This window comes from Dryobates pubescens, chromosome 28, assembly GCF_014839835.1.
Source record: "Dryobates pubescens isolate bDryPub1 chromosome 28, bDryPub1.pri, whole genome shotgun sequence".
NCBI classification, from domain to species: Eukaryota; Metazoa; Chordata; class Aves; order Piciformes; family Picidae; genus Dryobates; species Dryobates pubescens.
Window position 1 is genome coordinate 6,564,478 of NC_071639.1, and position 72,089 is coordinate 6,636,566.

General features: G+C 40.6%; 1 protein-coding gene across 1 annotated transcript; it reads left to right on the top strand.

Annotated features, from left to right (window-relative positions):
* The first annotated feature begins 985 nt into the window (after nucleotides 1-985).
* Nucleotides 986-57,205, top strand: TBC1D32 (TBC1 domain family member 32). Its single transcript, XM_054173974.1, has 34 exons — nucleotides 986-1,080; nucleotides 2,303-2,457; nucleotides 4,824-4,985; nucleotides 5,933-6,110; nucleotides 6,704-6,775; nucleotides 8,017-8,142; nucleotides 8,986-9,064; nucleotides 9,208-9,308; nucleotides 10,116-10,177; nucleotides 10,957-11,101; nucleotides 12,353-12,412; nucleotides 14,112-14,211; nucleotides 14,475-14,612; nucleotides 16,206-16,298; nucleotides 16,554-16,696; nucleotides 18,532-18,659; nucleotides 20,168-20,369; nucleotides 21,121-21,203; nucleotides 22,863-23,001; nucleotides 24,140-24,227; nucleotides 25,262-25,380; nucleotides 26,375-26,491; nucleotides 27,555-27,643; nucleotides 33,449-33,571; nucleotides 34,868-34,976; nucleotides 36,022-36,115; nucleotides 41,985-42,110; nucleotides 46,014-46,097; nucleotides 50,166-50,235; nucleotides 51,049-51,167; nucleotides 52,523-52,677; nucleotides 54,070-54,210; nucleotides 56,051-56,239; nucleotides 57,010-57,205. The coding sequence occupies exons 2-34, from the start codon at nucleotides 2,303-2,305 to the stop codon at nucleotides 57,148-57,150; spliced, it is 3,930 nt and encodes a 1,309-aa protein (XP_054029949.1). The 5' UTR covers nucleotides 986-1,080; the 3' UTR covers nucleotides 57,151-57,205.
* Nucleotides 57,206-72,089: the final 14,884 nt, after the last annotated feature.

A 72,089-nucleotide genomic window follows, 5' to 3' on the forward strand; every position in this document is an offset into this window, starting at 1 on the left:
GGTTTTTGTTTCAATAATCAATGATCAGTTTTCAACAGAATACTGCATTTTACATGCTTGGCCCCCACATGCTAGTAGCTTTACTGTGAAAGAGCTGATCCTCACACTTAGAAAGAGCTCTTTTAACCCAAGGGGCCTGACAGCCACTTAGAAAAACATGTCATCATGCAAGACTAGCGTTACTGACTTTATCAGTAAATGGTGGCCAAAGGCTACCACGGACTGGACAGAAGTGAGCTCTGACATACCAGCCTAAGAATGGGAATAGAGAAGTTTATCAGCAGCTGAATGTTTAATGAGTTTTGCTGGGGGGGAGAAATTGATTAACATGTCCTAGTTACCCAAGCCATGTGTTTTCTCTTGCCATAGCCTGGGTGCATCATCACACTGCTGAAAAAGAGAGGAAAGTGCACCTCAGTCTTTTCACAGAATCACAGAGCAGTGGGGGTTGGAAGGGACTTCTGAAGATCATTGAGTGCATTGATCAGCATCACTGAGATCACTCCCCGTCTGCTCTTCTCCAGGATCAACAGCCCCGACTCCTCCTAAGTTCCAGTTCCCTCAGCACCGTAGTGGCTCTCTGCTGGACCTAGGTCACCGCTACCCCTCGCACCTTCGTTTTACATAATTTGGCCGATAACCACCAAGAGAGACCACCAAGACGCGATATAAGGAAGGACCGCGGGAGTCAAGCACCCTTCGTGCGGTAACGCAGCGCATTTCACGCTTGGGAACGCTGCCTGCGAACCTTCGGGCTCGCCGGCCTGCCGCCCCTCCCGCCTGCGCGCCGGGGGCTCCCGCAGCCGGAGGAGCCTGCGACGACGGACGGTGCTGGCGGAGGGCCGGGGCCCAGCGCCCGGAACCAGCCAGGGCCGGGACCCCAGCGCGGGGCGACAGCGGCTTCCCCGCGTGCACACGGGGCGCAGGCACAGGTGAAGCTGCTCGGCGCTCCCGCGTCCCGCCGGCCTCTCGCGATGTTGTCAAGGGCCCTGCGAGACTCGGCGGCAGCGGGCGCCGCCGGTTGCTAAGGGCCGGGGCTACGCGCGGCCGCCGCGCCCGGAGGGTAGCCGCCGCCTCAAGGTGATTCCCACCGGCACAGGGGGCTCGGGGTGGGGGTAGGGAGCCGGTGAGAACCGCGGACGGCGACGTTCCCCTCCACAAGCCATAGGGCCTGTCCGGGCCCAGGCGGGACCCCGCAGCCTGGGAGGAACTGGGAGTGCGGGGCCGGATCAGGCCAGGTCGGATCGGGGAACGCCTCGGAGACCTCCGGGTTTGAGTGGGGTGAGGGGGTTGCCGTAGCCGCCTTGTTAAACCGGTGCTTGTGGCGTCCGAGGTCCCTTAGCAGAGCCCGTCTTTGCTGTTAACGATGGCGTGAGAGATGGACCTGATGAGGGTTAGCCACTGCTGACGCTTGCGGCTGCTTCCCTACATGAGTTGCCATTAGAAATGTGGTTACTATCGATATTGATAGGCAGTGGAATGACAGTAACAGCTGGGAAGGGGTCGGAATTCTCGCACTGCTCGTATTCCTGTGAGCTGTAAGAAGTTTAAGGCATGAGTTTAGGTTGATTAATCAAGGTAGAAATGGAGCTTCTGGGGGTTGTTCCCGCCCCCCCCCCCCCGCCTTTTTTTTCCCCCTAGCCCTTGAAAATTAAACTGGTAAGACACTGGCTTGTGGACTTAAGAGATGTTTCCAGTTTCTCATTGCTGCTGCTCCCAGCTGTAGGATTAAATTGGCAAGACCCTGTTGGGTTGCTGTAGTTGTCTACCCCAGGGAAATTAAACGGTTCTGATAATTCCACCTGGCCCTTGCAACAGCTGTGGGCACCTTTAATCATAGGCGTGGTAACAGCTCTGAGCAGAGTGATCAGAAAATCAGAAGTGGGTAGTAATAGTGGATGAGAAGCAGCTGAGCGACTTGCAGAGGTTTCTCATCAAGGTAGAGTCATTACATCTGTGAAACATTTGTTTGTTTCATTTTAATTGTGGCGTAGCCATGCCTGTTTGATGGGAAAATGCTCGAGCAACTATAAACAGGGATGTTCAGGCTTTTCTCAGTGTAGTATCTTATCGTACTAAGACAATAGGGTGGTTATTAAAACTGATTTGATTATTTTGTTACTGGTTTGCTTGAAATAAGCTCTGTTAAATATTTCCTATCTGTGTTCATGTCTCTTGATAGAAAATGTCATGTTGTTGAAATTAAGTCACAGTTTAAGGGATTTATGCTTTTCTTGGCATCCTGAAGGGAGGAAAAGCCCCCAAATTACAAGGCCTTGTTATTCTTGTGTTTCCTTTATAGATGTCTCATTTTACAAGTGAAGATGAAGCTCAGTTGCAGTCTATGCTTAGACAGTTACTGCAGAGTGTGAAGGAAAAAATCACTGGAGCCCCATCAGCAGAATGTGCAGAAGAGATTCTCTTGCATTTGGAGGAAACAGATGAGAATTTTCACAAGTAAAAATATTTCTGCTATTTTTAATATTTGGAAGGAGGTGAAGCATTTTGAACAATGTTATTCCAAGGAAACATTTAAAATGTATATTACTGTGTGAATGTGTATAGGGATTTTCTTTCACTGATGAACTTTCAAGAGATGTTAATTTAAAGAATAAAGTTAATGTTACCTTTTTGCTGAACTGCACCTCTCTAGACCAGTGAAACCATGGCAGCCATTACTCTTTCTGGTATGTTCAGATTTTGATAGTCCTAAAGATACTTTATTTTCATGGGAAAAGTTTTAAGGTGCATTTAATGGAAAATGAAGCGGTGCTTTGAATGCAGAATATGAGCATTACTCTCTGGCACTGGAATATTTCTAGAGGTATTCTGGTCTTGTTCATGACCTGTGGGCAGGTTAGTTTTCATGGAGGGTCAGGGAGGTCATTTATTAATGAGACCATCAAGAGACTTTCTCCTTGATCCTTACCCCATTCATCCAGGCTGCAGGCTCCTTTGTTAGCAGAGTATGGTTTTATATTGTCCCATATGCTAGTTCATTGCAGCATTTTGATCTGCACTATTTCTGCCTCAGGGTTACTTTACCTTAGTAATATGATCACATTTTGAGGACTTTCTCCTTTGTTCCCACTTTGATGTAGAAAAGAGTGAAACACAGGATCCTCTGAAAGCTCATAGAAAGGAAAACTGAATCAAGTGCAACATTTTCATGCAGTAGTAGAAATCAGGATTTTAACTATATAGCATGTTTGCTGATGTATTTTTGCCCTAAGTTGAAGGTCCAGAGTGTTTTTAATACTTTATTTTAATTTTTTTTCCCTCTCCCATGGTCCTTTGTAAGCCAAACCAGATCAGTCTGACTTGATTCTGCATGTGAAGTGGTTCTATCCTTGCTGAAGCCTTTACTTGTTATAAATCATTTTTAAGGTGGAAGAATGCTGCAGCAGCTCAGGGCTAGAACATCAGGCAGACATAAATTTTGTGGCACAAATAATGATGTGATTGCTGTCTATATCAGAGCAAAGCAGTCCCTGCAAAACTATATAGCCTGGAAATGTTAGTCATAGAAAAGGGGGAGGAGAGTTTATGAAAGCTTTCATTCAGCTGAGAGTCGTGTGTAGTGTCATTACTGCAGAAGTAAAAATCAAGCCTTGAATACAAATGAAAAAGCAAATAAACATCTTTGTGTCCTTCTTGAAATACATTTGTTACTTTCATTGAGAACAAAAGTCATGGAGAAATGGAAGTAAGGAGGGGGAGATCTGTACCTGATGGAACTTGAGGTAGGGAATCTAATGAGGAAGTGTGTATCATGGGTATATGCAATAGTTTCCTGTGCTTATTTTCTGATGTAGTCTCTGATTTATTTTTTTAATTTTACTTTTAATACCTAAGAAAGGCAAAAGCTGGGTTTATATGCATTTTATAGCTTGGAGCTCTATCTACATGGTGAACTGACTTTTATTTTTGTTTGCATTTTGCTCACTCCGTATTTCTCCAAATTAACACAAAGCGTTTGCACATTGCATTTAGCATATGAAAATATAATGGTGCATCTGCTGTCTATGATTACTTTTCTGTGTGCTTCTCTTTGACTTTATACAAATTTGAAGGCCGGCAAAAAAATGTTTCTATATTCTGAGCACTACTTTTTACAATTTGTATGGCTCGTACAGTGTCTAAGGACCCAGTGAGTCTTCTAGTTGAAGTCTTCCTCTGATTATTCTTTTATACAAACAAGTTTCACTGAATGTCTAATAACAAGAGCCAAAGTGCCATTTTCCTTACAGTTAAGTGGTGCATATAATGACAGACAGGTAGTTTGCCATCTTGAGTGAGATCCTCTACACACTGTCATGACACACAGACATTCAGAAGCCTTAGATGTGCTCATATGCTAGAATGTATAAATTATGTTTTCTGTGTTTCTTCTCATTTTGTATGTATACTGCATAAACAATGCCACCAGATGGATATAGCATAAGACAGTGCTGTGTGCAGGATGCTCTGAGTGGTGCTTCTTGGAATTTTAACTTGAGATTTTTTTTTTTAGTCTCATTTTTTTGTCTACCAAACCTTAACCTTATGTCTGAGTAGATTTTTACATTAAGAGGAAGCACAAAAGGAGATTAGGAACTAATTGGGATTGCTTCTTCCTGGAATATGCTGATAATGACCATATTGAAGAAAAGAAAACTTTCTTTTACACTGTTGAAGTTTATTTTGCTACAGGTCATAAACCCTTACCTTAAAGTAACAGGTCGGCTGGGAGAGAAGTTAGTGAATGTCAGTACTATGTTGAAAGTGTTTGATGGTGAGCTCAAGGAAGTGTGCTGCATTTTAATTTTGTCTATTTGTTGCAGCTATGAGTTTGTGAAATACCTTAGGCAATATATAAATAACAGTGTGGGATCTGTGATTGAAGAAGAAACAGAAAGATGTACTTCTGCTCAAAGTCAAGGTGAAGTATCTGGCTATGACACCCTTGTCCAACACGTTGCTAAGAAGACTCGTGAATCCAAAGAGTAAGTGTATATATATGCAATTCACATCTTTGTTTCTGCTTAGTCTTCATCTACCTTTCTCATTTTCAGAACTTGTTCTGAAAAATTAAATTCAGAACCAATGAGCAATGCTTTGCTTTCAGAAATCAGTACTAAGCAGTTCTGATGTTCCTACCCTGCGCTGCAGTTTGCCATTCTTTGTCGCACTCTGCAGTTAAGATTATGAGCTATGAATGAAAAGATTGGTTACCAAATCTACTAAGTTTATGAGATATCTGGGGTTGGGGTTGGAGTTGAGTTAGGAGTAAAGCATGAGACAAGAATCATACTTCATACAGTTTCTCTAGCTACAAATTAAATTCAGTTGTGATAGGGAAGTTGGTCTAAAGGGGGGGAAAAATGTTTTATGAGGAAATAAAGGTTGAGAATTTCCTTAATTATAAGTAGAAAGTCTGCATCACAGTACTGCTTTCTAAAAAATTCAAACAAAAATGAGAATATATGTGATTTTTTTTTTTAATGGTATCTTCCTTGGCATCTAGCCAGGTGTTCTGTGAGAGGGGTGTTTTTCAGTCAGATCTCCTTTCATTAACTAGTTAAAAAGTGGAAGTTTGAGCCATCTTGCTTTGTATTTAGTGTGCATGTAAAGAGATCTCTGCAGTCCAGTGTAGAATTGGTATATGGACCAATTGTGTGTAATGACTTAAGATGTTTTGACTCGGAATGTCTGATGGTCATAAAATGAATCATGTGGAAGGTCTCTCTGCCAATGACAAGGTGGGGTTGGAACTAGATGATCTTTAAGGTCCCTTCCAACCCAAACCATTCTCTGAATCTGTAAATTGAGTGAGTTTGGGTCTAGCACTAATGCCATGTTCAGTTTCTCAGGAGTCAGTGTTTGTTTGAAATTATTTTTTTTATTAGACACTTTTATGCTCTTTAATATCAAACCTGTGTTTGCTTTGAAGATACAGGGAAATGATGCATGCCTTGAAGAATGTCCTGGTGGTTGTGGTAGAATCCTTGATCAACAAGTTTGAAGAAGATCGGCTGCGTAATAAGGAGCTGGATAGTAAGACAAAGAAAGGACGGCAGAGTGGCTGTTACACAGACAACTGCTCTGACAGCGACTCCTCCTTCAACCAAGTACAGTGTGTTTTCTCTCCCTGTTACAACATAAGCAAAACTACTAACTTTTTGTCAGTGGAATTTGATAGTAGCCCTAGAAAAGTATTCCTCCCCATCTTTTATCGTTATATCCTAAACCAAATCAGTTACTTTTCTTTGAGCTACTAAGGTTGCAGTGTTTTATCTAACCTTTAGTCAGCATGTGCTAGGTGAGATTAATGTGTAAGCTCTGCATAGAAAAAGAAAAAAAGAATGGTAAAAGCCATACATCATCTATAACTTTTTGTGATTTCACTTTAGGAGCCAAGTAGTGTGCAGTTCATTTCCAGACTACTACACTAGGTTCTTCTACTGAATGAAACATTGTGGATTTTATGAAGAAACAGGAAACATATGTAAAGCAAAGCAAAATATGTCATGGTAGTTTTGCTGCTGTAAACTTCACTTCAGGCAAATGGCAGAAAACATTTAGAATGCTGGCTTCAGTGTTAAATTAGTGTAAATGTAAAACTCCTAATTATTAGAAGTAAATGAGATATCAGAAAGATTGATGGCTTTAATCTGCTGCTGTTTAATAATATATACTAATGATCATTTATAATGTGTTACAGAGTTACACATTCATGAGTCAAGAACAACTCCAGCTGCTTGTAGAAAGGCTTGACCCTCTTCAGCCTAAAGAAGTAAGTTTAAAAGAGGAAAGAAAATGTTATTAGAAAAGAATGTTTGGGATGTATTGGAAAACAGACTGCATGTACATAAGAGTTGCTATGTACCTCGTCTTTGTTGATTCATATATCTTGTCTTCAGTGCAGCAAATGCTCTGCTGTGCTGTATTTCATTGTTGATAACCATCTGGTTCAATAGCTGGTGTTACAGGAAGTATCTTACTGTGTTTTTTTAAGGAATGTGTGTGCTATATGTGGGCATTTTTAGATTGGAAAAAAACTTGTTCTGTGAGAAACAAGTTATTGAAGCTTATTTTCCTGTTTATGTTCACCTTGCCCTTCTTGGTAGCTTCTGTCTTGCCCTTTGTGTTACCCCTATCAGAAGAGAGAGATGCCTACTGATTTGCCAACAAGCAAATGGAATATATAAAGTCCAAGTTAGGTTTTGCCTTCATGTCAGTAGCAGTAACTAATTTGGGTCTATAACCACCAATTAACACCAGCTGCTGATATTTGTGGAGCTTGGAGAAACATCATTTTGAGAGTGCTGTCTCAGTAATGTTTGTTTGGCACTGTCTGGCAGTGGCAAAAGGCACAGTAGGGGAAAACAGGTATAAATATTGTCATCAAGTTTTGTTAGAAAACCAGGTTAAAAGTCTGATGCTATTAAATATTGTTAAAGTTTCCTACAGTTTGTTTCAGTGACATGAAATACATTCCTAGAGATTAGTCAACTATGAATAGAATGAGGGGGGAAAAATGTTATTTGAAATTTAGATGATAATGCTGATGAAAATTCAGCAGTAAGACATAATGTCTAAACAACTCTGTTTCCAGTTTCCTTCCCTGACATTTTAGAGAGCTGCTAGGCACATTTGAATCATAGGGTGATAGTTTCCTATCTTCCCTGATAACAAAGGATTTGATTACAAGGAAAAAGCAGAACATAATCCTTGCATCCAACATTGAAAACCCATATAAAATGTTTTTGTTGCTTCTTCAGATGTATGCTGGTTTGTTTGTTTTTCTCAGTGACGTAGGTTTTGTTTAAACAATGATAAAAATATAGCAGAAGATAAATATTCCAGAGTTCCTTACCTGTTCTATAGCCAGCTCTTGCCCTTTCCCTCCCCTCCTCTCCTCCTTCCCTGGCCCTTTCCCTCTCCTCCTCTCCTCCTTCCCAATCTATTGTAAATTCTGTGACTGAGAGGTTGCTGTGAGCAGATCTGTGGTGTTTATCTTTTTGACCACTTCAGGTTCGCCAAGAAGCGCTGCAGACCCTGTGCTTTGCCTCTCCCTCTGATGTACTGAACTCTGAGGGCTGGCCAAATCTGCGAAAGCATCTAACCATATCCCTGTCAGATCCTGATGCAGCATTCAGTGTAAGCTAATCTTCTGTATTTGCTTCTCAGATGGGTATCCATAGTAAAGAGTGCTGAAGAGGAGTAAGAGGTTACATACAGGCATAGTCCATCAGTTTGTGTCACACAAACTCTTCCTGAAGTAGAAGACCTGTGGTTCCAGGAGGTCCTAATTGAAAGGATTACAAAAGGATTTCAGTAGGGTTTTTTAGAGACTGGAGTACTCCTAATTGGAAGAGGTTTGAATGTCTTCTACCAAATGAACATGTGAAAAGTAATAACTGACACAACTCCTCTGTAAAACATCTCATGTTACTAGTTCCTCAAGTGAGGTATGTGCTCCATGATGATGAGAAAGTGATGTAATACACAGGCACTGCTGAAGGGAAAACCAGCAACTGTTTAAACTACTTGTAGATGATTTCTTATGCCAGTTAAGCCTCTTAATTTTTTTTCTTTGAATTTTAAAGTGATTACCAAATCAATAGGAAAGTTACTCAAGCTGCTGTAACTCTTTCAGGTTAGAAGGTCTACAATTCCCTTTTAAAACAGTGTTAGTTAAAAGTCATTGGTGCACTTTATATATAAACATTAACATCAGTGGCAAAGTACAGTAATATTCTCTGATCTACTACTTTGTATCTCAGTGAGGCTTTGCACTGGTGCTGTCAGTTAAAGTGTATGAGTAAAATTTCTTCTAGACTACAGGTTTCTGTGTATTCCAGAATATACTTAACATCTATAGAGATATCTGAGCCATGTATAAAATGCAGAATAATGCCACTACCTTTTGATTGTTGTGCAATAATAATACAGAGCTAGCTACACAACTGTTTAATATATTGCTTACTTTTTCTTCCTTAGGAGAAAATCCTTAGGTTCTATGCAAAAACCTTTTCCTCCTCTCCATTTAATATGACAAAAGATGTGTATACAAGTTTAGGTACGTGCATTTAATTACATTTAAGACTCTGAGCCATGTGCTTCCTGAAAATCAGCTAATTTTGATAGTGAACCTATGTAACACAGTTTGGTTTCTCACTGTTGCCATGGAGGTGAGGCTTATTTTTATTTCTTCTTTTCTAGCAAAGCACTTGGAGTTGTACTTTCTTTCTGGAGAATATTCTCTTCGTATTTCAGCTGGTCTGGATGTATCCAATACAGATATAAATCATTTACTTAAAAAGGTATAAATGAACTGTTCATTCCTTTTTTTTTTTTGTTTCCCCACCCCATGTTAATCATTACTGAACCATTTAGCATTATTTAGCTGGAGAGCAGCCAGGCAGAGAGGGCCTTGAGGGTACTGGTTGATGGTAGGCTGAACATGAGCCTGCAGTGTGCCCAGGTGGCCAAGAGGGCCAATGGCATCCTGGCCTGCAGCAGGAACAGTGTGGCCAGCAGGAGCAGGGAGGTCATCTGCCCCTGTACACTGCACTGGTTAGGCTGCACCTTGAGTCCTGTGTCCAGTTCTGGGCTCCTCAGTTTGGGAAGGATGTTGAGTTGCTGGAAGGTGTTCAGAGAAGGGCAACAAAGTCGATGAGGGGTTTGGAACACAAGCCCTATGAAGGGAGGCTGAGGGAGCTGGGGTTGCTTAGCCTGGAGAAGAGGAGGCTCAGGGGAGACCACCTTGCTCTCTACAACTCCCTGAAGGGAGGTTATAGCCAGATAGGGGCTGGTCTCTTCTCCCAGGCAACCAGCACCAGAACAAGAGGACACAGTATCAAGCTGTGCCAGGGGAGGTTTAGGCTGGATGTTAGGAAGAAGTTCTTCCTAGAAAGACAGATTGGCCATTGGGGTGGGCTGCCCAGGGAGGTGGTGGAGTCACCGTCACTGGAGGTGTTTAGGAAGAGACTTGATAGGGTGCTTGGTTACATGATTTAGTTGATTAGGTGGTGTTGGATGATGGATTGGACTCAATGATCTCAAAGGTCTCTTCCAACCTGCTTTATTCTATTCTATTCTTTTTTTAATTCTAATAATTACAATTTCAGGTCCGCCTTTTGAATGAGTACCAAAAAGAAGCTGCCTCTTCCTGGATTCGTCATCCAGAAAAGTAAGTCACCTTCAAAAACCTGTTCCTGTGTCTTAATTCAGTGATCCTTTTTTTTGGGACACATAATTAGATGCATGTAATTTTAGCAAGAAGTCGTTACAGGATGTACAGATGACTCGTCAGCTGTAAGGGGAGACATAAAAATAGAAGGTGGGAAAAGTGGAATGCTGAGGTTGCATAGCAGTAGTCATGGGTCATATTCAGCTGCTTTACTTACCTTTGGAAGTGTTTTAAGTGCTTTTTAACAAAAATGATTAGTTGTTTTATAAAGTAGCAGGTGTAATGATATAGAATAGAATTAACCAGGTTGGAAAAGACCTTCGAGATCATTGAGTCCAAACTATCACCCAACACCATCTAATCAACTAAACCATGGCACCAAGTGCCCCATACAGTCTCTTCTTAAACACCTCCAGTGGTGGTGACTCCACCACCTCCCTGGGCAGCACATTCCAATAGCCAATCACTCTTTCTGTGAAGAACTTCTTCCTAACATCCAACCTAAACCTCCCCTGGCACAGCTTGAGACTGTTAGCACTGCAAAATATGATAGAGAATACTGTGTGTTAGTACTCATTTTATTCATAGTGACATAAAGGATGAATTTCCTTACAAGAGCAAGTTAATGTTGTTTGTGTTTATGATATGTTAATATTTATGATACTATTTAGTTATTGAACAGCAAGGTTTTACAATAAGTTTGTACCTGAATGTTACTGGTGAAAAGATTTTAAGTGATCTTTGTTTTCTGTTCATTTTCTTCCTTTTTGTGTCATAAGGTACATGGAAGAAGTAGTGGAGAGTACTTTGTCACTTTTGTCTGTAATGTGTGACTCTAATCTTCCCACCTCTTCAGATTTTTTGGGTCCAATCTACTTCTTGGCTCTGCTAGATATCAAAGCAGTATGGTTTAAAAAGTGGACGGTAAGCAAAGGAAAAAGGCCAACACCACCAACCCATAACTTATCTATGCTCATTTATGACAAGTATTTTGAAGAGTTTGATATATGTTCTTATCACAGATGTGTTGTGTCCTGCTAACAGCTTACAATGGGTCCTATAATAAAGGAAATCTGGGATTTTCTTTTAGGCACTTATACTTTTTTGCCCTTTAACACTACTCTCTCCCTCCATTTCTGTTCAGTTAGTTTATTTTGAATTCTGGGAACTTACTGCACTTTGTGACATTGGTCCTTTTGTCATAACTGACTGACAGCCATCAAGAGATGGAAATATTTTTCTGGGAGTACTGATGAGTATGGAAGTACAGTTATGCATGGGACAGACTTGCTAGCCTCCAGTGGACATTAGAGGGTTTTGCAGCCTACCGTGTCTAAGCTTATAATGCAGGATTTACATAAAATCGTAGAATGGTTTGGCTTGGACCTCCAAAAGTCACCTAGTCCAAACCCCTTGCAGTCAGTAGGGACATCTACTAGATCAGGTTGCTCAGAGCCTTGTTAATCCTAAGTATTTCCAGGGATGGGGCCTCAACTACGTCCCTGGGCAGTGTGTTCCAGTGTTCCACCACCTTCATGATAGAGAACTTGTTTCTAATATCCAATATAAATTTCCTCTAATTTCAAACCATTGCCCCTCATCCTATCACTGCAGGCCTTTGTAAACACTCCCTCTCCAGTCTTCTTGTAAGCCCCCTTCAGGTACTGGGAGGCTGCTATTAGGTCTCCCAGGAGCCTTTTCCAGGCTGAACAACCTCAGCTCCCTCAGCCTGTCCTCATAGGAGAGGTTCTCCATCCCACTGATGATTTTTGTGGTCCCTCTCTGGACCCTCTCCATGAGGTCCATGACCTTCTTGTATTATGGGCACCAGAGCTGGATGCAGTACTCCAGGTGAGATTTTTTACAAGAGCAGAGTGAAGTGGCAGAATTGCCACTCTTGATCTGCCCCAGAATGTCTCATAATTTATCCTTTCAGCTCAGTTAGTGTTTTCCTGGGCTACTCCATGTTCTGCTGCACATTTTCCTAATGGTAGGATGTCTTTTTTTTCTGGTCATTTGAGTAATTTACACAATTTACACAAAGTGGAGTTGGATCTCTTGAATATGTGCTGTGCAGAGGATCTCTAATAAAACAGAATCAGAGATAATGTCTACTTTTTAATTAAAAACCAGAATACATTTGAAGTTGATATTAGGTCTCCTTTGTCATTTTAGCATGCATATTACAGCAGAACAGTGGTACTTAAGCTTTTGGAAAAGAAATACAAATCTTTGGTAAGTACTTCCCAAGTACTTGGAACTTCTTGCTTTGCACATTGTGATTTGAACTTTGTTTTTCCCTTTTTGTCAGAGCTGTGCTATATTGTTTAGCTGGATCATAGAAACTTAGGATCAGTGAGGTTGGAAAAGACCTCAAAGATCATCAAGTCCAACTTGTCACTCTAGACCTCATGACTACTAAACCATGGCTTCAAGTGCCACATCCAACCCCTTTTTGAACACCTCCAGGGATGGTGACTCCACCACCTCCCTGGGCAGCCCATAGATGAACCTTTTTGGAGTGTAATTTGTTTTTAGAAACATCTTTGCCTAAATGAATCCTTGTTAAATGCAAAGAAGGGTGTGTGACTAATTTTGAGGAAGGGAAAATTTGTATGGTTTTCAGCAGACATTTTATTGGGATCATTATTTATTAATTCCTTCAGTTGTACTCATATTTAGAGTAGTTTTTGACAGTGTCCTGAAAATTGTGCATGGAAAAAAATAATTTTAAAAAAAAAAGTCTGTGTGCTGAATTTGGATTTTTGGTAAAAGAGACTCAAAAAAGAAACATCATTGTGTTCTTTAAGTTGTGGTATGAAGCATTAAAGATTCAGTGCCAGCAAGATAAACTGGGGAAACACCTTTATTAAAGTGTTAATCCTATCAGATCTTCTGTCTGTGCAGATCTGTGCACTGGAATGGGAGTTTCATTGTTTTCAATAAGACCAGTGTAGATGTGAGATCCATTTCTGTAGACAGGACTTTGGCTGTTCTGTGAATCAAATGTAATGTAAAATGCGTGTGACTGATAAAACCTTAAGATGGGCAACAAGGATACAGGCAGATGTTTGTCTTGTTTATCTGTATGCATAGAACAGAACCTAGGATAAAGCCTGTTCCATGTATATGGTAGGAAGTCTGAGTGGGGTAGTCTGATCTAATTTTTTAAGCGCTGAGTAAACATCTGATAATGTATTTGGTTTTAAATGACATATGTCTTTTTTTTTTTTCCCCTTGTGAATAAATCTTAGCAACTCCAAACTAATAAATTTAAATGTGCTTCTTTGTTCCTATGCTATATTTGTGATTCTCTTCTAAATCCATGCTGATAATTATTACACTTTTGTACACATTGATTACATGATAATGCTATGACAATCACAGAATCATAGCATGGTAGTGGTTGGAAGGGACCTCTGAATAGAATTGAGTCCAATCCCTTTGCTAGAGCAGGATCAGCTAGTGTAAATCATGCAAGAGCTCATCCAGGCAAGTTTGGAATGCCTCCAGAAATGGAGACTGCCCAACCTCTTTGGGCAGTGTGGTCCAGTGCTCTGCCACCCTCCAAGTGAAGAAGTTTTCCCTTTTGTTTACATTGGACCTCCTGTGTTCCAGTTTGTGTCCACTGCCCCATTGTCCTGTTACTGAGCACCACTGAGAGGAGCTGAGCCCATTTTCCCCATGCTCCCCCTTCCTACACTGATCAGCATCAATGAGAGCCCCTCTCAGTCTTCTCCAGGTGAAACAGCTCCAGCGTTCTCAGTCCAGTAAGATTTTCCCTGCTGTTGTGTTAAGCCATCTGAAACATGACGTAGTAGCAGTGGAGTGGTTATTAAGGTTCTTCTGTTAAAGGACAGTACTTAGGCACAAGAGAGAACAAATTCATTGTAAAGTAGCAGATACTTTACTGTTTTCTGCCTTTTTTCCACAGATTAATGCAGCTGTCCAGCGATGCCTTGAGTATTTTGAATTTTGCAAGCCAGCTGTTAATAAAAATATCAGAGTCAATAATTTCTCCTTGCAGCATTGTAGTGAGTATCTTTGCATCTCTCACATTATACGTGTATACATCTGCATTCTCTAGGTCTTTGAGCATTCTATCTCAAGAGGAAGATGTTCTATCCTTTTCCTCCCCAAAATACACTATGCTTGTCTTCTGAGAGAACACTCATAGCAGTGGTTAGTTTTTTGTCTGTCTTCATATAGCAAGAGATCCACATGCATTGCAAGCAATAGCTAGGTACTGTAAACTAAACTAAGAGTCCAGTTCTGATTTTTCAGTTTTGTGTTACAGGTGATAAAGAGAACTTGTCTTACTCTGGACCAGAATTGCAGTATGTGTATTTTGTTCATTCACTGTGCCTTTTGGGAAGATTGCTAATATATAAGCAAGGCCAAAGTCTCTTTCCAGTACAACTGAAAAATAGAAAAGGTAAGGGGAGGGCTGAGGAAAACTGAATCTGTTGAGCAATACTTTATCCATGCTTGATACATGTTTTAACTGCAGTATTGGGGACATTATAGGACTGCTTAGCAAGTCTGTGCCTAAAACTTTCTTAAAAGGTTGTATAGGTATTTCTGAGCACCCCCACAGGTTTTTAATCTTTAATGCATGTGATTGAATAGATTGCATTTGTCCTTAGTTGAATACATTAATTTCACGTTGAAGGAGAGTTGGATCAGTGTGTAAGTGATTCAGTCTTTCTAGGTGTGAGTAATGTCTTCTGTCAAACCAATTGATTTGGAAAGGAGGCATGTCCAGGAACCAAAACTGTTCTTCAGGTGTGAAACAAAATCAGTATTTCAAGCTAATTGCAAATTGAAAGCATTTACTCTGAGCTTAATCTATTAAAAATTAAACAATGGTAGAGGAACAGAGGTGTTAATTAAGGACAGAAAACATGAGGTACAGAAGCCCTTGGACATCCAGAGAAATCTACATGTAATATGTGCAGGGCTGGCAAGTGCAACTCTCTGAAAACAACTCTATTGGATTTGATGATCTTCAGAAACCCCTTCCAACCCTACCATTCTATGAATATCTTATGTAGGATTGAAAACATTACACTGGATACTGCTCTGAGATGCCTCTTTGGAAGGTATTTTGTCCCTCTGGTTTGAAGATCAGTACTTAGTAGATCCAGTGTAGAGCAATTGTGAAGAAGAAATGGCTACTAATAGAGTTCTTCTGTCACTTATGGATTATCTGTATAACACCATTCAAGCAGTGATCCATTGGTGATAGCTGCTTTTCTCTCTTCCCACCAAAAGTAACAATCTCACTATCTGTCTTCTTAATAGTGTCCTTCTCAGCTTTGTAAATAGCAACTCTTGCTTCACAAATTGTCTGATTTATTAACATAATTACATTAAACTTGGAGCAGTAGTTTCCAGTCTCCTTTAAGCTACATACTAGTTGCTTTGTTTCAGACTTGAGAAATCGCTGTCTTACAGCTTGTCTCTTTTCCAGTTGTTTTACTGATCCTAATAGTAAGGTAAAGCTTTTTCACACAGTGTTGTATGTTGAGCATTCTCAGACTTTGGCTGCCATTTCACTGGCTGCCTGTTTCACTGGAAGATGTGGTAAAATGTTAACTGGCCTAAGTGGGAATAAGATCAAGTGGCTTATGAGACCTTGGCAGAGTCCCAGGGACACGCACGTCACAGAATCACCAAGGTTGGAAGAGACCTCAAAGATCATCAAGTCCAAGCTGTCACCACAGACCTCATGACTAAACCATGGCACCAAGTGCCCCGTCCAATCCCCTCTTGAACACCTCCAGGGATGGTGACTCCACCACCTCCCTGGGCAGCACATTCCAATGGCTAACTACACTCTCGGCGAAGAACTTTCTCCTCACCTCGAGCCTAGACTTTCCCTTGAGATGTCCTCTGTACATATGTTGATTTCCTCAATAAGACAGAGCATTGCTTGTATACATTTACAAAATCCATTTTAGTTGTGATATTAAAGTTACACTTTAAATTGCAGAATCCTTTCTTGTTCTGTTTTTGTCTTTCACAGATAGTGTATCCATAACCGATCTGTTGGTATTATTCATTCAGATTATTTATTACTCTCCAAGTTCCCCAAAGACAGCTTTGGCAGCACATACAGGTGAACATTTGTTTTTTTAATATATGCTAATATATATAATTACAGTGTGGCAGGTGGTAATTTCTTCTGCAGTTTTCAAGTTGGATCTGTTATTTGTGCAGATTTTTCCCTTCTCTTCCTCCCTTACTGTTTCTTCTTCCCTCTAACTGTGTTAAATCAGTGCTTAACAAAGTTGTAACTCAGAAGCATCTACATAAGCTATGTATGGATGCTTTGTAAGCTAAAATGTTAATAACTGCTTCTTGTGTTTACCAGAAAGTTACTCTCCAGTGAGTCTTGTTATGGAAATTCTGCAAGTTCTTTGTGATCAAACAGGATGTGCTGCTGAATGTTTGTATACAGATGCAGTGATAGATGCCCTACTTCATCCTGTTCAAAGTTTACTGAGTGGCACAGAGGTTTGTAATAATCATCCAAATATTTTTTTTTCTTGTAACATTTTGTCTGTATTTTGTGCAGAAGTTTTGTTGATTCACATGGTAATTTCTGTACTGTTTTCTATGTGAGCTATTAAAACAATGCCAGCAATAGTGCAGGCTGTCATTATGATTGGTCTGGTAAACCTGGTTTTTCTCAAAAGCTTGTGAACAGCAGCAAAAATTGTGCTGCAGTGAAACCATTCCCTTGGGAAGATCTTGAAGGTCTCTTCCAACCTGGTTTATTCTATTCTAAATGCAAGACCACATTGCTTAATTGTTTTGCTGTGTTTTGGCTTTTTTGGTGGTTTGTTGTGTGGTTTGGGTTTTTTTTGTCCTCTGATGTTTTTGTCTTTTGGGTTTTTCTTGGGTGTTTGTTTGCTGTCTGCTATTTAAAAGGCAACCTTTTAGGCTAGCAGCCTAAAAGTAAAAGGGTCAAGGAGAGATTTTTTTTTTAACCCTTTGTCACTAAAGATTTTAACTACAAAACAACAAAAAAAAGTCAGAATTGTATTTTGACCACTGATATTAATAGTAAATTCCTTACCTTTTAAATAGAAAGGTTTTATTTTCCTCTTAGAGCTATATAAAATATAGAGCTACCTGTAAGAGAAAAACAGGGACTTCTTGAAAATAATTTCTCTAGGGAGCCCAGCTGAATTTGATTTAATAACAGAGGTGTGGAAAAGATTGAAGCAGTAGATTTCATCTTTGGGAGAGTGGTGCATTATTCCTCATTCTGACATTCTGATACTTAACAACTGTTTCTGGGTACAGTAATCCCTCTAGCTTAGTGTTGCCTAATTCATCTTACTGTGGACTCCAGTCTGTTGGCCTGGGTGTGGATAGGGGGAAGCTACCAAAGGGGATTTCTGACTTTGAAAACTGTCCTTCTTTGTGAGTGCATTTGTGCATCAATCCTATGGATTTAGAATTATAGTTTTGGTTTGAAAAGACCTTTAAGGTCATAGAGACAAACCATTATCTCACTCTGCCTTGTTGAATCTCATACAATTATCCTTGGTTCATCATTCCAGCCTGTCCAGGCTCTGCAAAGCCTTTCTACCCTCAAGCAGATTAGCACTTGCTCCCATCTTAGTGTCATCTGCAGACTTATTGAGGGTGCCCTCAATCCTCTCATCTGGATAATTGATAAGGATATTAAATAGAACTGGTCCCAAAACTGATCCCTGGAGAACAGCACTTGTGCCTGACCACCAATTGGACATAACTGTGTTCAGCAGAAATCTTTGAGCCTGGCTGTCTATACAATTATTTTTTTACCCAGCAAACTGTCCACCCATCCAAGCCATGAGCAGCCAGTTCCTCCAAAAGGACACTTTGCTGGAATCTAGGTAAATAAAATCCACAGCCTTTCCCTCATCCACTAAATGGGTCACCTTGTCATAGAAGGAAATGTAGCCCTGGAAGTGAAGTGGACCTGGAACTGGAATTCCATTTCTAGCCAAAGAGTTGCCAAGACACATGCAATAAGGGAGTCAGTGTGATTCTCACCTTGATCCAGCTATTGTTCTTATACACCCAGCTGGCACATCAAAAACCTTTCCACATGCATGGTGGGAGAAGAGACAAGTTTCAAAATGCCTGGTTTTTCTATTGGTGCAGTCATTGGACATTCGTGATGAAGATTTCTGTGTGATGGCTTTTGAACATAGTCTGCTTTCTTATTTTGTTTAAGCCATTAACCAGCCATCAGCAAGGTGACCTTCACATTCTGCATACATTAGCCAGACTCTTAATAAGCACAAAAGCATGGAATTTAAAACTTGTCATATTTTTTTCCCCTCTTCAAATAGGTGCATATAAATTGTCTTGAAACCACTTTAATTGATGTGGCTGATATTCTGGCAAGAATTGCTGCTGTAGAAGATGGTCTTTCTGTTCTTCTTTATGGAGAAAATGAAAAAACTGCCAAAGAAGATAGGTAAGAGTTCATTAATGAATGGCATTAGTGAGCACTTCTATGAATGCAGGAGTGCATCCAGATGGGACTTGAATGTCTCCAGAGGCTCCACAACCTCTCTGGGCAGCCTGCTCCAGAGCTCTGGGAGCCTCCCAGTGCAGAAGTTCCTCCTCATATTGAGGTGGCACCTCCTGTGCTGCAGTTTCCATCCATTGCCCTTTGTCCTATCATAGGGTACAGCTGAGCAGAAGCTGTTCCCTCTCCCTTGACCCTCAGCCCTCAGATATTGATAGACATTGATCAGAGAGATTGGCCATTGCAATGTGCTGCCCATGGAGGTGTTGGAGTCACCATTCCTGGAGGTGTTTAGGAAGAGCCTGGGTGAGGCACTTGGTGCCATGGTTGAGTTGATCAGATGGTGTTGGATGATAGGTTGGACTTGATGATCTCAGAGGTCTTTTCCAATCTGGTTGATTCTGTATTCTGAATTGCATTAGTCTTATGAGACTCATTTTCTCATTTTTTTCATTTGTCTCTACCATGGTATGTTTGTGTTTTGGAGTAAAATATCTGATTATCAAGTAAAGTAGTATGTGTTTTGGAGAATGCATTAGGGAGAAATTTCTGTGTGTAACCAGAGGAAATGACAATTTAAGGAGATACTTTTATTAAGGAAGATTTCCATTCTTTAATTGTTTTTCTGAGGTGTGAGAGCTTTACTTTCCCTCATTGTAGTTCCATTGCATCCATAGTGCTACTGTTCAGGCCAAAGGCCTCTCTTGTTTGTCAGTTTTTACAATAAATCAACCTAATTTATTGAAAGAGTGGATTTGATGTAGCATTCACTTCAGGAGAGAAAGATCTTGTATCAGAAATTGACATTTGTAACACTGTGCCTAAATTAGGATCTGTGTGATCCCTTGGACAGTATATTAGCTCATGCTAAAACTTGAGGCAGGGCGGTAAAATTGAGGCTAGCCTTCAAAAATGTCTAAGCTACAGACAGAAGACATACATTCCAAACATTTTCACTAAGTGGGAGAATATCAGTAGTTGCATATTTTTAAGGGGATTGGAACTAAAACTATTCTTCTGGAGAAGGAGTTGTCCTTTGCATTGCAAATCTGGAAGACTTCAAAAGGAGGCCTCAGATGGGGAAAGAACAACAACAACAAATTTTGCCTTCTGGTGATATCCTTAATGCTGATTAAACAGAAGCTAGAATGATTGTCTTGTTACTCTTCCCAAGTGGACTCCTATAGAGCATGCAGTCTGTGTAGTTCCTGGCTCTGTGGGCTAGATGGAAAAGATTTTTGGACCCATTTTTACTCCATCTGGACCTGTAGGCAAAGTGGAACCACTTACTGTGCCTTTCATTTCTTCTGACAAGTTCTAATGTATTTGGCTTCTTCGTATTGGGTCGGAGCTTCTTTTAACCTAGAAAAATGTAAATGTGTAGTGAGAGGATTTGTTTCAAGGCTTACTGACGACTGCAAGCCACCATTTGAAAAGTGTTGTTTTATTTCTAGTCCTACAGCTGCTCATGTAATCGCTCAGTTTACAAAGAAACTTCTTCATGAAGACATTTCTCTCTCATCTGGACGTGAGCTGTTGCCAGTTGTTAAAGGAGCTTTCATTTTCGTGTGTCGTCAGATGTACAGAACCTGTGAAGGCCTGCAGATGCTAATTCCTTATGGCTTGCATCAATCTATTGCAGAAGCCTGGAAAAAGGTAAATGGATTGGGAAAATTTGGATAAATTCTTCCTGTCCTTGTGCAGTTTGAAAATATCAGTGCATTTCATAAAATACCATTTCTAGTATGGCAGAAATGATGGGCTTTGGTGGACTCTACTCAAGCAGTAGTGATGAGCTGGGTATTTGTTTCCTTTGTTTTACACATCTCCTGGAGTGCTAAGACAAACAGAGAAACAGTCTTCTTGGCAAATTCTGCTGTAGCAGTGTGCCCAGGTGGCCAAGAAGGCCAGTGGCATCCTGGCCTGCATCAGAAATAGTGTGGCCAGCAGGAGCAGGGAAGTCATTGTGCCCCTGTAGTCAGTGCTGGTTAGGCCACACCTTGAGTCCTGTGTCCAGTTCTGGGCTTCTCGGTTTAAGAAGGACATTGAGACTCTTGAATGTGTCCAGAGAAGGGCAACGAGGCTGGGGAGAGGCCTCGAGCACAAGCCCTTTGAGGAGAGGCTGAGGGAGCTGAGGTTGTTTATCCTGGAGAGGAGGAGGCTCAGGGGAGACCTTATTGCTCTCTATAGCTACCTGAAGACCTCATGACTACTAGATCACCAGGGACGGTAATTCCGCCACCTCCCTGGGCAGCACATTCCAACGGCTAACGACTCTCTCTGTGAAGAACTTTCTCCTCACCTCAAGAGAATGACCTCATAACAAAAGAATGAGTGAAGTCTGTAGTTTAAAATGATGTGAATAAACAGTCAGGAGGTGTTTATTTTATTTTCTTCTATTTCACAGGCAAGTTTGCTTTCAGAAAGAGTACCCACTCCTGTAACTGGGGCAGACTCAACTTCATCAATAAGTCTAGAATCAAAACACATGTAAGTTGATGCTCAATTTCTTTGCACCTGCACAAGTATCAGCACACTGCTGCTTTATCCACATCTGAGGAATCTTGTAACATTGTCTCTTTTTGCCAAGAGCATAGTGGTAAGGAGAGGGAGTGCAATCATCCTAGCATAGGTCTCAGGAAGTTAAAAAACTGTTCTTGACCTTGCAGGACTTTGTTGTGTGTCTAATCTATGTAAAATTGCCTTACACGAGATTATGACTACAGAAGTTGTTTTGAGGAAAATGTGAATTGGAAAGCATAGAACAAAGTAGCTGTCAGAGTTTATCTTATGGCTTTGATGTGCTGTTAATTTAAAATGCTGTTCTGCTAAATGGCATCTACACCTCCAAAACATTATGGAACAAGATGGGCAGCATTCTGTCTGTATGCCTGATACACATTAAGTGAAAAACATCCTTCCTTTGATACTAAAATTTCATGTCCCTTTGGAGAGGTTCTCATGCATTGAGATGAAACTTTTACAGGTCTTTGTGAGCGTGGACATTCAGAGTGATGTTGGCTTTAGTGCAGGATCCAGTTAATGAAGTAGATTCTTGTTTATATTTAACTATTGATTTCATATATAATTTGCAAAGAGATCTCACCAGTTGTTTTCCTAGTCTCTGGGGGTGGCTTGTGAACTGGTTACAGTAATTGAAATCCAGAAGTAATAAGACATCTGGAGATGCAGAAGCACAACTGAGGAAGTTGTTGCTAATGACTCCCATTGACGTAAACCACAATTTCCTCCTAGCATCTAGATTTTTCATTTGATTATGGAACAAGACAACTGATGTGCTGATGTATTGCTAGGTGAAATTGTTCCCTCTGAATATGATGTGACAGGGATTCTGCAGGAGAAGTGATTAAAGTTTGAGGTAATGATTGACTGCTGTGAGACAAGCTGCCTCTGCTTGCTGGTGTTAGGAGTCAAAAATGAGAAGTGAGAGCTAGAGATGAGAATCCAGAAGGGGCTTTAAAAGAAGCAGAATCATGAGTCTAGTGATACCTGCAGGAAAGTTACCTAATCACTTTTATATTTAGAGCATAACACATTTGGTAGGGCAGAAGGTATCATCATCCTTTTATTTTTGCAATTGCTGTTCTTGCCACGTTTGGGGAAAACATTTTCAACCGAACTACCGCTGCTATGTGAAGCTGTTGTGTGCATATAGCCTTATTTTCTTAACTCTGTGCCAATTTCTGGCAGGAACATTTATACCCCTCAAATATGAGGTTTTTTTGTAGCTCCTCGTAGTGTTTTTACATTGGTGAGAAGTTCTGTGCCTGCTTTGCCAACTTGTAACTGCCACAATAATACCTTAACACCTGTTTAGAGTCAGATAGTAAGTCATAAGTACATTGGAGGATGATCTTACGGCTTCCCCATTACATCATCATCTTTCTGTCTCTATTCCTACCTAAGCTTAGTTTTGCCAGGATGAGTTTGTATGCTTGTACAAAACACAAATTAACACATTGTAACATTTTCCAAATGGGTTTTTTTGTACTAACGTAGAGCAAACATACAAACATAGCTCAGTGAATAAAGTGATGTTGTTTTACAAAGTTACAAAGCAGGTTTACTTTTTTCCTGTGCTCTTTAACATATGTTTTGTTTATTATTATTGTTTTGCTACTCTTGCAGTTTGTTATGGGAAGAGACTTTGTTAGATGCCTTGCTGAACTTTGCTGCCACACCCAAAGGACTATTTCTGCTCCGTGGCACAGGTGCCATGAATGACTGCGTGAACTTCATGGTCAGCAGTTTATCCAAAAAACTCCAGGTAAGGATTACAGTCTGCACATTTACTTATTTTTTTTTTTCTTCCTTTGAAATACTATACAAAAATAAAGAAGCAAAGTAATAAGAAAATAAATCCAGAAGCCATTGTGTCACTCGAATTCTTGCAAAAATGAATTTAAAACACAGCTCATGGCCTTCGGTATTGGTGCCACAGTGATGTGAGTCTGCTGCATGTTACTTACCTTCAGGATGTCAGGCTAAGGTTCAGTTTTTCCTGGCTTTTTACTGTAGAATTTCAAATGACAGAATTTTTCCTTTGAGTGCAGTTTTTTGTCTTAGCCACATTGGTAGGTGGTGTTGAGATGTGGATATGTTGAATGTGTTGAATGTGCTGCCCAGGGAGGTGGTGGAGTCACCATCCCTCGAGGTCTTCAAGAGGCGATTGGATGTGGCACTTGGTGCCATGGTCTAGTCATGAGGTTTGTGGTGACAGGTTGGACTCGATGATCCTTGAGGTCTCTTCCAACCTTGGTGATACTGTGATATGCTAGACAGTACTTGAAATGTAACCAAAAATTGGATAATGCACACTTTAGAAGATAAACAAGTGTGTTACATACATCCTACTGAATGTGTGTCAAAAAGCGTTACATTTATTCATTGCTGATGTTCTATATCTCAACTGTAGCATTTAAATCTTGATAAACTACTTCCTAAAGATGTTTGGCTTGGAATCTCACCCTTGTTAAGTCTTGCAGAGGACAATATCCATGAACTGTTCAAGTCTAACACAGCAGATTAAATTCTGTAAACAATAGAAGAGAATTAACCAGGTTGGAAAAGATCTTCGAGATCATCAAGTCTAACCTATCACCCAACACCATCTAATCAACTAAACCATGGCACCAAGCACCCCATCCAGTCTCTTCTTAAACACTTCCAGTGACGGTGACTCCACCACCTCCCTGGGCAGCACATTCCAATGGCCAATCTCTCTTTCTGTGAAGAATTTCTTTCTAACATCCAGCCTAAACCTCCCCTGGTGCAGCTTGAGACTGTGTCCTCTTGTTCTGGGAGCAGAGACCAACCCCCTTGTAGAAAAGATCAATGTTTAAAAGATCATTTGAGAGTTTTATGCCTTCTGAATATCTGTGCTTTTCTGGTTTTGTTACAAACAGACAGATGAATATGAAGAGTTTGGTAGCAGAGCAATTGTCACACAAATGGCAACAACACCAGCAGGTGCAGTAGCTCTTCAGAGTTCAGGTCAGTTGAAGAGTGTTGTTATCAACAGTTCCATGCTGTAGTCTTGCACATAGAGAAAGGCAGTGAGAAAGCTGTCAGAATAGATGAACTAATTGGAATAAGCACACAATATTAGCAAAGGCTGCTTGAATGCATGTTGTTCTCTTCCTGATAGAAATGTATGCTTTCCAACTTTTGACTCATTCAGTCATCTTGATGCAGGTTGGGGTTTGTTTGGTTGGGATTTGTTTGGTTTTGGTTTTTGTTTGCTTTCTTGTTTGGTCTTATTTTGCCTTTCTTTTCCTTAAATTATGCAGAATCATTGGTTTAGATTTTCAGTCTTGTGTAAAGCATTTGACACTGTTCCCCACAACATCCTGCTCTCCAAATTGGAAAGACATTGTTTTGATGGGTAGACCATGCAGTGGATAAGGAATGGGCTTGATGATGGCTCAGAGTGATGGTCAATGGCTTGTTGTCTTAGTGGAGACCAGTGATGAGTGGTGTTCCTCCAGAGATTGGGACTGGGGCTGATGCTTGGAGCTTTGTTGATGATATGGACAATGGGATTGAGGCATCCTCAGAAAGTCTGCTGATAACACCAAGATGTGTGGTGTAGCTGACACTCTGGAGCAAAGGGATGTCACCCAGAGGGACCCTGACAGCCTGGGGGCTTGGACCAACACCAACCTCATAAAGTTCAGCAGAGCCAAGTGGAACATCCTGCACATGGCTCAGGCTAATGCTAGGCACAAATCCAGGCTGAGTGAAGAATGGAAGATACATGAATATCATCCCACTCCAGGATAATAATCTTTGCAAACTGTTGCTGCAATTTTAGCTCACATATGAGCAAACCACAGGAGAAAGGCAGTTTGGCTAAAGGATTGAGAATGGCAAGGAAAGCAACCCTCAGGTAGTCTGCCTTGTGAGAGTTTAGTCCATGGTGTAGACAATGTTTAGAGTTAAATACTGTGGAGTGAAACACTTAATATGAAAAACAATTTTCTGGTATTCTTGTCATTCTCCTCATTAGAACAAAAAATTTGTTTTAGGCTTTATAAAGGCACTTGCAAGTGAACTGTGGGCTCTTTTGGAGTGTGGGAAGGATGATTTGAGGATAACACAACCTAAATCTACTCCAGTTGACCCTATTGACCGAAGCTGTCAGAAGGTGAGAAACTATTTAATCTTCTGTATAGGGATGGGAAAAACAGTGCTGTATTTCAGATAGGATGATGCATATCTTTCTGCAGAATTTCATTGCCAGCTATACTTGCTTCTTGGAATACAGGTCAAAGTTAGCATAATACACTAGTCAAATGATGACTGCTTGAAATGGTTCTTCTGTTTCATGGCAGGTCACAATGCCAAGGATCCACTAAAGCCAGCATAAAAGGAGAAATAACAATCATGACAAAAAATGAGGCTTAAAATACTGGCCATCAGATCATGTGTCTGATTAATAAGACCAGAGAGAAGGGCATGTTTCTAGATTTTAGAGTTCTGTGACAATGAAAACATAACTTTCAAAATAGTTTGTACAATTTGCTGGCTCACACATATTTTACAGACACCTCTGCCCATTTTGATCATACAGACCTCTGCCACACTTTGCTTTATTTTGCTTTATTTTGGACAGCTGGGTTTATGTCAAGTTCAACCTGCAAAGAGTGGTAAGATCAGACATAAATGGACCTGCTGGAGTGGGTCCAGAGGAGGGCTATGAAAATGATCAGAGGGCTGGAACACCTCTCCTACAAGGAGAGGCTGAGAGAGCTGGGATTGTTCAGCCTGGAGAAAGGAAGGCTGCAGAGGGACTGATTGCACAGTGATGGGATGAGGGGCAATGGTTTGAAATTACAGAAGAGCAGATTTACACTGGATGTTAGGAAAAGCTCTTTACCATGAGGGTGGAGGAACACTAGAACAGATTGCCCAGAGACAGGTGGTTCAGGCCCTATCCCTGGAAATGAAATTCAAGGTCAGACTGAACAAGGCTTTGAGCAACCTGATCTAGTGGAAGATGTCCCTGCTCACTGCAGGGGGGGTTGGACTAGATGACCTTTGGAGGTCCCTTCCAACCCAAACCATTCTGTGATTCCATAATTGTTAATACTTGCTTAACTGATTAATGTTACCTTTTGTCTCCTCTTTTCTTTCTCTAGTCTTTTCTCTCTCTGATAAACTTGCTTACTTACCCTGCAGTTCTTGAGCTCCTGAGTAAACAAGAGATGCCAAATAAACCAACATATTCACTGCGTGAAGTACCCACAGATATTATTGTAAGTACACTTTTAGTTGGGAAGAAAAGAGATGGGAAAAAATATGAAGACATTTTTCCTGAGGAAAGATTACTTTAACAGTAGAAGCTGTTTTTTTTTCCTTCTTACTGAATGATTCTAATTTTTTTTCTGCATTTTGTATTATATACAGCATGAGGGCAGTATATGCACATATCACTTCATGTTAACCTAAGTTTTCATTTTGAAATCTCAGAGATGATGTAAAATTTGTTACCTTTATTTAAAGGTTATCTTTCCTGGCTTGTGGTAGAATTGTGTTTTTTCCAGGGGAAGAAGTGGTGACATGTGTAAACACCTCTGTATGTGCATGCAGTTTACATACTGGAAAATGCTGGGGAAAATTTAGACTTGTATAGCTGTGGATATAAACAACAGTAAGACTAATAAAAAAGAACTCAACCAAACCCTCCCAAAACCTCAGCACAGACAGTTCACACAGCAAAAAAAAAAAAAATCCTGATTAAGACATGTTTCAGACCTAAGTAAAATAATATCACCATTTCTGTATTTAATATTGTTTTTATTAGTTCAGCCAACTGCAGCCCATTAGGTTGTTGGGGTTGTTTCTCTCCTCTACAAAGCACAGGCAAATTTAATCTGTGACCTTGAGGGGCACTTAAAATCAGATTATTTTGTTTGTTAAACTTTTTTCTTGCTAATGAGCTAATAAATTGCTGTCATGTTCAAATGTGGTTGTAGCACAGGCTTTGGGTTGGAACTGGATGACCTGTAAGGCTCCTTCCAACCTAAACCCTAATGGTAAAGAACTTGTCCCTAACATCCAACCTAAATCTCCTCCTCTCTAATTTCAAACCATTGCCCCTCATCCTGTCACTACAGGCCTTTGTAAACAGTCCCTCTCCAGCTTTCTTGTAGCCCCCCTTCAGGTACTGGAAGGCCACTATTAGGACTTCTTACAGCAATAATTTCACTATGTGTTTTAATAATGGGCTTCATTTTTTGTAACCCTCCCTATGAAATCATTATGTACATAATATACAAAATCATACATGAATATTTCCCATTTGTCTTCTTTTGGCAGGATATCATTGACAGGCTTATAATTTTGAATTCAGACACTAAAATTCATTCCTTATTCAGTTATGAACAGTCACATACCTTTGGTCTGAGGTAAGAAGCCTGCTTTTTATTCTGTGATCACATTAAATAGGATATAACATGCTTGCTTGTGTGGCTTCTGCAAAGATAAGAGTGTTAGGCTTTGTTGTGCACAAAGGTGAAATTCCTTCTTTTTTGAACATAAGAAGATTAAATGGAAAATGGCCTGCAAAATAAGAATACTGATGAATCAAATCCTTTTACCTATAAAGGGATATATTGTAATATGATAAGCAGTACTACAAATTGCATGTTGCTGTTTTGGCTGCTTGATTGAAAAGAGCATGTGGTACCTCTGTTGTGATGCATGAACCAAAAGCCATACATCTAGTTTCCCACTGAAATTAGTTTGAAAGTAGTGGTTTCATTATCACCCCATTCATTTCCAAAACTGAAGATACTAATCCTTGAATTCACATTTTTTCTTCTTAACATATTTTGTGAACTTAAAATGAAAGATCTGCTGGATTGTGCCTCACAGTACAAACTGATAACCTTGGTTGGGCAAGATGCAGCCCAACTGATTAAGTACTGCAGCATTGGTTTTCTGAAGCTGTATTTGTGCTTTGTTATCAACAGTAACATTATTTGATACTATATGTGAATAACCATAAGATGCAGTATAATTTGTTGATAAGGATGAGCGTGGAGGATGGTGGCAGAATTTGGACTTGGGAGGTACAGGAGTTTTGCCTTACAAATCAGAAGTTGGAAGTGCTGCTTTGGAGGAAATTACTAGTGGGAAGAAATGAGAAGTCCAAAGAAGTAGTGTGAAAAATATGATATTAATTTTCATTTGGTGTTATACTGACTCCATAGAAAGCTTGACAGAATGTTCTTCCCATTGATTTAATTAGGGATAAGGGAAAGTTGAGAGATTTTTGCAGGCTAAAATAATAGCTTGCTTATAGATTGTGTTCTGTGTTTCTGAGTGAAAGAACAGATTTCTCCTGGAATGATACTTAGATCCCTTGTAAGGTATAGGCAGAAAATGAGTTACTCAGCCTGATTTGTAGCATGAATATTTTGACATTAAGTCACTTTTTTTTTTTGGTCATAAAATATCATGGTGAGTGTTTTTGCTTATAATACTTTTTTTTACTCAATGGGTGCAGTAAAAATTGATTTCTTTTAGTGTACAAGATTAGTAAGAGAGATTTAGGAAAGAGAATTTAAATGGTGTATACTGTGTTGCTATCAAAATCAACCAGCATCTAGAAATTTGCCTCAAAGCAGTGTGTATTAGTCAAAATTTCATGTAGACCACTCCAGGGAAATCCAGGTGAATGAATTAAATCCTACAGGAGCTGGGAGGCAACATGATAGGCAAGTGACAACTTTGTGGGTTTAGGAAACTTAGTTGCTAACCACCTGTGTACTCTTTTCCATTGTGTTTTCATCTGCATTGTAAACACACCCTCTTATGTCTAATTGCATCTTAATAATGAGCATATGCAATAATTTGTTCCCTTAATTGTACTTACATTATGCTTATTGTTAATTAAGAGAGAGTGTTCTATTGCAACACAATAGAAGGGCACTAATTATCTTGTTTTGTAAAAGCAGAAAGTATGAATCCTGAACATTCTTCCTCCTCAGGTCAACATTCTGTTTAGATGTATGCCCTCTTTATTAAAAAGCATTATGAGCAGCAAAAGCTTTTTGAAGATGTTTGTCCTTTAAAATCTCATTTTCATAAACTGAAGTAAGGCAGATCTTTGTTTTATTTATCCTGTCATAGCCCATGAACACTGTGTAGTGGCACTGATGAATCTCTTTTGGTCACCAAAATTTGAATGGCTGGCTGGCACATCTACTCTTGTAACAACATTTAGGGTGCTGTTGGCTGGAAGTGCCAAAGTAAACCCTTATCATGCCACATCCTGTGCTACTGAACATCCTTGTGAGCAGAAGAAAGCTACATTCATAGAGGTCCCCCTCTTGAGGGGAAGAAGGACTGTGGTGATAGAGAGGAGGATCTGAGCCTGACAGTATTTATTTCTTTTCCAAATCCACCAGATTTGAATTCTTGTGATGGAAGATGAAGGACTGTGTAGTCCTACAGTTAGTTTCAACCAAGCCATTTTCAATCAAATAAGGAGAACTGCTTAAGTTAGAGAATAGGTGATTAGTTTGTTACTATTTTGCACTTGGGGGTTGGACTTGATCTCTGGAGGTCCCTCTAATGTTCTGTGATTTGGAAATGAGCCTCTTCCTACCAACTGTGCACATTGAATGTGTGTATGGGAAGAGACCTCTGCAGTAGTGCTCACAAGGTAATGCACATGTCCTTCAAATATTTTGCCCCTGATTTTTTTCACCATAAAAACAGTTAGGTCTTGGAATAATCTCCCAAGTAGTGGATGGTCAGTTTTAAGACTCAGCTTGACAGGGTGTGGGCCATGTCATGTAAACTACACTATCACCTAGAAAGGTTGAACCAGATGATCTCTGGGGTCCCTTTCAATCTGGCATTCTGTGATTCTGTTTAATAATCCAAAGGTAAAAGAATCTCTGTTAGTAGTGATGGGGATTTGCAGAAGGATTATGCTGGCAGGCTTTCATATCATGTAATCATTCAGGGGTTTTTTTACTTTATGTGTTAAGAAAAGCTGTTAGGTTTATTAATCTAAAACAATTCATAATTAATAGAGCAGACTCAGTGATAGGATTATGTCACTGATTTGTTGATGGTGTTTTCCTTCTTTACTTCACTGAGGGAAATTAAAACACTTCACTTGCTGCAATCCACTTCTGAGTGCTCTAGGCTGGCAAGTAATGCTCATGAAAAGCATTTTTGTTTAGCTAGGGAAACTCTTTCACCATTAGCAATCACATTACATGTCATTTATAAGTACATTGGGTAGCTGAAGTGCTGTGGGTGCTCTTTTGGAAGCCTTTTCATGTGGTAAACATTGTAAGGAGTACATCAGTCCCTGAGTTTTCTTAAGTGGCAGAACTGTAACTGCCCTTAGATAGTAGGTTTCTAGTTCCCCAAGCATCAGAGGTGTAAGTTAGGGTATTGATAAATACTGTATCCAAAAGATCTCTCATTCTTCAATACCTCTGAGTGCTGACTTCAGTGGGACTTCTTTAGAAAGACTACGTGCCTGCTCTCACTGCTTGTTACTAATGCCCTCAGCAAAGGCATGTGCAAAGCTTTGTAGGCTGAAGCTTCCAAGTATCCCTTGGGTTTCCTTGTATTGTAATACTGACTAGGTAGATTTAGGGGGGTTTTGGGTTGGTTTGTTTGGGGGGGTTGGGGTTTTTTTGCTAGCCATTTGCCTTTGTCTGCTAGTCTGGCATACCTGACAGTAATTGCCACTGGCTGTTTGGATGAGTGATCTGTTTGGAGCTCAGGCATAAAGAAGAATAAATGGTATCAGTAATGTAGGCTCTGATGTTAAATGTTTTGAGCTTGTCCCCCATGAGGACAACTCTGCAATTACTTAATGAAAATTAAAAACTCTACCAGCATAACCAAGCATGCTCACAAATATGCACACTCTGAAATATGACTTCTGTAGTATGAAACTCTAGTCTATACATTTATGGCTTTTGGAATGGAATATTATTTTTAGCTCTCTGTACTTCAGTGATGGCAGTTTCAAATGGCTTTGTCCATGTAGATGAAAACTTCATTTGAATGCCCCAGCAGAGGCTGCTGATGTTAGATTTCATGTATTTTGTTACTCATCCTACCACTATCCCTGCTATCTAGTTTTAGGAAGGAAGTAGTTAAATGGCCAGCAGTTTGAGAGGTGATTCTTCCCCTTTACTCTGCTCATGTGACACCCCCTCCTCAAATACTGTGTCAAGTTCTGGTATCCCCATCATTAGGAGTCCACAGGAGGGCCACAAAGATGACACAAGGGCTGGAACACCTCTGCTATGATGATAGGCTGAAGGAGCTGGGGTTGTTCAGCCTGGAGAAGAGAAGTCTTTGAGGGAACCTTAGAGCTGCCTTCCAGTACTTAAAGGGATCCTGATGGAAGGTTGCCAAGGAACTTTTCGTAAGGGTGTCTAGCAACAGGACAAGGAGGAATGGTTTTAAGCTGAGGGAGAGCAGGGTTAGACTGGATTTTAGGAAGAAGTTCTTCAGTACGAGGGCAGTGAGACTCTGGAATAGACTGCCCAGAGTGGTTGTGGATGCCTCCTCCCTGGGGGTGTTTAAGGCTGGGTTGGATGAGGCCTTGAGCAGCTGAGTCTGGTTGAGAGGTGTCCCTGCCCATGGCAGGCAGGTTTGAGTAGATGATCTCTGAGGTCCCTTCCATCCTAAGCCATTCTATAATTCTATGAATAAACAAAACTTGAAGAGGACTGAAACTGAGCAGATAAAGTTATATCAGGGGGGAGAAAAAAAAAGAGACCCCAACAAAACCAAAACAAAAACCACTAACCAAAAATATACCCCAAACTAAACAACAAAACCCCCCAAAGAAAACAAATAAACAGGAAGAAAAAGGGAAAAGGCATTTTATCATCTTGACTATTTAATCCTTGGCCACACTTATGTGACTTTGTAGGTGTCAAATTACCCAGAGAATGGCTTAGGAATTTTTGCTGTTGGCAGTAGAAGCATATTAAGAATTACATGGAGGAAAATAAGCATTGACTAACAGACTACAACTTTCAACCAATATTATTCTCTGGTTCATATCAAGTCTTGTGTGCATGCAAAATACCATGCTAATCAGGCTTAATTTATGTTGTGTTTTGTGACTGTGATAAAGCAGAAAATAAAAATGGCAACAAGAATGTTTAGTCATGTTCTTTTGCCTTCACCATGAAGCTTTCCCTGAAGTTGTTCTGTTGTTGTGCTAGGGTGAATAGATTGGGGGGAGCAAGAAGAAAGTAATCTGATTTGGATTCACTGTATCTGATTTACATGACACATATTGGAGTATTTTTGCTGTTAAGTTTGCCCTGAAGTCAATAATGACAATTGTATGTAATGTGCTGCCATGTGCTTGGGTGATTATTAGTTTAATTTACCATTGGTTTATGTTTCTCTGAAATGAAAAACAAAAGAAACCCCCACGGCAGATTTGGTTTGGTTGCATGTCAAATCTGTTGTTAAAGCTTTTGAATTGTGTTAAATTTAATTACAGAGAAATACTTAAAAGCTTATTTTCTAAAGGAATGACATCATTTCATCTCTCTCTCTCTCTTTCCCTCCTCTTCAGACAACCTGGCTCTTGGGTTGTCTTACCAGCCTATTAGAATAGAATAGACCTGTGAGATCATCAAGTCCAACCTATCACCCAATACTATCTAATAGACTAAACCATGGCACCAAGCTCCCCATCCAGTCTTTTCCTGAACACCTCCAGTGATGGTGACTCCACCACCTCCTTGGGCAGCACATTCCAATGGCCAATCTCTCTTTCTATGAAGAACTTCTTCCTAACATCCAGCCTAAACCTCCCCTGGTGCAGCTTGAGACTGTCTCTTCTAACATTTCACATGGATTGTGACTTTTGTTATTCTAAAATATAAAACTAAAAGCAGACTGAGCTGACCAGTGATTTTAAATATTTGTTTTCTCTTGGTTATTCACTACACACAAAAAAATCTGTTGAGAACCATTCTGTTTGCTCAAGGATGTGATACAAAGGATTTTCAATGAAAGAGTGTTTCTGACCCAGTTCTGTCTGGGCATTTTTCAGACACTTCAAGGGTTTGGGGTTTTCTGTTTCATTGTGGTTTTGTTTTGTTTTCCACTTTGAGATCTCATAAACATGTTATGCTTTGTCTTTACTCTGCATTGCTGGACTCCTGACTGATGTGCTATCATTTCCATGTGTCCTTCTGCAGGTTGTTAAATGTGCTATGCTGTGAGCTCAATACCCTGTTACTCTTGGAGACTCAGTATAAAGTGTCACAAGCTCTACTAACTGCTCAGGAGGAAAATGTCACAGAAACTTCAGAAGGACCAGGGTAAGAAATGACTGATGGAAATTTTAGTTTAACTCTAAAACATTTCTCCTGAGATCAAAACCAGGAATATATTACTGGCTTTGAACGTACAAATACTCTCTCTGATGATGGCTTCAGATGTGCATAAGTTTAGAATAGAATTAACCAGGTTGGAAGAGACCTTCAAGATCATTGAGTCCAACCTATCATCCAACACTATCTAGTCAACTAATCCATGGCACCAAGCACCTATTAAGTCTCTTCCTGAACACCTCTAGTGATGGTGACTCCACCACCTCCCTGGGCAGCACATTCCAATAGCCAGTAACTCTTTCTGTGAAGAACTTCTTCCTAACATCCAGCCTAAACCTCCCTTGGTACAGCTTGAGACTGTGTCCTCTTGTTCTGGTGCTGGTTGCCTGAGAGAAGAGACCAACTCCCACCTGGCTACAACCTCCCTTCAGGTAGTTGTGGAGAGCCTCCTCTTCTCCAGGCTAAGCAGCCCCAGCTCCCTCAGCCTCTCCTCACAGGGCTGTGCTCCAAACCCCTCCCCAGTTTCGTTGCCCTTCTCTGGACACATTCCAGCAAGTCAACATCTTTGCTAAACTGAGGGGCCCAGAACTGGACACAGGACTCAAGGTGTGGCCTAACCAGTGCTGAGTACAGGGGCAGAATGACCTCCCTGCTCCTGCTGGCCACACTGTTCCTGATGCAGGCCAGCATGCCATTGGCTGCCTTGGCCACATAGAGATAATTGTGCTTTACCATCTGAGGATCAAACCTACTATTTCCTTACTAAGGAAAAAGTTTTTAAAAACTTGATGAATAAAACCTGATTTTTTTTCATTCCTTTTAAAAACTTTTATACCATGGACTGGAGAGTGACTTTAGAAGTTGACTGTGTGCTAAGTTATGAATAACTGCATAATTGTGACAGCAGAAATTTGCTGGTAAGCCAAATAAGGAGCAAAATTTGATAGTCCATTAACTGTCTCCCTGCTGAGCATGTGGCCATGAAGCTTGCAAAGTTTTCTTCTCTTTTTTTTTGCCCAGTAATTGCTCTGATGTTTCCAACCAGCAGTGAGTAGATGTACAAAATTAGAATAAAGCTTGCAGACACCTCAAAGGGCTTCATGCTTCTGTTTATTGCTTTTATGCCTATTTGCTTTCCATGTTGTGTTTAACTCCACAATGTCTCTCGATGTATTCTTGGTCTTTAAAGTTTAGTGAGTTAAACAGTTGGTGCATCAAAGTGGTTCTCTTATTTGAAGGCTTTGGGGTTTAGTGTTTTTATTTTGGTGTGTTTTTTTTCCTCAGAGACTTTATAATTGATGGCCTTTCAGTGGAGAGAAACCATGTTCTTGTGAGGATAAATCTCATTGGAGGCCCAAAGGAAAGGATTTTGCCTTTGAGAGTACTAGATAAGGTTAGAATCTTAACGGCTTCTCTTCCCTAACTGAACAGTTTTGCTGATAATTCAGGAATTGGAGAATCATTCAACAGTCAGAAATACCAGCCCACCTTTTGCTTTATAAAGGGCTAAAATTAAGAAGTGATACATTGGGGGGGAAAAAAATAACCTTGTTCCCACTGTTTGGGAATTGGCATGTGTCTAGGACTTGCACATCCAGATGAAATGCTTGCATTGCTCCACTTTAATGTTACTTCTCCTGCTAAAAGGTGAATGCAAGTTGTCTTCTTTAAACTTTATTTCCATATTTAGATTTCCATGTCTTGCATCTTCCTTTTATTTGATATTTTTTTCCACACTTGGGTTTTCATCTGAAGTATCTATAATCTGGGGGAGTGTTTGTTAAGCAGCTCTTATAAGTGTTCTGACTGGCTATCAGTCTCTCAAAGGTGAAATGCAAGTTACCATCAACACAACAGAGAACACTGCATCTGTGTGTAAAACTGGAAATCACAGAATCACCAAGGTTGGAAAAAACCTCAAAGATCATCAAGTCCAACCTGTCACCATGGACCTCATGACTAAACCATGGCACAAAGTGCCACATCCAATCCCCTCTTGAACACCTCCAGGGATGGTGACTCCACCCCCTCCCTGGGAAGCACATTCCAATGGCTAACAACTCTCTCTGTGGAGAACTTTCTCCTCACCTCGAGCCTAAACTTCCCCTGGCACAGCTTGAGACTGTGTCCTCTCTTGTTCTGGTGCTGCTTTGTTTTGTGGTTTGTTTTTTGTTATTATTAAAATGGCAGTTTCCTTTTTGGTTGAGGAAAAATAACTGTAAATTCAAGACTGTCTGTGGTATATACTGGAGAACATTCTGGCTCAGATGATTCTTTCGGATTTTGGATCCTTCAACGTTTTTTTACTAACAGAATATCTCATTGCAAATTGTGGCAGCAAGCATGGACAGTAATTCTGGGAAGCTTAGCTGTGTGTTAATTGAGAAAATGTTATAAATTCTTCCCCTAAGTTAATTTCTTTCTGGTACTGTTTTTAGGGCAGTGATCCATATCCTTGGCCAATGTTCTCATCATTCCCTTTGCCAAAGTGCTACCTAGCAGAACTTCCCAGGAAAGCTGAATTCAAACAAGGTATTTCCAAAGCATGCAAGCTGTGTAGCTGTCAAACAAGCATCTCAGTCTTTTACAATTCTTTTCTCCTTCCTCCTTGCTGTCCCCTCCCACCCCTATCCCCCAGATGATAATCTCAGAAGTGTTTCAGGGCTCTCTTACTGTTGTCTGCATTTGTAACTAAATAAGTTGGCTTGGTTGTGCTTGTTGGGCTTTGTGCAACTGTCAATCTGCAAAGCTCCGTTTAGTAACCTAATTCTTATGCAAACCTCAAGATTAACCTTTTGGCTTGTCTCAGGTGGGTGACTCATGAGATACATTTATATGATCTCCCTAGGAACTGGAGCAAGACCGTATGGTTAAGCTACAAATTTTTGGTACACTGTTTCTGTGCTTCAGATCCCTGTGTTTACAAAGCTTGGTGGTGTGTGAAATAGACAGCGTTTAGGATAGTTGGTTTCCACACCGCACATCAATTTGGAATATGGGCAGACTGAAGAAGCCTTTGAAGAGCTACCTAGGCAAAGCAGTTTAATTCACACAGAGAAAGCGTTTTGAGGCTTTAATTTGCATAGACAATGCAAAAGAACCTGATGAATGCTTTACAGTCATAAAGGAGCCTTTGTATTTGTTCATGTTTGCTGTCTCCTTGAGATGTATTTATTTGAAATGGGTTGTGAATTTTCTTAGGCACAGGTTTTGAAGTGATAGAAATTCCACATTAACTCCCTTCTCTTCAATCACAATTTTTGGGGTATGATCTCTTGTTATGGCTGAGTATATTTAAAAGTTCACTACCATGAGGAGATGAAGACCTTGCTCATTTCTTTCCTCACTTTGTTTTGTCTTTTTTATTGCTAGGTGTTTGGTTTGGTTTGGGTTCCTGGGTTTTTTTTTGTTCCTCTGTTCCCTCATCTTCTGCCCACCTCCTTCAGCACTTCTGTCTTTTCTTTGTTAAAAAAACAGTTTAAAATTCAGGTGTCCTGATTGTGTTAGGGCAGAAGCCCAGGACTGCCATCAGCTGCAGGTGATTAGCAGTCAGGAATCAGCCAGGGCAGCTGCTCCTAGTTGGCTGCAGGTGTAGTCCATAAACATTAAGCTCAGTATAAAGGGGGAAGTTTGCTGAGCAGCAGAGTCTTTGTAGTTTGGTTCCTGCTCTTGCTCAGGCTCCTTCTGGCTCTCCTTTGTTCTCCTGCTCCCGAGGACTGCCTTCCCCTTGCTGGGTTAAGTAGAACTTTATATGCTTCGTGTTAGCATTGGTATTGCTTTTGCTGTCCCGTTGAATCCATTTTCATTTCAGCCTGTGTGTCTTCTCTCCTTTTGCTGATTCCCTTTCTCTGCTGGGGAGGGGTCATTGGTGATAAAGCAACTGCTGTAGTTTAGGCCTGGATATGGGCTAAATGTAGAAGTTCTAGCTACATGGCAACACTGTTTTGCAGGTTGTAGTTGCCTACTAAGTTGTGAAAGTGAGCTGGCATTTATTTGGTGGCAGGAGTTGGGGTTTTTTGAAGCTATTTTTATTCTGTATTCCCTGGGTTTTGCACTGTGGTGGCCTGCTGGATGAAGTGACAATCCATATTTAATGACAAGCAGTTAGGCGAGTGGTTTAGCTGGAAGAAAGTAAGATACTGTGTGAAATACATGGTTATGCTCGATTGCATGGATCACAAGAGAGATGTGGACCTGCTGGAGTGGGTCCAGAGGAGGGCCTCAAAGATGATCAGAGAGCTAGAGCACCTGTTTTAAGAACACAGGCTGAAAGAATTAGGGCTATTCAGCCTGGAGAGGAGAAGGCTGTGGGGAGACCTTATAGCTATATTTCAATATCTGAAGGGAACCTACAGCAGTGCTGGGGAGGGACTGTTTAGAAAGGCCTGTGGTGACAGGATGAGGGTCAGTGGTGTTTGAATCTGGAGCAGGGTAGATTTAGGTTGGGCATCAGGAGGAAGCTCTGCACAATGAGAGTGGTGAAATACTAGAACAGGTTGCCCAGGGTTGTGGTTGAGGCTGTGTCCCTGGAGATGTTCAAGATCAGACCTGATGTGGCCTTGGGCAATCTGGTCTAGTTGGAGGCATCCCTGCTGACTGCATGGGGGTTGGACAAGAAGACCTTTGCAGGGTCTCTTCCAACCCGATGCAGCCCCGGAATCTGTCATTTCAGTTTAAGCATTCTTGTGCGTTGTCTGAGGGTCCTGGGGGGAAAAAATCCATTGGTTATACAGAAACATGTTCTTGTTCTCAGTAGGTTACTTACCTATCTCTGTCCTGATGATAGAAGTGGAAATTGTTAGCTTGGCAGTTGCAATAAGTAGGTAGCTCATATTCTACTGAGGGTATTTACTCTGGGATTTTGTATCTTCTCTAGACCTTTTGCAGGCTTATATACACGAATCTTTGTTAGCTATGTTTTGAAGTTAAGTTCTTTTTTTGTTACAGACTATGTTTCCAGGGAAACCCTAAAGCAAATACAGGGCTCCATAGTCTTCAGTGACATTTCAGAACAGACTCTAACCCTGTGGTTTTTCTTTCCTTATCCAATTGTTGGACCATCAGATAAGATTTTTAAAGGTGACATGTTTAAACAGTGTAATTTTGCATGCATTGATGCTGCTAGACACTAACACATGTGCAGTTTAAGAAGGACATTGAGACACTTGAATGTGTCCAGAGAAGGGCAGCGAGGCTGGGGAGAGGCCTTGAGCACAAGCCCAAGCGGAGAGGCTGAGGGAGCTGGGATTGTTTAGCCTGGAGAAGAGGAGGCTCAGGGGAGACCTTATGGCTCTCTACAACTACTTGAAGGGTGGTTGTAGCCAGGAGGGGGTTGGTCTCTTCTCCCAGGCAACCAGCACCAAAGCAAGAGGACACAGTCTCAAGCGGTGCCAGGGGAAGTTTAGGCTCGAGGTGAGGAGAAAGTTCTTCACTGAGTGAGTCATTAGCCAATGTGCTGCCCAGGGAGGTGGTGGAGTCACCATCCCTGGAGGTGTTCAAGAGGGGATTGGACGTGGCACTTGGTGCCATGGTTTAGTCATGAGGTCTGTGGTGACAGGTTGGACTTGATGGCCTTTGAGGTCTCTTCCAACCTTGGTGATTTTGTGATGGCACAATATAAAGATGTAGTTTTGCAAAACCTGCAGAAGAGGATGAATATTAGAGACAAACTGTAAAGAAAAGTAGAGGTCAGGTCAAGAAGCCAGAAGGAGGCAGCAGAGATGGATGGGCTGTGGTCATGGAGTCCTACTTTCTTGAAATTGCTGTGTGTTTTTGTGGTGGTGGTTTTTGAGGGTTTTCTTTTAGTAGTTTTTGTTTCCTTCAGAGGAAATAAAATTTCACCCAGATCTCTGCAAAGCTGACTGATTAAATCTCAGCCAGTAGTCTCTGATCCTCATCTGCCAAACTGAATTACTAGAGTCCTTCAGGAAGTAAAATAACTATTTAACTTGTAGAGGAGTGTTGCTTTGCAGTTGCAAGCTTTCCCTCAACCTTCACCTGTTACAGAAATAGCAGAAAAGGGCAGAGAGTGTAGCAGAAATCCTACTGATAGTGCTGTGAGAGTAAATCCTTCTTCACATTAAGTTTTCATACTCACGTACACTGTTCAGTGCATGTTATTTGGAAAGATACTAACTGAGGATTTGGTTATTTGAGAATGACAAGGGGATTTCATGTTAACTAATTTGGAATAATTAGTAATAATTTGCTGTAATCATCTTTTGAAATACTATGTATCATATACTAAATTCTAGTGACGAGGATACGATTTGCTGAATATTAAGTCATTAAGGTCTTTACACTTGCTTGAACTAAATTTATATGCAGTGTCATCATGCTGTTGAAAATATTCTAATCATCTTAAAAGTGTAAGATAATTTGAAAATAGTATTTTGTTTGTGGAAACAATTAAGCTTTATTGGAAAACTCAGTACTGGCATAGGCTTCAGAAGGGAAACTAACAGCAGGTATTCCAAATAGCTGTAGACTGGCATAAAGGCTTGCAGAATCACAGTATGCTAGGTTGAATCTTTAATCAGAAGTCTTTTATTGACAAATTTTGTTTCTGTAATGTTGGTTTGTTGTTTTTTTTTTTTCCCAAAAATGTGAAAACAGAGCAAAGGATAATTTGCAAGGTGTGAACCTTCATCATCTTAGTGACTAGTTAGTGGTATAGGCTACAGCCCTTCATACTGATGGGAGCTGCACGGTCCCCTGGCAAAGGAATTGTGCACAGCTGGAGTGAGTGCATGTGCATTTGCCTTGTTACAGATCTATCTTTTTTCCCCAGAAGCTGACCAGAAAATATTTCATGGCAGCATCAGGTACTCTGGGAAGCAATCTGCCTGAGGAGAGGCAGTCTAATTGATTGTTTCCATTTGATACGGTCAGGGTTTTCTGTTAGAAACTGAGTTGGATCAGTTTCCTCTTGCACAAAATACTTTGTAAAATGACTTGGCATTTGAACTTCAAAGTTGTTCTGCCTTCTGAAAAATAGAGTTTGGTCAGCCAGTGTGTTTTGTAACAAATCTAACATACAGAAAGAACTTAACTGCCAGAGCCTATGTATGCATTCTTTTAATTACTGCCTTGAATATATTCAGTGTGCTGTGTCGTCGTGGGGGGTTGCTGATGTTTGTTGTTCACTGTGAATTCCAAGATAGGATATTTTGGATGCAGAAAATCTCTGATTTAAAGGGGAAAAAAAATAACTTAAGGCTTTTATACAAACGTGATATTGATGAATTGCAGCTTAGCATTTTCATGTAGGATTACCCGTGGTGGTTCTGCATTTGTTGCTATGAATCTTCTGTTTTCAAACCTCTGTGAGACTCAGCTAGTTGTAAAATTTACTGCCTCAGCCTGTGATGGTTTATTCTAGGGAACTGGTAAAGTAATTTCTTGCAACGTAGTAGAAAATAGACCCCCCAGAACATAAAAATCACTTTAGCCAAGAGAAAGACATACCACTTGCTGTCCTTTTGTCATTGCATCAATGGCCATTTTAATTCTGAAGGCATGGCTCCCTGCTATAAAGAGAGACTGTGTCTTTAAGAACAAGGAAAAAGTAACAGCAAGGAGCAATCTTTGAAATTTTCTTTGCATTTAAAAGGAATCTTTCCTAAAGATCTTCTAGTAAGCGTGATGAATGTATAATGAAAAATGTTATCTGATGCATTTGTGCCTCATGTATAACAACTGTGCCAAAAGACTGTGTGTTAACAATGTTCAGGTAAAAAGTCAAGCATTCAGAAGTTCAAAACCCCCCTGAATTGTATTGCTGCAGCCTCTGACAGCACCACCAAAGGGCCTGTGGTCCTGGATGCACCTAGGTTCTTCAGAAAACTCAGTATTCCAAGTGTTTGGGGGTGGTTTGTTTATTTTTGTGGTGTGGGTTTTGGTTGACTGGTTGCTGGTTTGGGTTTTGTTTGGTTAATTTTAATATTGCCACAAAACCTGCAAGGTAACATTTCAGCAACAGCTGAAAACTCTACCTGTTGTGGGTTGACCCTGGCTGCATGCCAGGGTGTCCACTAAACCACTCTGTCACTCCTCTCCTCAACTGGACAAATGAAAGAAAATATAATGAGAGGCTTGTGGGGTTGAGATAAAGACAGGGAGAGATCACTCACTGGTTACTGTCACAGGCAAAACAGACTCACTTTGGGGAAATTAGTTTCACAGAATGGTAGGGTCTGGAAGAGACCCCTGGAGATAATCTAGCCCAAACCCCCCACCAGAGCAGGATCACCTAGCACAGGCCACACAGGAGCACATCCAGGCAGGTTAAGTCTTCAGAGAAGACTCCACAACCTATCTGGGCAGCCTGCTCCGGCACTCTCAAAGAATTACAGAATCATCACAGTGGAACGCTAATTTTATTTATTTTTATTTCTTCTAGATAAAGAACTTGACAAGCTCTTATCAATCTTAAAAAGTCCAGAGAAGCAAAGTGGATGGGCAGAAACTTGTAGGAAACAGTTCTGCAAAGTCATGAAAGCCAGGCCGGATAGCATCAGCGGAACAAGTGAGTATTGCTGAGTGAAAGCAAGCAAATAGAAGTGATACATTTTCAGAGCCATTGTTCCATCCTTTAGGGAGAAAACTATTTAAATTCCAGTTTTCATCAGGTTCAGCTAAAGAAGGTTTGACTAACTTTAGTCTTGAGTAGTAGTCTTCCATAGACTCTCTTGTTAAGTATGTGAGAGAGAATTCTCTAGGCTGTGATTTCAAAAGATCAAATCGAGGTAACTGCATTACACTTTTCATTTTGAATTGATTCTTAGAGGACCTTACTCTTCCTGACATGAAGAACATGGATTCTCTGATCTGATTAAATATGGACCACATCTACTGCCTCAAAGATCAGTGAGATCCAGATTCTACATGTAGTCTGTTCTTTTTAGTATGACCAATTTAAAAACCTCACATTCACAAAAGAGATTTCTTTCCTTTTCCACTCGAATTCTGTAACAAGCCTCCTTGAAAAACTGAGTAAGGACATGTGTAAGTGCACATGAATGTGCATTTAATTTGTGACATTTGATTAGGATTTGAAAGCCATTAATAAAGAAGATACTTGTGCATCAGTATTGTGATAGTTGCCTATCAGTATAGGCTATGCAACCTTCATCTCTAATGGAAGCATTGTCAGGTTTTATTACCTTGTGTTCTTCTGTTCAAAGAAAATGCAGCTTCTTCCTTTGCTGTTTCAAGGTACAATAGTTGAAAGTCCCTGTTGTCTTAGGAACCCTAAGAAACCCAAAGAAGTCTTCCTTATTGTTGTTGCCATTAATAAATCTATGAAGCACCAAGTTGGCAATTCCTTTCTTAAACTCAATCATAGGATCAATAAGGTTGGAAAAGACCTCAAAGATCAACTCCAACCTGTCATTCAAGACCTCATGACTAGTAAACCGTGAGGTATGGTTGATGGAGTTGGAAACTTCAGATGCTGCTCTTACAAGGAAATCAACTGTCCAGGGTTTTCACTCTTGAATTTTTAACCTCTAACATAAGTCAAGCAAGATTAATGTTAACTCTTCAGAAAGTTCTTTTAACCTCCTCTGAAGCATCTGTCAGTTGGTCTAGAACATGATCCAGTAACACTAGGTACACTAGAGGGTCTAAAAATACCTGATACTTGTCACAGTTTCTAACTTAAACCAAAGTGGGAATTAGATCACCTGTCATGGTGCTTACCTATTAAAACAGTTTTAATCACATTATTTGTTGTTTTTTTAATCAGTATTCTTGTGCAGTTCAGAAGCCATTTTGATTACCACCTTTTGTACATGAGTTCTTCAAGGGGAAAAAAGTCCTACAGGAATTCATCTGGTTTATGAGCATCCTGCAGCCGTTTAGGGAATTTTCAAACCCCTTTCATTTATTCTGTATGTGATTACACACTCCTAAATTAAAATCCTCTTTATTTTGGGTGTGTGGATTAAATTTGCATGAGGTAATTGCCAGTCTCTTAAACATCAATGTTATCCAAGCTACCATAATTTAAGAAAATCAACATTTTCACTGAATTGGGTAGGGCACAACACTAATCTCTGTCTCTGAACATATCCTCTGCATGAGAATTGGGGCTTTTACAACAGCACCATCTGTACTATACAATGAGCTTGCCTAAACTTTTGTCTCCTGTTGCAGTTAAATGCAAAATCACTGAGGCACCTTTATCAAGATTTTTCAGGAAGTGTCCACATGGCAACTAAATGATTTAGCATTAAAAGACAGGATTTAGAATAACTATTTGTCATTTCACACAGGCATTCTTTTGGAAGAGACAAAGTCCAGTGAAAATCCTTTATTTATCCCTTAACCACATTTGGTTTGTTAAACTCTTCTGTGGGTCTTCCTCTCTCAAACTTGATTAAAAGCATTTCAAAGATACCCTGATAACACTTAGATGCTTTCAAATGATAGAAATCAATTTAGTGCTTGAGTTTCCTAAAATTGCTTAGCAGTTGAGCTGTCACTTGGCCCATTAACTCAAGCACTGAACTGAGTTATTTGACTGCTAGGTCAAGTGTGTAGATGCCTTCCAAGAGGGAAAAAAAAAGGAAGAAATGTACTATTTCTGCCTTGGTTGAGAATCTTCTGAATTAGTGATATTTTAGGTTCTTTTAGCATATTTCCTGTTTGCTATTACAGCATTTCAGTAATCACAATACTAATAATCATGCAGTTAACATCTAGCTAGTTACAGATTTGAAGTTGAATTTATGCTTTTTTGCTGTGTACAGCTCCAATATCACTTTGCACAAATATTTGTTATATGGCTTGTGGACCAAATTCCACTAAGCATATTAGTGAAGATTTGTGAGGTTGTTTATTCTCACAAGAGGAATAAACTGCTACTGTTCTATGAAATAAATTGCTTTTTGCCAGTCCCATATGGTTTATTAACCATGATTAAAAATAACTCTATTATGTTTAAGTAGCAGTTTCTTCTCTCCATAAAAATGCATAAGAATATAAATTACACATGTAATTTTTCCTTGTGTTTGATTTAGTAGTCCTTTGCAATTCAAAATTAATCTTAATGCTGTTGGATTTAGCTGCTCTTAGCTTGTAAATCTACATTCAGCTGTTGTGGTGAAACTTCTTTCCCCCTTTGCCCTACCCACCAACATAGTCTTAGAAAGAATCTGTCTTAAAAACTTTTTGTGGACTCCTTCAGGGTAAATGAATTTCTCTAAACGTTTTGGACAACTAATCAAGACAAAACTAATCAGGATTTAATGTCACTATGTTAGTTTGAAATAGTTGCAAGAGGAGTTAATTATCCTTATGGTATCTCTTTCTTTGTTATTTGTCTTGTGTAACAAGCATCAGACTGTGATTGCAGGTTCTGTCACCTTCCCCCTTACACAAGAAAGAGCTTGCACTGCAGTCATGTATTAGATTTCTAGCTCAAGAGTTTTCTAGCTTTGTCCACTGCCACCACAGATTGTTACCCTTTTCTTCTGCATCTGTTCAAGCAGCTATCCCCTATGATTTAGTGGAATTACATGGTCTAAAACTGGCCAAACCACCTATGGCATCATCTGATTTGTCTTAAGCAAACAATTGTGATGGCACCAGGTAGTTTTATATAATGTGTGGGTTTGATTTTGTGAAACAGCTCCTGAAATTTAATTTTTCAGCTCCTTACAGCTATCTGAAAGGAGGTTGTAGCAAGGAAGGGATTCTTTTCTTTTCTCTAGTAAGGAGTGATAAGAGGAGAGGAAATGGCCTCAAGTTGTGTCAGAGGTGGTTTAGGTTGGATATTAGAAGAAACTTCTTCACTAAAAAGGATTCTGAAAGACTGGAACAGGCTGCCCAGGGAGGTGGTTGAATCCCCACCTCTGGAGGTGTTTCAGAGAGGCAGAGGTGATGCTGAGGGACGTGATTTAGCACTAGCCTTGCAGAGTTAGAGAATGGTTGGACTCGATGATCTTAAAGGTCTTTTCAGCCAAAACTATCCTATGATTTCCTTTTGTCACCATTATTTTGGGGTGATGCAGGTGGCTGTTGTTGCATGAGAATTCTTATTGGGCTTTTTTTCTTTCCTATCTACATACACAGCCAAATAGGCTAAGATGTTTTCAGTTTAGTCATGGTAGATTTCATATTGAAACTGTGTAACAAATCTAGAACTAATCCTTAGAGGATATAAAGATAATATGGGAGTCTCTTTCTGTTTACACTGAATATATTCTCAGTAACACAATTAAAGTTTAATTTAAGAATAGTATTAAGAATGCAAAAGGATGATGCATGCTTTGAATTGTTCCCCCATAAAAACAGGAATAAACATGCAGGAGCTCAAACAGCTTTAGTTGCTCTCATATTGTTGTTATGTTAGGTAATGCTGCTCCATGTTTGTGGTTTGTTTTTCATTGCTTCTAATGTTTTAATGGGGTTTTATTCTTTGCAGTTGTGGCAGAATTAATTGAAAAGTTGGTGTCACATCTTTCTGAAAGCCAACTGGACTGTTATTTCAGCACAGGAAACTATAAAGGTCAGTTTCTTAATAATGTATTGCCATGCAGCCTCTTCATATTTAAATTGCTTTCCTTGTAAATGTATCTGTAGCATTCTGTTTGTTTGGTTTGGGGGTTTGTGTTTTAATATGTTCTTTAACAACTCAGGAATTCATTACTCAACTGGCAGGAAATGGCTCACTTTGGAGCAAAAGATGCTGTGCTTGAGTAAACAGTACAGATAGTTTTCAGTGGTGGGCTCTCACATTTCTCGCTGGGTAATGGAAAGCTAGAGATGCAGAACAGATGAGGGTATGATTCAAAGTATTTGTTGACATCTGTTATTGAAAGATTTGCAAAGCTGATAGCATAACCATTTAAGATGGTGTAAGCAATCTGGCTTACCCTTTGAGAGCCCCATAATATATGATCAGCCCAAAGGTATGCAAGCTGTATTGCATAAAAAGATGTGCGCTGAAGAACTCTTCTGGAGATGGAATGAATCTTAGTTTTGTACTTACAGGAAGAATAAAGGATGAATGATGACGTTTAAGTGTAAAATAATACATTTTAATATTTTGAAGCATTTGCAAAATTAGAAGATTCAGCAGCACTGTTATTACTTGCTTGAAAATGCATTTGCATTCTTTATTCTCTGTCCAGGACTTGCCTCTTACATTGTAGTGCAGTCACTTAGGGTACTTACACTGCTGCTACCTCTGGAGAACTAAGCCTGCTTTAGGGAAATTCTGTTATTTATACTGATATTTTATTCTCACATCCATAGGATGCAAATATAGTACCCTTGGAGAATTCAGACTTGCCTTTGAAGTTTCAAAGCATAAAACCTCTTTAGTAATTTAGAGGATCTCTTTCTTTTATGTAGATGTCTTTACCTGTTGCATGGTCACTAACAGAGTGCTCTTAATTTTGAGAAGCTCTCTCTGTTTAATGAAGAGAGTGGCTGAAGTGACAGTTGGTCCTGTCACTCTTTTATTTTTCCTTAAAGGGTGTTTGTGTTGTCCTGCATTACTTTGTCATTTACTTTTCAACATCTCCAGAGGCATAATAAGCAACAGAAATCTTTTCATGCATTCATAAGACTTGCTACTTACACGTTTCTGACACTTCCCAAATCAAATGACGATCCTAATGGTTCTTTTAAAAGCCCATGTAATGTCTTTGTGATGTAAAGAGTTGCCATCATTGGAGGTGTTTAGGAGGAGACTTGATGGGGTGCTTGGTTGCATGGTTTAGTTGATTAGATGGTGTTGGATGATGGGTTGGACTCGATGATCTTGAAGGTCCCTTCCAACCTGGTCTATTCTATTCTAAAGGATTTATTTGACACTTAGATTGCCTTGCTTGCTCCTTTCTGTACCTCTCTAGGTCACAGGTCAAATTATCAAGCCTTCTCCAGTGATAGGGAAGGCCTAGGTGTAGTTTTCTGTCTTAGGGAATGTATATCTTCAATCTCTTTGGAGATCAGTATAGTCCACAGATCTAAATTTTCAAGGTTATCCCTTCTAAACAGGAACTCAAGGACCTAAGGAACTAAAAACCAGTTTGTAATATTTGTTTGATTGTAATGAAGAGAAGCCAGATTTGTCTTGAAAGTGGATTCAGGGCAGTGCCTAGATCCTCACTCTTTAGCATGTTTCTTGAAATGAGAAATTGATTATCTTTAAAAATGACAGCTTCTGCTAAACTTGTAGGTAGTTGTAATTAGAATAACACAGGCTTCCATCTGCTGTGGAATTCCCTCAGGATTCCAGCCTATTATGAAATTTGCAAATATGGAAAAAAATCAAATTAGTTTGGGTTGCTATCATTTTCCAAGATAAGAAGGAAGGAAAAAAAGATCTGATGAATAACTCTGTGGTTGCAGTGTTTGGTTGCAGTGTTTAATTATAAACGGTAACACAAATCCTGCTTGAAGTTTGCTTTCTGCTAGCAGCAATGTTACTGCTGCCATGTGAATTCAGATGAGTAAAATAACATGCTACATGTGCATTAAATGTTCATGAAGCCTGTTTACAGAATCACTGAATTGTCAGGGTTGGAAGGAACCTCAAGAATCATGCAGTTCCAACCCCACTGCCACAGGCAGCAACACCTTGCACTAGATCGGGTTGCCCAGAGCCACATCAGCCTGGCCTTAAAAACCTCCAGGGATGGTGCTTCTACCACCTCTCTGGGCAACCTGCTCCAGTGTCTCACCACTCTCTCATGGTAAAGATGTTTACCTCGTGGTAAATACCCTTCAATTTGCTGGTTTAGTTTGTCACAATCTCTACTTTACAATGTTTTACATCTTAAAGAAATGCAAAATAATCTGGTGAACAGGTACTTTATTTTCTTATTAGATAGAGAGAAAGGAAGCTGACAAAGCATGTTGCCTATTCCATTTAGTAATAGCTCCAGTGCTCTACTGTGGTGTTATTTAATTCACAGTTCAGAGAGGTGTCTGTCCTTTGTGTGAGGGTAAATGGCATTCTTACTTTGAAAACTGATCTGTTGATGCCTTTTGTTATGAAAGCCATTGTGTTTCAAGACAAATATCAGGTGTTTTGATAAATATCTGTCAAATGAGTTTTGTAAATTAAAAATGAAATTAAATGAAGCCAGTTCAGTGTATTAAATCAGAGGTAGGAGCATCATTACAATAATAGTCACAATGTACTCATAAGCTTACCAGTCAACTTGTGATCCATGGATTGCAATATGCAGCATTATAATATTTAACTGATTGTTAATAACAATTTTCTAAGCCTAATGGAGCACTTAAGGTTTCTAGGTCTGGTTTTTAATCAGGGGGAAGTAGTTCTTTGTGTATTCTAAATGACTTTATAGTTTACTAAAGCCTAGTCTTTCCAGTCTCTTCATTGGTGATAAAAGTGGAAAACCAAAACTTTTGACTGGGGACAAAGTTTGAGAGTTCCTCTCTGGGCTGTGGATTTGCCCAGTGTATGGAGCTCTGATTACATCCAAAACACTGGTGTACAAGAGCAAGAGGTTCTGCTTTGCCAAGATGTTGTGTGTAATACAGAATTATTATTCAATCCAAACTCTGTTAATTGTATCCTCTTTCGCAGTGCAGGGGGAAATAGCAAAAGGACAACTGGTAAGGAGGAACCCCTTTTCAGCAACTAAGAGGTTAATGCAACAGACAAGAAAAAGCAATGAGAATCAGTGAAACCAGTTGTGCTCTTTTAATGGGAGATAAGCATTCAGTACTTGCTTGGCCTGTGGGATGTGATAGAGTTGATCCTGTTCACCATTACCCCACTGCTGGACTGGGATACCAGCTCCTGCGCTGCCACCCACAGGAGGATCCACCTCCACACTGAAGCAAGGCTTCCTTGTGGCTTAAGAGGTTAACAACACTGCTTGGCCTCTCCACTGGCATTAAATAGGATGGTGTCAGGACTGAGTTAGCCATTAATCACAGCCAACTCGTTTAAATTCCCCCTGCTTTCCAGGACATGAGTATGCCTCTTGCCTTCACAGCTGCACACAGGACCCTGAAAATGAATTGGTAATTGCAGCCTGAGTAAAGAGGGAACTTGGAACAGGAGCTTTAAAAAGATATGACCTGTTTTGTTCATCTTAGTGGGTTTTTAACTGAAATGTCCTGTGATTTTTGTATCTATTTTCCCAAATATTGAGTTGCTGATATGCTACTGTGCAAAAGATATTTGGACTTCTTTGGGTGAAAAAAAACTAATCATCTCTTTGGTGTGGGCTTGCTGTTTCTGTCCCATCAGATTATTGAAGAAATCTGTTGCACTCAAAGACTGGTTGATTTTTCTTCTGTATAAATGGGAGTGAAAATAGTGTTTGTTTACCTTCTGCTGTAAAGCTAATGATAACCACAGTAACAGTGAACATTTCCTTTTTATAAGGTGTTGTTAATACATACTAAATGTACCTGCAGAATGCAGCTTCTCGATGCATTCTTTGCCAGCACTGCTAAACTCCTCATGAGTAAGAAACAGCACACTCCAGAATTGGTATTCATGCCTAAAAGCAGCTTTGCATTAGTATGCAGTTAAAATTATGTTTATCACAACATTTTATTATTTCTGTTTATTCTTCTATTGTAGCTGTGGATGCAGATGTGAAGAATGAGAGCCTTTCATCAGTGCAGCAGCTTGGTGTTGCAATGACTGTCAGGTACATGGTAGTTAAACATTTTCCTCGTGCATTCCTAGGATCTGTTTGATTTCCACAGAAGGGCTTTAATGATACTTAATCCATCAACTCAATATTTCATACCATTTAAATCTAAAGATCATCTTTAAGAAAATGAATTCTGACTTGGAAAATGAAGAAGGTATTAGTCCCTCATTAAATTATCTTTCCAGATTATATAGGTTATTATCCTTTATCATTGTAAAGCCTCACTCTAACTTGTTAGTAAGATTTACCATAAAATCACATTATCCTGAGTTATGTCTTTTTTTTTTGCCCCCCTGACATAATTTCTCTAAGTGGTTCTGTTTAGCTAAGCTTAGTTATATGCCATTTAAACATTTTATTTGGCTTGTAATTTGCAGAGCAATGATGAAGGAAAAGCTAATCTGCCTGTACTGCCACAGATTGTTATCTTTAGCACTGATCTTTGAATTCTGATGTTAATAATTACACATTCCATACACTTGGATGGAGTTCCAAGTAATCTCTGTAAAGAAAGTGAGTCATGTGCATTAGAGCACTTGCTCCTCCCCACCACAGTATTTAAAACACAACTGAAGGGAATTTAGATGGAGAATAGTAACTGAGTAGCAGATGTTTGCTGTGTATCCTTCCTAGATAATAGGTTTTATTATCCACATAAATGGTTTATCTACAACACACTGATTTGTGATGAGCAACATTATGACAGCTTAACTGTCACAGACCTATCAAATAAGAACTCTTGCTTTTTAGAGATTAGAGACTAGCACACACCTTGCAACAGCTTTGGGTTTTACCTTTCTGTGCTAGATATGGAAAATACCTCAATTTGCTAAAAGAGCAACGTGCTGAGGATGGACTGTGCTTCGTGTTAATGAATTGTGAGAAATTCCTCAGACAGCAGCGAAGAACTGTGGTGTCCTCACTTTGTATCCTTTCCTGATGGCATGAATTACATTGCCTACAAGTGACAGTGGAATTTCAACTTTCATTTTAGGGTTGTGATGGGGGTGTAAACGTGTTGTATGTACTGAAAGAAGACAAGGACTTTCACTTTGAAATGTCCTGAAGTTAAAATGCACACCCAGTGCACTCAATCTCCATCTTTTTGTTCCTGTACTTTGTTAGGATTCTGTCATTCATTTTGGTTTATAAACTGCTTTGGAGTAGGGTCACATCTTTCTGTGGCTGCAGCTGTGCACATGTGAGTGTTGCTCACTGCTAACTGCCACAATACCAGCAGTGGGTACTGGTATTGCCTATTCATGATGTGTGGCTGTCGTCTGATCAGCAGGAATGTTTTTGCTTCTGACTCTTCTGGATCTTTTCAATCTACTGTGATATTTTTTTGTTGAAAAAAATTATTAAGCAGATGACCTTTTCCAGCAAGCTTCAGGTGTTAGACTTGCATATCACTATGCAAATGTGCTCCAGGTATATTAGTCAGAATATGCTTGCTTGTTTATTTGCTTGTTTAAAGCCTTTGTGTCCAGTTCTGCCCTCAGTTTAGGAAAGATGTTGACTTGCTGGAATGTGTCCAGAGAAGGGCAACAGAGCTGGGGAGGGGTTTGGAGCACAGCCCTGCGAGGAGAGGCTGAGGGAGCTGGGGTTGCTTAGCCTGGAGAAGAGGAGGCTCAGGGGAGACCTTATTGCTGTCTACAACTCCCTGAAGGGAGGTTGTAGCCAGGAGGGGGTTGGTCTCCTCTCCCAGACAACCAGCACCAGAACAAGAGGACACAGTCTCAGGCTATGCCAGGGGAGGTTTAGGCTGGATGTTAGGAAGAAATTGTTCACAGAAAGAGTGATTGGCCATTGGGATGGGCTGCCCAGGGAGGTGGTGGAGTCACCATCCCTGGAGGTGTTTAGGAAGAGACTGGATATGGTGCTCGGTGCCATGGTTTAGTTGATTAGATGGTGTTGGGTAATAGGTTGGACTTGATCTCAAAGGTCTTTTCCAAACTGGTTAATTCTATTCTACTAAAAAAATAATCTTCAGAATTACTGTTTTCCCTCTCCACCATTATTCTTTCTTGTACTGTAAGCACAGGTGTCTTGATGTGGTCCTCTTTTTTTTGCATTTACTTTGACTGACTTTGCTTGACTTCTGTGGATTGGAAAACACCCCAGCATATAGGGAAAAAGCATAAATCATTTCTTGTGATTCTGTTTGTGAGGCACCAAAGCCTCAAGAATCTGGCTTCTGAGCAGCCTCCTCTTGTTTTATCTCTAACGAACAAGCCTCTGTGTGCATGGGCCTGGGGAGTTCCTTAACCTTCTCACACAGGCTGCTTGCAGGAGCACTATGCTGGCTACGACTGGTTTGCCTCGTCTGTCTTCCTCCTCATGGCAGGAGATGGCGAGAGGACACTGAAGTTTCTGCAGCAATTTTCACATCATCTTGTTTCAGCATTTCTCTGGATCCCAAGACTGCATTTATCAGTAAGAATGAAAAAGCTGGCTGTTTTTTCCTTGCAAGTTTCTACAGGAGGCTTTATCAACTTCCCTTAGTTTGGGGTGGGTGTTTATGAATGCATTAAGTTTCCATGAAAGCTGCCTAACTGAATACCTGACCCTGAAACAAATGGCTTGGGATAATGTAGATTTGACATTTGCTCAAATGGTGCTTTAAATTTAGGGAAATAATAGGTGGACTGACAGTGAAGGCAATGTTAATTGAATTTTAAAGCTGGTAGTAAAATAAACTTTGCTGCTGGCATTAAGTTCTGTGGGAAAGCTGCAGTGCTCTTGAGTGACCTTTTTTATATTGCAGGGGGGTTGTAGTAAAACAGTTTTAACTTTGACTAAATGCACTAGAAATTTCAGAAATTATTACTGCTCAAATAGTGAATGCTTAAAAAATTAAACTCATTAGTATTTTGGCTCAAATTTGTACTCTCAGAAGCATCATTACCGTCTTTCATTAAGGGTGATTCCATCTAGGTGTAAACAAACCCCCTCCAGTTTGGCTTTGTACGTTGTCACATTGTCTTGCATGTTTTGAACCTAGACAGAAAAGATTACAACTGTAATCTTTACTAGAGAACTGGGGCTATAGGAAGCATGGCTTAGTTTCTATACCTCTTCTGCATGTAGGCTTCTATATTAATAGGAATTGGTATTTCTTGCCATCAGCAGTGGCCATGTGGGTTGACTCACCACTGAGTCCAGCCCTGAGGTTCTTCCAGCACAACAGTTTTTTACTCTATTGTGTGAATATAATGGTGCTGAGAAGTTCAGTGTGGCCTTCCACACAAGAACTAGCCAGCACTGCAGCAAGCTGCCTGCAGTGCTAACATTCATTCTCGACACCTAAATGATTTGGTTTTCAGAGTGTGTCTTGAAAACAAAGAGAAAATTCCATAATTAAGGTATTTACATAACTACTGCAATGTAAACTGAAGTAAAATGTCAACATGTGAATGTAGAATTATCCAGCTCTTGGATTATGATGCTGCCTACCTCCAAGAGGAGGAAAATTCCAAAGGATGTACCTTGACCTTCTAGCATGAAGCGAATGATTCATTACCTGGAAACTAGGCACTGATATTTAGAGCTTACTAATGGTTTTCCATCCTTGCTTTGACAATTAAAGCTTACATGCAAGAAAGAACTCTCTAATTTAAAGGAATAGTTGAGATGTTTCTAATGTAGTCAAACTCATGTAAATTTGACATGTTTCTCCTGATGTCAGTTCTGTTTATCATCTCTAAAATAACTGGGATGACTTACCTTACAAGTAAACAGTTGTGGTGTTGCATTGTTCTCAGCAAGGTATTTTAAAACAAGACATTTTAATAGTCTGAGATCCTTTCCCTAAATGTTGTTCATCAGATCCACCTGCCTGTTGCCACAGTGGAGTCTGGCATCCATCCAGTCTATTTCTGCAGCGCTCACCACATTGAGATGTTGCTGAAAGCCGAGCTGCCGCTTGTCTCCTCAGCTTTTCACATAGCTGGTTTCACTCCATCCCAGGTAACTGTTGACAGCCTATCAAAGTATCATCACATTTTTGACTTCAATCCACAAAAATCAAGTCTGTTCAGGAACTACTGTTACTTTTCTATACAGCACTCACGTGGTGGTGGTGAAAGTGGGGTTTAGAGAGTGTATTAAATGTATAGTGACTTGAAGTGTCTGAAAATAGACAGCGACTGGCTTGGGTAGAATAAGGGCAGTGCACTACAGCTGACCACCTTCCCCTACATGTTCATGAAGAAAACTTGTTGAAGCAAATATATACTAAAAAAGGAGGTGTCATTAAAAATAAATAGAATCTCTCATTCAGGTAATTTTCTAAATGTTCTGCAGGAGGGAAATGAGTAATTTTGAGAGGTATAAAATAGGAAGCAGTTCATGTGATAGCAGAGCAAAGTGAGCTACCTTAACTGCTAGAGGTTATGGAGTCACAGAATGCCAGATTGGAAGGGACCCCAAGGATCATCTGGTCTAGCCTTTCTAGGTGATAGTATGAGATGGCCCAGCACCCTGTCAAACTGAGTCTTAAAACTGACAGATGCAGAGGCCTATTTATCCAATACTTATCCTCTATCCAAAGAATATTTATCTATCATGTTTCTTTCATTTTCCCCACTTACTGCTGTTCTGAGTAATGCAAAATGCTATGTGTGGAGCATTACTTGTACAGACTGCAGTAATGAGTAAGGTTGCCAATGCAAAGGACATCTCACCACAGTGAGAATGCTTATTGCTGTTCCAAGGCAAGAAAAATATTAGTCATCTTACACCTGCAAAATTCCTTTAACATAAGATATGGAACTTAAGAGGCTTCTTAATGGGGGCAGGTGCTAGTGTGGTACAGGTATTGCTTGTAGTAATCAGATTGGGATTTGGTCTTTGAGGGGAGAATACCAGCAGAGGAGGGACTTACCTCAGCATACGAATGACATTCATGATAACGATGCTCTTTTGGGGTGGAAAAACAAATGAAGCTCCTTCCTCAGTCAGCTGCTCAATGATAGAGCAGTTACTGTTCTAAACTGCTGACAAGGACTTTTTAAAACTCATTTATTTTGGTGGGTGCCACTGATTTTGGAGTTCTGCTGCAGGATGAAAAACAAACCAACCTTGAACTGTGAAAACAGCTCCAATGTTTTCAAGAGCTTGTGTACATCAACAAATACCTAAAAACAGATTTCATGCCAGAATAGGGCTGCTGTCATCTAATTAGAATCTTGTTACTTCTGTTCCTGCATATTTTTAAACACTTGAAGGCCAAATTAGCAGATGATTTGGGGTCTAGAACTAAATGAAATGTGCTTGTGCACATCTTAATACGTTGTAATTTGGAACTGGCAAAAGGAGTCACTAAGTGTATTCCATACCCACTTCATTAAAGGAAAGTTAGATCCTTAGGGAAAGTTAGAGTCTCAGGGAAGGATCTAAGATTCATTTGTAAAGCAAAGAACTGCTTCAATTTAAAGGAAAATCCACATTAAGCACACCTTCATTGCCTTCATTACCCTTTAGGCCATGTTTTAAAACAGCTTTACTTTCATTAGACATTGAGTTTTGTGTCTCAGCTTTAGGAGTGGCCAGAATATACTCCTCAGTTAAGTGAGATGCATGGATGCAGGGGGATAGATTGAGCAGAACTTACTGGAAGGCTATTCAGAGGCTGTGATTTACAAAATGGCATTCTTGACCACTTCTGTACTTCATCCCCTTTGTTGTTGTAAGTAGGGTAATGTTACAGGAAAAGTGGTCTGTAGTATAGAGAAGTTAAGAGAGAAAGTTGATCAATTATGATAATGTCTACAGCAATTTAATGATATAGCCTTCTATTCTCCTCTAGATTTGTCTGCAATGGATAACTCAGTGTTTCTGGAATTACATGGACTGGACTGAGATCTGCCACTACATTGCTATATGTATTCTCCTTGGTCCTGATTACCAGGTGTATATGTGCATTTCTGTCTTCAGACACCTACAGCAAGACATCCTGAAGCACACTGAAGCCAGAGATCTCCAGATTTTTCTTAAAGTAAGTGTTTGCCTTTTGATTTTCTAATTGCTGAAGGGAAGCAAAGCTTTCAATACTAAAAGTGTTACTTCATCTCAAGCCCTTACTGATTTTCACTTCTTGATTTTAAGTGAGTGAAATAATACTTAAATTTTATTTGCTTCGTGGCAGAAAATTGTTGTGTAGTATTTTCCAGAGAACAGCTTTCCTTCATTTTGTCCTGATTTGTTTGCTTTGTAAGCAAAGCAAATAGTCACATAAAGTCATGAGGGCATGTGATTCAGATCTCTCTGTGGCCCCAATCTCATTAAGTGAGATGTTCTCCAGAAAGTGTTTATTCTGGTTTTATTTGGGCATAAAGATCTTTCTTTGTCATTGGGTTTAAAAAATAACTGCTACTACTTTTATCAAGGAACTAGTTGGATAGGACAGCCACATTAACAAGCATCTAGCATCCCATGGGACAGTACAGAGACATTTTAAAAGAATAGGTTAGTACCTGGCTTTGCCTTCTTGAAGCTTACTTTGTTTTCCTTCAAATCTTCATTTGTCATGTTCTCCAAAAATGAGATGAACACCAGCCCTCTGAAAAACAAAGAGTGTTTGTTACCAAGACTGCCTGGAAGCAGCTATTACCAATTCTTTATCTCTAAATAAAATGCACTCATGTGTGTGTATTTTAAACACCCATGCTGTGACAGGCAGAAAATGAGCTATCTTTGGATGCTTGGAATTCATTAAAGGTGAATCCTTTTATTCCTAGTAAATGTTTTCTGTGTGTATCTGTGCAGGAAGAAGCACTCCGTGGCTTTCGAGTGAGTGATTATTTAGACTACATGGAAAGCTTGGAGGTGATCTACAGACCTATGCTGCTGAAGGAGATGAGCAGCATAAGAGAGCAGACTACACCGATGAAGCAAACAAGCACTTAAAGGATGTTGATACAACATCTGTATAAATATGTATGATTGATACATCAATCTCCCCTGAACTGTCAGGCTGTAATAAATGTACATACTGTAAAAGGAGGAGGCTTTTCAGAGTAAAGCTTTTGCAAAATTACTTAAGTGAAGTTTGACTTAAAACCCCACATTTTTCCAACAGGCTCTATGCACAGCAGAAAACAGCTTCAGAACCCACCTGGAAGATAGAATAGAATAAACCCAGGTTGGAAAAATCCTTTAAGACCAAGTCCAACCCACCACCACCTACTCAACTGAACCATGTCTCCAAGTGCCCCATCCAGTCTCCTCCTAAACACCTTCAGGGATGGGGACTCCACCACCTCCCTGAGCAGCCCATTCCAATGGCCAATCTCTCTCTCTATGAAGAACGTCTTCCTAACATCCAGGCTAAACTTCCCCTGGCACAGGGGATGGTGAGGTGCAGGATGATGCGGAGGTATCTTCCTTAGAACATGAGTCAGTCGTATAAACCCTTGAACCTGTTCCAAATTCAATGCATTGCCCTCAAGGTTTCAGGACTGTGCTACAGGATGATTCCTTCAGCTGTTGCTGGAGTCAGACAAAGTGATTAAAACAACTCTATGCATGAAAAGTCAATACATGAAAAACAAATTCCCATGCACAGCTTTGTGGGTGAGGTTGAGGAAATCACAGGTGAGAAAATTCATATTCCTGTCTCTTAAAAAAAATAAATCCTTTTGTCCTGAATTCTGCTGTTTGTTTGTAATATACTCTCTCTGATGCTTAAGTGAGTGAGAAGTCCAGGAGGGGTCCTAGAAACTGAACGTTAAGGATTCTGGGTTTATCCAGGCAGCAAAATGGAGTAGGTTTGTCTATGCTTGCCCTTCATCATCACTGAAATGCAAAAGGCAAGGCTGCTAGATAAATACATTTTTTTCTAACACCAGTAAAGGTAAAATTTCAACACTGAAGGTGACTGAATTCTCAGTTTTGAAAAGAAACATCATGGTTTCCTTGTCGAGCACTGCTGTGAGGAGAGGTGTTAGGTAACAACTGAGGAAAGATTCTAGGGGCTTGCTTTTCCATATTCTCTTATATCATTGCTAAATATTACTTAAGCAATCAATACATATTTGTGCACTACTTGCTTTTTAAATCTGAATTTCAAAGCACTGGGCATGGTGCTGGTGAAGTAAATAATACTCAGCTGACAACAGTCTCTGACTGAAGAGCTGCCTTTTTGTATTCCTCTTCCCCCAGCATAGAAGAGAGAGGCACTGCAGAGCTGACCCTTAATATCAATGACTTTCATTAATATTGCATCAGATCAATGCAAAGAGGCAGAGTACACAGTAATCAGGAAGATGAGTCGAATATAAACCTAAAGCCAGCAGCCTCAGGACCAAGTGCTGCTACTGAGAAAAAGCACTTTCTGCTCTGCCTCCAGCAATTCAAAGCAGCTGCAGTTTCCCCATCTGCAGCACAGCTCCACTTTCACACAAGTCCATGTTGATTAATTACAGAGTATTTGTAAACCATTTTCTTGGAAAATTCTATGGAAAAGCTGAATTTTAATACCTGATAATAGCTCTCAAGTAGAACAAAGCTGCTTCTGACATATTAAGTCATCAGATGAATATTTTCAGTCAAGGTCTGTGCTGTTGTAGGACACATGCCATTCTAAAACACACCACAGAAGGGACCTCTTCTAGTCTAAACCCCCTGCAGTGAACAGGGACACTAGATCAGATTGCCCAGAGCCTTTTCTAGCCTGACCTTGAATATCTCCAGCGATGGGGCCTCAACCACCTCCCTGGGCAATGTGTTCATGACCCTCCTCTAGACCTGTTCCATCGCATCCATGTCCAGTCTGTGCTGAGGTCTCCAGAGCTGGGTGTAGCTCATTTATTCCAAGTTCCACAGCCCAAGTTACTACACAATGAGGTAATTCTGTCCTACCTGACCTTTTTGTCCCTAAAATAGATTTAGTAAATAAACAAATGGGGTTAATAACAATGGAATATGATCTCTATATTGGAGATCATAACACATCTCTAGAACATCTCTCTGATGCATTTTAAGCAAACCATAACAACAACACAACAAACACAAGAGGTTAGAAAATTCTGCAGCAGAACAGCCAAAAATATAATATTAGAGAGCATTAAAAAATAAATCATACAGACTTAAAGAATAGATGGCAGTCCTCGAGGTCTCTTCCAACCTTGGTGATGCTGTGACAGCACAGCCTTTCAAATTCTATCCCATTGGACTGGAAGTGAAGATAACCACCAGTCGGAGCAGACAGAACATTACAACTTGTTTGAAACAGAACATTGTGTCAGAACTGACTTCTTTCCTTTAAGAAAGTCTCTCTGAGAGCTGCAACATTGGTACCATTTCTGCTGCCACCTCTTCTGGCAGGTTGTTTAGTAGCTGCTCACACATAAACAGGCAGAGCTCTGACTCTTACTTCCAAGCCCCATCACTCACCTTTGTTTCCAATCATTTCAGCTGCTGTTTCCAGATACACAGGACACATCCTTTCAGATTTCACTTCTGTCCAAAATCTGAGCTAAAGCAGAACAAAGCTTTTAATTTCAGGTTATCAGTTTTATTACTTCACCTAACAGGAACCAAGTCAAAAAGTTTTGTACAGTCAACAGAGACTCAGGGCAGGGAATACTTCCCCTGTTCCTCTCATGCCAAGCCACTAGTAAATTAAAAAAGCCCCACAGCTCCAGGGCATGAGTGCTGCTTGATTCTGTTTCATCACACAAAAAGGGACTGCACAGGGAGATATCAATAAGGTTTGAAAAAAATTGGTTTAGATGGGGTTAAACTGGGAGCTGACACTCCACTAATATTTCAGCAGGTCAGTTTCCTGCACAAAAATAGAATGAGACAAGGAGAGTACCTGAAACTCACTTGCAATGATGAATGGGGAAAGCAGACTGTTTCATGGTAGATTTTAAAACAAACAAACAGACCAGAAATAAAAACTCCAGGGGAAATTTACCATTTGAAATAAATCAGTGCTTGCTCTCTTAAGAGATTTCAGCAGCTCTTGGTATTTCCTGTGCTTTGACTCAAAGCTCATCACAGTATCATCCATGATGTGGGAATTACCTACTTTCAGAGTGAACTCACCTTAAAAAAATGTTGCTTTCAAGTAATACAGACATTCATAAGCCAAGACAGAAGCCCATGTATGTAGGAAAGCAGAAAGTATCTATGGAAGGTTTCAAGACAATGAAGTACAACAGGCTGCTGATGCTGGATGGCCTGATGATAAAGAAGAGCTGACTGTGGGTAAACAACCTGAAGTGCAAGACAGGAGGATGCTTGCCTCCATGCTGGAGAAGTTCAACCTGATATGGGATGAAGACAACAATGGACAGCTGCATATCAAAGGAGAAAACTCAATTAGCAGCAGTGGTACAAGAATGTCAGGGAATTGCTTAGCCTGCTCAATTTCTCCTATATAACCTGCTTGTTCTGTACCAATAAACGATTCCTGCTTCACCAACCAGGGAGTCCGTGCATGCATTCCGACACACGTACATACCACAGCTGTCCTTTGCACCATGCCTGCAGGTGAGGTCACTGCTGACAGCAAGCAAAAGTCCTAATACAGCCAGGAGGCTGGCATCTCACCCTTGATAAATGAACAGTGGTTGAAATGGGAAGCAGCCTAACAAAAGAAAACACTACCATTTGTCAAACTGCTTGAAATGTTATCTGCTCCTCTAGAGAGCAAAGTAGTAAAAGTGATGCCTGTTTCGTCATATTTGCATTCATGAATTTGAACTTCCCTCTCCCCCCAGTTCTTGATGGTTTAGATAAGGTACATTTTCTACAGTTATCAGCAGAATTTTCACTTAGAAGACAAATTCATCATCATATCATGGAATGGCTTTGTTTGGAAGTGACCCACGAGATCATCTGCTCCGGTGTCCTTACCAATGGACTAGATTTCAGCTGCTCAAGGCCTCATCCAACCTGGCCTTGAGCGTCTGCTAAGGGAGGAAGCATCCACAACCTCCCTGGGCAGCCTGTTCCCGAGTCTCACCACCATTTGCAAGTATTTTGTTCAGATCAACCTTTTCTTGGTTTATAAACCCCACTGCTGGGAGCATTGCTGCCACCATTTGGGTTATGGACCTTCTAAGGTAAAGCGTTCAGGTCCAAAAGAACTTACTCCCCATTTTGTTCCAGGATGGTGTTTAGTTAGAATTTTATTGTTTTCCAGCTCTAAAATCATCAAAGAAAAGCCTTCTGCTAGACAACAGGAAACCAAGGTTTGGAACAGCTATCATTTTGGCAAGGAATTCATTCTGAGGGAAATTACAGACCCATGCAGCCAGTTAGACCATCTGTCTAAATCATTTTGGAGTCATTCAGATACTCATAGGAAATTCATTTTGTACAGATCCTGGGTGTGAGGGGAACCACCATGGCCTCTGGATACCCCAACTCTTCCAGGCTCCTATGAAAATTCAATTTAATGCTATTTCAGCCAAACCACTTGGAGCCAAGCAGCTTTCTCCCTTAGAGAAATTAATTTTATATCCTGAATGATTGCCTTCAGCTTCCACACATAGTGGAACTGAAGCTTCCAGCAACATCCTGAACTGTAGGAATGGGAGAATCTCAGAGCGTTAACAACCACTGCTCTGGATTTGGTCTGCAGACCAGCACGATGGCTGTTCTTAGTGCCAGCTGCTTTTCATCTCTAAGGCTGGACTTTCACATCGCTATGGACAACATCATGCAATGCTAACATGCTATGCTGAGGAAAACAGCATCATCTTCCACCTGCAAGCTGCTAGCTCCTTCTCTCTTGTGAATAATAACGGTATTGTTTGCCACGGGATAACTGACATCAAATGTCACCATTTTCCAAGAGCACAGTGATTCTTCCCAGAGAGGGGAAACCCTCTTAAACATCTCCCATGAAGCAGCCTCCCCTTGTCCATCAGTGCCTGCACCTCTAAATAACAAGGAACTATTTAAAATATACTCACTGGAGAAAAGAGAGTGATAAAGCCCTTCTAGCACATGCCCTTACACACAGCTAAAACCACCTGACAGCCTGCTGCCTTCTGTTACCTCTGCTGCTGTGTCAAATATTCCCACCCCTTGCACCGTTGATTCTTACCACATCCCTCCACTGGCTGGAGAAGAGTATCTTGTGATTTTGTGGGGGTTGTTTTCCAGATGCTTGAATGGGGAGTGGGAGCCCCCTCAGGGTTGCAAGCTGGACCTGTAACACTAGTAGTACACATGAGGGAAAAAAACCTCTCCTCCTGTGCCATGCACAGTCAGACTGTCATTTCTTACAGTAGAGGAAATGAAACTGTCAAAACTCCACTGTAAGAATAGTTTGTTTCCCCCTCCCACATGAATATATCCCTACTATAAATTTCAGCTATTGAAGTAGTTTGAAAGATTTCAAGAAATACATCAACATCCTTTGTGGTAGAGCATGGTCTGGATTGTCAGCAGTCAGTTTAACTTGATTTTACAGAGCAGAGGAGTTAAATGTCAAAACCTGACCTTCCAAATGAGCTTTTCAGAAGATATGAATGGGCAATAAACTAGAAAAAGCCAAATGTTCTCTCCTACTCTGACCAAGAAAGCAAGCTTGGAACCTACACTGCAGCAAATGTTTTCCTGTGGGACAATGCCAGCTGAGACCCACAGTCAGCTCTCTTTGGCACATCGCTTTACTTCAGCTTGCTGACTGTGTTGCCCTTTTCCTCCACTTCCAAGCACAGCTGCCAGTGTCTATCTAAGGTCTGTGCATACCCATCAGTTCCTCTCACTCTTTAAAAGAGCCAACTGCAGTGTTGTACAATTCCTGCAGCAGTGGTTGGTATTGGATACACCTATGAGCCAGCTCAGATCAGCTCCCCTCCTGGCTTTTGCCATTCCCACCTTAAGCTCCCGGCTGACTTGAAACTGCTAATGGCCTGCACACCGTGGCTGGCCCATGACTAACCCAGCAAAGCAAGGACAGCACAGGACAGGACGGTGTGAAGCATTCTTTAAACTACAGGAACAGTCTCATGATTTATGTTTATGAAAAGGTCAAAACCACAAAGAGAATGTGCTGCTCACAAAGGCTAAGGACTTATCTACACTTCATCTCTTTAGCCAAACATGCCACGCTGCCCTGCAGCAGAGGCCAGTGTTGACACATCTTTGTGGTATCTAATCCTAGTGAAAATGTCACTGAGATCAGAGTAGGCTCTTTGCAAATTCAGTCATGTCATCTGTGACTACAGAAAGCTATGCTAAGACTTGCTGCATCTTTTCTGCAAAAAGCTAGGTTGAGGAATGTAGGCCAGGTGTGATGTCTAAGTTAATATGCAACTTGGGAGTTATTTAATCTGTCTGAAGAAATTCAAGTTTCAAGCATTCCTGCAAAGAAAACCTTAGAATTACCAACTCAGTGAAGGAGGCAGGGCAGTCAAGTTAAAAGAATAGCTTGGAAAAGTAGAATAGAATAGGAATAGAACAGGAATAGAATAGGAATAGAATAGGAATAGAATAGAATAAACCAGGTTGGAAGAGACCTTCAAGATCATGTCCAACCTATCATCCAACACCACCTAATCAACTAAACCATGCAACCAAGCACCCTGTCAAGCCTCGACCTGAACACCCCCAGCGACAAACACTTCTCTGTTGGCCTCAAACTAGCATTACATTGAGGTGCATCATTACCCTTAACAAAGCACAGGGTTGGGTTTTCAGGGGTTTATTGAGACCTTTCTTGGTTTTATTAATTCTAGAGCAACTGACCCAAATAAGATCTCAGGCTTCCTTCTGGCAGAGCTGAACGTTAGGAAAGTTTCTATTCAGGTGTCAACACGGAGAGGGAGAGCTCATAAAATTCAGCAGACACACTGTGATCATTTGTGGGGTGACTGTGCACTTTGATAGATTGCAATTATTATCAGTTAAATGTTCAATTCTTTCCACAAAGTAATCAGCCCGCAAAGATTAGCTCGTTATGCAAATGAAGGCAGTGAGCACTGCGTGCACAGTGGTGTGGCAAAGATGCTGCACTGGCAGCAAGCTACTTAAGGCACAGAGAGAAAGTGGAATTTAAAAGAGTAAATGTAATAATAAAAAACAATTAGAGAGAGTGTAAACATTAGGTCTGAGACTGAGAAATTAGAAAAGAAATAACTACCAAATTAGTATGCCAGCATGGAGCTGGAAAGCAAGGCCCTTCATAAAATAATGAGAGCACAACAGAGACCATCTGAATTGAAAACTGCAGCTCCAATGGATATGAAAGTGTCATCTGCTTGCAACAAAACTCAGCCCCAAGGGTACAGGAAATTAACAGAGCTCTCACCCTACTGTAGGGCTGCGTCTTCTGAGCAATGCCGTCCCGCGTTCACGCAGCTGACAACGTCCCGACAGAAGCATTTTGTTACAGCTGCCTGTGTACTGGCCTCAGGCAGCTCCTTTGAAGCTTCTGACAGTGAGAAGTTTACCATAAACCCATGGCAGGGATTTAAAAAACCCTACTGGCCTCACCTGAGATCAAGTTCATCCTAAAATCCTGACCTGGCTGCTCTGGAAACGCTGGCAGCCTCCTCAGAAGCAAGCAAGAAGGTGCTCATCTTGTAACACCAGACAAGTTGCCTACGCCGTGGCCAAGAAGGTCAAGACCATCCTGGCCTGTATCAGGAACGGTGTGACCAGCAGGACCAGGGAAGTGATAGTGCCACCACTGAGGTCACACCTCAAGTATTGGTTTCAGTTTTGGGTCCCTCACTACAAGAAAAACATTGATCCAGCGGAGCACGTCTAGAGAAGAGCAATAAAGATGGTGAAGGGTCTGAAGATCAGGTCTGAGGAGAGGCTGAGGGTACTTGGGTTGTTCAGTCTGGAGAAAAGGAGGCTGAGGAGAGACCTTCACACTCTACAATTGTCTGAAAGGAAGTTGGAGCTAAGTGGATGTTGATCTCTTCTTCTTATTAACAAGTGGCAGGACAAGAGGAAACAGCCTCAAGTTGCACCAGGGAAAGTTTAGACTAGATATGAGAAGAAACTTCTTCACTGGAAGAGTTTTCAAACACTAGAACAGGCTGCCTGGGGAGGTGGCTGCATCCCCATCCCTGGAAGTATTGAAAAGAGGCAGAGAAGTGGTGCTGAGGGATGTGTTTTAGCGCCAGACTTATTGAAGTCAGATAATTATTGGTTTGATCATTTGGACTTTTCCAGCTGAAACAACTCAAGGATTCTATGGCACAGCCTAGTCCAGGTTGGGAAGCCTTTTAGAGACAGTGAACGCCCATGTGCCTGTGAAAAAGCTGAGCCTGAGAAGAGAAGGGCTACAGAAGGTGTTTTTAAGTACCTTATTGGATACCAGTTCTTCTGTTTTAAAGGCATCTTACTGGTACAAATACATCTTTCTTGAGCAAAGCAGTACTGGGCACACCATAGCTGACCCTAATGCTGTCTAACACACACAGCCCCAGGGGAGTCATTACCACCATGTTTGCCATAGCCCAGTGATTGCAGTTCAAGGAGATTCTTTCCCTGTTGATGCATCACGTCAGGTATTGAAATAACACTGAGGAGCAGCAAATTGCAATATATGCCAGCATGGGGGGGACTTTAATGAGAACAGAAGCTCCTTTGAGCTAGTTTAGCAATATTCCTGGCAATTTTTCCTCCTTTCCTGCAGATATCAGAGCAGTGGAAAAACTTCCCCAGTTACGTTCTTGAATAAAAATAGATTAGAGCCCACAAGGATTTTACCATCACCCATTATGCATTATACACCTCCTTCTCCCTTAGAGAAAGAAAAATTCAGATTTCAATTAATTATTTTCTTTCTTCAGCTTTCCCTTCCCCACTGTCTCCACACAAACAACAAATGAAGAGGAGATACCTCCTCTGGAGCAGATCCTATCCAAGCTCATTATGCCTCCAAAACTGTTATGTAAGCTCTGATAATAAGTCAGAGGCAAGTGAAGAGGCATGAGTGAGATGCTGAGGTGTATCAGCCAGCCATGCTCTCAGTACCTACTGCCAGAATAGGACTTTCAGCCATTTAGAGTTCATTCTGAGTTCACACTGGTCCCTGATAAACTCAGAGGAGTTTTCCCATCAACTCCAACAGCATCAATAAGTCACTTTGTTTTTCCACCTTCGTGTGTCTGTAAAGACTTAGTGGCACGTCATCCACGTGCTCAGCAATAGAGAAGGTTTAATAAAAGTGCTTTTAGCTTCTGGGCCAATTCTTCCTCTCTTTTTTTTAAGCCTTTTTAATACTATTGGCAGAACTTGATACAGGAAAAACACTGAGAAAAATGAACAAAAAGGAATCATCATCTTGCATTATCCCTCTCCTACTTTAACAGCCTGCTAAGACTAACACACCTAAAAACATCACAGAAAGCATTTCCCAGCTCTAACACTCTGTTTTGCTTCTAACTATCCAGACAACCTTCACTAATTGCATTGATTGTTACACAAATGCAAGCCCTAAACCAGCAATGGATCATTATCAACATTTTGTCACCTTTCCAAGAAAAGCAGAGCATTTGTTCCAATAAATTTAATTAAAGGTGCATTAAATTTGAATGCTCAGAAAGAAGTATTTAGGTTATTAACATCCCAGTTCCACTTTAATGCTACTGGCTTTAGCAATAGGTCAGTAACAAGCTCCAATTTTTCATCACAAAACAATAACCAAAAAGAGCCACTCATTCAGTCCTTCCATAGTAATGACAAATTTCTTTTGCTCTATTTGAATGCCACTGCTTTTTCCTCTCTCCTCGCAAAGCTGCCTGCAACGATCAGCTCTGCCTCAGTCCTAAGCTCTGAATCAGCCATTAGCATGCTGCACCTGCACCCAGACCAAGGTCAGGGCTGCCAAGGGATGGGTTTTTAAAAGTCCCAGATGGTTAGCTCGTCCCAGGCCTTTTAATGTCATCCTGCCTGAGTTTGCTACGCACCACGATGTGGAAATAAAATGATCTGCTCTTCTGTGAGGATGCCTGATAATCTAATAGCAGCAGTGAGAAAGGAGGAGGACTTCATGAGCAATAAATCAATGCTGGGCGTGCAGTGTGCCAGGAAGAATTGACGGTGGGTTGCTGCGGATTACAAGAATTGATCATTCTGCAACTGATAGAGACTGACTTGGTGCCTTAGCCTCTTTGAGGTGCTCAGGATGATTCTCTGTGCTCTCAGATATATCTGAAACATAATCCCTTTAAGAAAGTAATAGTCATCACCAGAAGCTCAGCCTCGAGATAGCAGTAAAACAGAACATGTCCATGCTTCCCTAACGCTGTGGTCTTGAACAAGAGTTGTTTTTAGTGCATGACTGACAGGCAACAAGACTTCTCTTGCAGAGTGTCACTGCTGGTGAATTGACTTGGTATTGCAAAACTAACACAGACAGCTGAAGAGGCAGATGAGGAAAATAAGGAGCTGTGCATATTGCTTTCCTGGTCCTCGTAAGAACTGACACCACTCTCCAGGGTGCTTTCATTTCCAAGCTGTCTGTTATTTGCTGTGAACACAACTGACTCTCATTCGATCAGCTCTCCTTATCCCCACTGAGAACTGAACTGGTCTTTACCAAATGTATAGAAAGATTAGATTACATTTCTGTAAACAGAAGTTATTGCTCTGATCATCAGTGCATGCAGAAACCATTGCAGCAGATGGACAGAAGTCTCCAACATTTAAATATATCCCCAGCCCCTCAGTTCCAACAGAAGTTAAAAGTGAAAATTCCTTTGCATTTCCATCACCTTAGAAGGAATGAGAAGCCAAGCCCTGTTCTGTTATTAAATAAGTTCTGATTTGTTTTTGCAATAACAGTGAAGCTCCATGGTTATCTTGCTGTAAGAGCTGATTCTATGCAAAACTGGAAAGAGTCCCAGACATTTAATAATCTTTATAAATCAGGCTTGCAGGATCCAAATTTCACAGCTGAGACCTTTCCCACCTTTTGCCTGGGAGCAGCGCTCACCTCAGCCTACCTCACCTATGCACAGCTCCACAGTAGCAGTGTTGTGAGATGACTCTGGGATTCGATGCTGCACCACTGTACTCTTAAAAGCCAGTCAGGGTTCAAAATGAAGCTAACAAAATAAGCTCCCAGCCCATGCTTCTCCTTCCCAGAAACTGTGCAGATTTCTACACACCTCACACAATTCTGTAACTTCTGTGATTCTCAATGTAACTACAGAAAACTGTTTCTCCTTCACATTTTGTTATTTATTCCTGGATGCATCACAACTGACAGTGCTGATCTCCTCACTGTTCATTCAGCAGAGACTGGTGAGCAAGATATTTGTAAGGTCAACTCAAAAAGGCCTTTGCTGGGAGAATATTTCCTTTCATTCTTTTCTTTCCTTAACTTCAGTAAAATCAAGACCAGCCATCAAACCGGTGCCCATTGGGTATCCTGGAGCTCATTTAAAAGCCTTTCCTAAGGCTGTTTAAGTCATTGCTTCCTGCTCTAGGCATTACTGTATGCTGACACCTTCAACAGCTCCTGTTAGCAAATCTCTCTGTACTAAAACTTCTCCCAGTAGTAGTATCTCCCTCAGATAGGTATTAAAAAGGGGGGTAAAAAAATAATGAAAGAAACCAAAAGAAACTTTTGGTTCAGCAATCTCCAAGCATCACAACTTTCTATAAAGCACAAAGCACAGATACCAGGCTCTGTTTCAATACAGCCTCTTGGAACAATGTAATTTCTATTCTACAGCAGCAGACAAGGAATGATCCTCCTGTGCTGTCTCCTGGCAGCAGTGGTTATACTATATCTTTTAAACCTGTTATCAGCTCATACAGAATACTGATGCCTTTCTCTTCAGTCTAGCACACTATGATGAGAAAATCACTCTTCTCTGGCTTTAATTCATCTCCGTGACATCGCCTACTGCATTGAGTTCCCACTGTCCTCAAAGGGCCAGATTTGTGGTCAGAACCCAGGTGGTAGGTAGGACTAAATGCAATTCCTCCCTACAGTTCCTCATCCACTGCAGTACATGCAGGCTGGCCACATTCCAAACTCCTGTAGATAATACCTTTGTGTGAGAAAGATCTTTCATGAAAGAAGGAATATATGGGACTGCACTGCAGTGCATTCCTATTTCAGCTGCCTATTAGGGCCAGATATCTCAACTCTTATAAACCATTACACCTTTGTCTCCCCATCTCCACCTCCCTCCAAAATCAATCCTACAGTGATTTAAAGTTATGGAGGATATTGTCTCCTTCCTATAACTCCATTTTTCCTTCAAGAGCAGCTGAGAACATTCCAGGCAAGACAGATGGGAAGTTAAATCTGAGCAGAGACAATGCTCTGTTGACACAAAACCACCGGTCCTCCATCAAAGTTTCTGACAGCTACAAATATTAACCCATAAGAGGACCTGCACCTAGGACTGCAAGGGAGACTAAGTCTGAGCACTGGTTTTAACAACGAGCAATGTGAACACACTCAAGCAAGTGCGTGCCTTGGTATTGTAATAAAAGCTGTGAAGCCTTAGGTTAAAAATACCAAAAACCACCACAACACCACAGCAAAACAAAAATTCCATCTTCCTTGCCCTGAAAGACAGATACACAATGCAGATGGTCTCTGGCTACAAGGAGATTTAGAGTAGAGTAAAAGTAAAAGTGCTAGATAAAAGCTGAAATAGGCTACAATTTGAAGAGCACTGGGAACAAGGTTTTTAAAAGCCCATTAAGACGAATGAGCTGTTCAAGAAATCCCAAAGCGCTGCTCTGCACCTTTGCAAAAGTTCAGACCTCACATTTCAGTCCCAGAACTGAGTAGCAAAAAGAGCAAAGGGCTTATCTGTTCTGAGCCTCACTCCAAGATTTGTTAGTAAAAGCCCAGTCTCCATCCTAGAGTCACAAATGGAATGCAGCTGAAGATGGAAAGCATTTGGCCTCTCATTCCCTTATGCTCGATAAATGCAGGAAAATTTAACTCCTATGAACATTGCTTCAGGCCACACCTAGAAGGCACAGCCTGAGTGCCAATTTGCATCTTATTATAAAAGCAAGTGATTTCCTCCTGTTTTTTTAGGGGAAGAGATGTCATAACTTTAGACTTCTGTCTTATTTCTGCTGTAGCTAATGAGGGCATTCTAAACCCACATGATGTTGGCATTGCAAACAACTGCAGCTGACTTACTCATTACTTCAGGTTTCCTTTGGAACTGATACTCAGCCTCTGCATATGCCATGCACAGATCTGCAAGAAACTAATCTTACTAGGGTGAGCAAAGATGGCACAGACTGTTTTGTTCTCACCAGTTCAAAAATTATTCTTCCCTGCTGGGTTCCCTGTCAGGAGCACAGTGAATGGCTCTCTTCTATTTGAAGTGCAGGTGAAAGATTTTCATCTTGTAATGAAAGGAAAAATGGCCAAATCCCATCAGTTAGGAGCTAAGTGGAATGATGGTAGAGACAGTGTCTTCTAGCTGCCACTTCATCTGTGAGCTGTCAGGCCCCCACTGACTCCATTGATGGGCATACTGGCAGCATAAAGAAACGTGGCAATGTCCTTGCTAAGATGAAACCCTGAATACTGGGTACAACACAAGCCCACTTCACCAGAAAACTTTGTCTGCAGTCACCTGGTCTACATTTTTATTGTTGCCATTTACTACTAAATACCTCAATAGAAGGATATTGTCAGCAGCCAGTCAGCTCTTCCTCATGGCCAAGATCTACTGTCCAGTGGAAGCCTCTGTTTCACTCGAGCCAACTTTTAGGACCCAGTTTTCATCTCAAAACTCCAAGGATCAAGGAGTAGCTGCCTGGACAGCGCAAGATCCCCGACTTTGTCTTGGTGTTCTCTGGTTAAGCCAATATGCACATAATAAGCTGATCTGAAGTGCACTTTAAGGGCTAACTCCTTAACAAGATATAAAAGCTATTACCTCAGCCAGCATTCTGAAGAAAAGGCAAGAGGAGGGGGCCACTGCAGGAGGCTAAAGACAGAAAACAATGAATGCTATTTTACAACGTGGTGGTAATAGTTCTGCAAAGCCACAACGGTGTCTCTCACCAGATTCAATTAGTGCAATCATTCTGAAACATCCCATACTGGAAAACCTAAACAGGCTCTCTCTCCTGTTGGGATCAGGTAGAGAAGAGATGTGCTGCTGTAGTCCTGCCTGCTGTCTGCCCATCCTTTCCATAAGCAATTTATCAAAAGGGTTTTATGTGTCCCAGGGTAAGAGCCAAGCACTATGAATGTCAGGATCTACTGACAAGGTAGATAATGCAATACCTTTTACTGGGCCAACAAATAAAATATTATGCACTAGCTTTCAGGCCAAAAGGGCTCTGTCTTTTGGATGTTGTCAGACTTTCCCTAGTATGGCATTTAAATGAGGTAGCTGATTTAAAGCATTTCAGCTGTCCAACCTAAATCACATCTTAGGGCTAAATCAAAGAGAAAAGCCCTCCAGAAGGCAAAAAAGACAAGAATTATGTCCATCAGAACTATTTCCTCTGTTTTAGAGAACCTGCCCTGGTATGTCTAGCTACAAGATTAGTGCACTGTTTTCTTCAAAGCTATTTGACAAATTCTTACAGTCTATATTTTTCTTCAAACTAAGAATCATGAGAAACTACACTGCCTAATTAACCTGGCAAGCAGCTCAGGAAACCTTAAAGAGAAGCAGAAGTTTCTTAGGACATCTTCTGATGAAACTGATAAACGAAGTAGAGACAAAGGAGAGCATTGGAGCTCTGTTTGAGTTAATAGAAACTGAGGTATTTATGAAGAAACCCAGAAAATTCCAGCAGGGGGAGGGGGGGGAATGGGGTAGCCAAAAATTCCCACAGTTCAACCACCCTGATCTAAGGAACTAGTTCTCTGAGTAACATGACAACTTCTTGTATGCTTGACTAGCTTTTTTTGGGTG

What these genes read in the sequence shown, in the direction of transcription:
- TBC1D32 (XM_054173974.1), top strand. Translation starts at nt 2,303, where the DNA reads ATGTCTCATTTTACAAGTGAAGATGAAGCTCAGTTGCAGTCTATGCTT. An exon ending in AACTGTGGTGTCCTCACTTT is followed by an intron (nt 51,168 to 52,522) that starts GTATCCTTTCCT and finishes CTTCTCACACAG; the next exon opens with GCTGCTTGCAGGAGCACTAT. An exon ending in CTGGTTTCACTCCATCCCAG is followed by an intron (nt 54,211 to 56,050) that starts GTAACTGTTGAC and finishes ATTCTCCTCTAG; the next exon opens with ATTTGTCTGCAATGGATAAC.